At 40.7% G+C, this 72,089-nt stretch overlaps 2 protein-coding genes and 3 non-coding genes across 7 annotated transcripts in view; 2 read left to right on the forward strand and 3 right to left on the reverse strand.

Moving 5' to 3' along the window:
- Window positions 1–23,638: 23,638 nt before the first annotated feature.
- Window positions 23,639–23,710, reverse strand: trnag-ucc (transfer RNA glycine (anticodon UCC)). The gene has a single exon. It is a non-coding gene; the product is annotated as a tRNA-Gly (tRNA).
- Window positions 23,711–24,030: 320 nt separating this feature from the next.
- Window positions 24,031–24,102, reverse strand: trnap-ugg (transfer RNA proline (anticodon UGG)). The gene has a single exon. It is a non-coding gene; the product is annotated as a tRNA-Pro (tRNA).
- Window positions 24,103–27,191: 3,089 nt separating this feature from the next.
- trnai-aau (transfer RNA isoleucine (anticodon AAU)) lies at window positions 27,192–27,265 on the forward strand. The gene has a single exon. It is a non-coding gene; the product is annotated as a tRNA-Ile (tRNA).
- A 380-nt stretch (window positions 27,266–27,645) lies between these two features.
- Window positions 27,646–42,340, reverse strand: hdlbpa (high density lipoprotein binding protein a). 2 transcript variants are annotated; one of them, XM_072684064.1, is made up of 28 exons: window positions 42,264–42,340; window positions 40,509–40,580; window positions 38,805–38,919; window positions 38,513–38,679; window positions 37,363–37,578; window positions 36,333–36,539; window positions 35,872–36,087; window positions 35,504–35,710; window positions 35,054–35,161; window positions 34,847–34,951; window positions 34,650–34,728; window positions 34,418–34,557; window positions 34,151–34,255; window positions 33,926–34,039; window positions 33,701–33,787; window positions 33,456–33,587; window positions 33,127–33,345; window positions 32,537–32,758; window positions 31,145–31,363; window positions 30,897–31,035; window positions 30,538–30,686; window positions 30,360–30,464; window positions 30,086–30,220; window positions 29,825–29,968; window positions 29,527–29,706; window positions 29,316–29,432; window positions 29,031–29,171; window positions 27,646–28,930 (listed from the first exon to the last, which is right to left on the reverse strand). In XM_072684064.1, the coding sequence occupies exons 3-28, from the start codon at window positions 38,878–38,880 to the stop codon at window positions 28,838–28,840; spliced, it is 3,822 nt and encodes a 1,273-aa protein (XP_072540165.1). In that variant the 5' UTR covers window positions 38,881–38,919; window positions 40,509–40,580; window positions 42,264–42,340; the 3' UTR covers window positions 27,646–28,837. The 2 variants fall into 2 exon arrangements, with proteins under 2 accessions (XP_072540165.1, XP_072540166.1); XM_072684065.1 differs by lacking the exon at window positions 42,264–42,340 and adding an exon at window positions 41,752–41,857.
- A 24,206-nt stretch (window positions 42,341–66,546) lies between these two features.
- Window positions 66,547–72,089, forward strand: part of farp2 (FERM, RhoGEF and pleckstrin domain protein 2) — a 66,070-nt gene continuing 60,527 nt past the window's right edge. For both annotated transcript variants that reach the window (XM_072684066.1, XM_072684067.1), the window contains exons 1-2: window positions 66,547–66,634; window positions 69,787–70,043. In XM_072684066.1, coding sequence (XP_072540167.1) covers window positions 69,843–70,043 — 201 coding nt within the window. In that variant the 5' untranslated portion in view covers window positions 66,547–66,634; window positions 69,787–69,842. The remainder of the gene's footprint in view (window positions 66,635–69,786; window positions 70,044–72,089) is intronic.

Below are 72,089 nucleotides of genomic sequence, written 5' to 3' on the forward strand. Positions count from 1 at the left end.
ATTCGAGGCGGATGTGTACAGATGCTAACCATGGGTGATTAAACAATAGGTTTCAGGCAAAACCACTGACTGTGACACATTAGTCTGGAAGAAAGGGCCACAGTCTGAGCACGGAAGACAGTGAGGAGGAGGGGAGGGTGCACCAAACAGCAGGATTAAGAGCAGTACAGGGGGAAAAAAGGAAAAAAGGATAGCTACCTACATGAAAAATGCCATTAGGCAACTTTTAAGCTCTAAACACACTCGTGAAGAACAGCACACTGGTCCTTGCACAGCATGATTTTGTAAAATAATCCAAAGAACACACTTTTATCTGGGGGAGTCATGTGTTCAGGTACAATGACTAACGCTCGTCTTTGCTCGCTGCCCTCCCCTCTGGCTTTGATACCAAAGTTACAGCACAACCGATGCTAACAAAATGACTGAAGGCCTTTCAGGCCAGAAGCCCCTTGAAAAGCCACAGATAGGGAGGAGTTGGGGAAAGTTGAAGAGAGCAAACAAAGCCTTTGGCTGCATGGCCTGATAAACAGTAAAGAAGTGTCCGGGGTAATGTATTATTCGCCCAGGAAATTAATCAATTTTCGCACATGCTCTGGCCCTTGCAATTATAAGCCACAAAAATGCTATCCATCACTTTCAAAGCCAAGGGGACAAACAGTGGTCAGGGCTGTAAGTGAGTGCGCGCTGAAAAGCGAGGAAGCAAAAACTGCATTTATTGCTGTCCTGGCATTACCTATGCAGATCTTTATCAGGGGGCCAGTGAGTCTATTGTGGCCATTTTGCTGGCCTACAATGGCTTTCTGTACACCCAAGCTACCGGGAGATTGGCTAAAATTATACTGCCTTCATGCTTGGCTAGGTAGCAGCTTAGAAACAAGCTGCTTGTGGAAGCCCGGAGAAGATTACTGATAATAGAAGCTTCACATCCTGTTGACCTTTCTTCTGCTCCTTTCCTCCCTTCCTCCTTTTTATTTTATTTATTTATTTATTTATTTATTTATTTTGTATTTTGTATTTCAGCAAACGTTCCTCGATTTCTGTGACAGTAGGATAGGAAATAGATTGTTTGGGAGGGGACACAAAACATGGACTACCAAAGCCAAGGTTGTGTATAAAGAGTATATGTGCTTTACTCAAGTTTTGCAATAGCGTGTAGGATATGGCAGAAAATGCAAGCAATTTTTTCTAGTGTTTAAAATATGCAAAAAAGTGAAAACATTGAAAAAACACTTGAAAATTCTCTCCCAAAAGATGCTTAGATGTCTTCCTCGACTAGGCGATACGGTTCATACTTGGTGACAAGGCAACCACAATAGGAAAGCACTGTATTCGATCCACAAAAAGGATTGGACTGCTCATAAACCATGGAATCAGTGTATTTTGGGCTGAATCACTGAACTGTTTGAAACACTGAGATGATTCAACTTGGCAGCCAAGGCCTAAAGTGGAAGGAAAAAAAAAAAAACTCCACTCAAAACTACGCCAGTTTCCGTGGCAACAGGCCAGCGGCTGACGGATTCCTCTACGATGCTTACAAATGATATTTCTCTCCTCCTGCCAAGCTGATTGTCTGTGCAGGCGCCTAGTGTGGGCCAAAGGGCCACACACATACACACACACTTTCTCTCTCACACACAGCACAGGGAGTGTGCCAAGCAGAGTCAAGGTCATTCCCCTACTATATCACCATTTCACCAAAGCCTTGACCTTGTCTCTATTCCGCCGCCCCAGGCTCCTGTAACAGCAGGGCAAAGCTGGCCAATGGGCCACAAAGCCCTGCTAATAAACACAAGCCAATCCCCGCTGCCTTGCTCCCTGCGTTCCCAGCATACATCACAACAAGCAGGACCGAGACAGAAACACAGTTTATCATTAAATAAAGCCAGCCTGAGGAGACATTGTTCCTGGCAAGTGTGTCGGCTTACGGCCTGTGGAGCACAACACAAGGGGGAAGGCCTACTAGATGTGTAGCACTTAATAAAACACACCCAGTGAAACAGGCAGGGTGGTTTTATAAACCTCAGACAAACAAAACCAAAACATAAGATGCTGATATAATCTTATATATATATATATATATATATATATATATATATATATATACACACATATATATATATAAAAATAAAAATATATATATTTTTTGACTGCGTGTGTGTGTGTATATACACTTTGCAAGCTAACATTGGATAAAAGGGGGATTAAAAAAAATTACCCACCTGCTGGTAACATCCCACACTAGACCACACCCCTAACTAACCAGCACACCCTTCTGAGATTGAACTTTTAAGGCAAAGTCTGTTTCTTTTCATTCTTCTCCTCCTCTTTTAGATGTTGTGACAGTATTACAATGGAAGAGGCCTCCTATACTAACTTTGATCCCAGAGGTTCGCAGTTTGCCCAAATATTCCCTAACATGTTGTACACAGCCCATAGTATACTACATGTTTTAAAAAATGCTAATATTTATACTGAATTACCCACAGTGTCGTTACATTATTATTCTACATGGTAAATTTACAAGACAAAGGGAACCAATTTTGTACCATTTATCATGACATAGGATTTTACATAATAATACATGCCTATTAGTGTAACAGGGCATTTTATGTATAGACCTTTTCCATGCGTGATGCAGCAGTCAGACATAAACTCTATAATTCCACAACGAAACTGTACTCTTGATGGGAGTCTTGATCCAAGTTTTAGGTTAAACAGAACACTCAAAAAGCAAATCTTCAGCACTAATCACAACCTCCAAAGCCAAGAAGTTCCCATAACCATTCAAATCTCAAAAATGTACATGACAAACATGAAAAAGGGGAAAAAACGGAACTATCCCCTGCAACCTCAGGGTCAGACAGGGAAAAAGTAAAGGATTAGATGAGGTGGGACATGTTTCTATCTTTCTCAAGAACTGGAAAAGGAGACTTGTAAAGACTAAAAGTGATGCAGCAGATAAGGGTTGGCCCTCATGTGGGGCCAGTGGTTGCAGGGGGATATGTATATCTGCTGATAAGGCCTTCAGTTCAGAAACAGTATTTATGCAGCCTTTCAGATACACATCAGGCATAAAGAAATGGGTTCGGCCTTCATTATTGCGTGTGAATCTTCCCTCATTTGCTCAGGATACCATCACCTTTATTTCACCAACAAATACCCCCATCCACACGCCATGAGGCAGTGTTCGCCTGACGAACAGGACAAAGTTGCTGTTGCTGGTGAAAATGGGTGGCAACAAACGTCTGGCTTTGACGAGCCTGGCGAGAGACCTCCCAGAGTTACAAAAATCAAAGGCCAAAAGAATAAAGGCCTTAGACAGGCTAAAGTGAGCAAGTCCAACTACCTGAACTCTTAACAATATATATAACAAATTCATACAGAAGACTAAAATAATAAAATATTTTTTGATGGACACATTATAGCTAAAATGTCCACATTTATTGTGTCTACAATCAAACAGAATTTCCTGTTGAACAATACAGCAATAATACAGCTATACACGAGGATGCCATTTCAAACTGTGTAAGTGTGTGAGTTTATTCAATTCACATGTGTTAAAAAAAACAGTCAAGAAATACTAACCGACAACCTTTCTAACACATACACACACACACACACACACACACATTGAGAGAGCAAATTTTGCGCACCATACCAATATGGATTAGAAAACAGGCTGAATTAAAGCTCATCAAAGCCTAGGAACATCACTGACTCCAAAGGCATATGACGTTCAGGGTAGACTTAAGGCACAGAGGCACATTTCACTTAAGTCTATTATATATTCTCTGATCAGTTTTCTGTTTCAGGCCAAATGAGTGAAAGCACCTCACTTCAAAAGGCAATTACCGCAAAGGGAACAAATAGAGAACGTAGCCGTTAACTAAAACACATTTGCAGTATGCAGCTATAGCTTTGTAAATAATGCTATTAATCCGAAAGCCCCGCTTGCCTTAAGCAGTCCCTTTGATTATGTGTCAAATATTGGTTGACACATTTACATACACCAAGCAGCTCTGCAGTGCTTTACAGACTCAACCATTTAGTTAATCGTTTAGTTTGAATTAGGCATTTGCATTACTAGAAGAACAACAACTATATATAGTATATATATATATATATATTAGTGTCATTGTTACCATAAAGCATTCTGTCTGCATATTTTTAGATAATTGATCAATGTACATATCCTAGAACTGAAGGTCATTCAGCAGTATTCCCAGTAGTATTATTATTATTTATTTATTTATTTACTTAATTAATTAGTTGGACTGGTCTTTCAAATAATGAAGTTTAAAGTGGCAACAGTGTAACTTTTAAACCATCTGTGTATTTATGTAAATGTACTGACGGAATCATTTGAAACTACTAAATACTATCTAACTGCTGCACCAACTAGCAAGACTGCAACTCATGACTGTTAATGGCTTTAAAAGTACAGATCAAGAAGGAGGACATTTTGTGATGACCTATGCACCACTCAAAAGCCCGTGGCTTGGGTCAAGTAAGTTAAAGTCTTTGTACAATTCACAGAAATTTTCCATTTCTGAGTAAAGCTATTCTGACTCTGAATGACTCTTTTCAGGATCTCGTAGGAGTACAAAAGGACAGGATCTGGGTCATCTTTAAGCAACACGTCACTTCACCTATGAACCATGCGGTTCTTTCAGCAAACAGCTAACAGGTCCATTCATCCCCAGAAGGTGTGTTGCTGTGTAAAAGCGACGCTCTGCATGTGTGCGCTGTGTGTTTGACCCTCCGTTGGAGCTCTCCGCATCTCTCCGCGTGTGCAGACTGAGTGCTGATGTGGAGGAACGGGGCAAAGCGGCAAGGCCATGGCTTTCTGTGTAAGAAGTCTATAGGCATCAGTGCTCCCCACCGGGCTAATTACAGAGCTACTGCCATCCTACTGCGAGCACACAGCCTCCGAGTCCCCTCACACAGCTACTAACCCATAATCAACACCCCTTTTATCAAACACACACACACTCACACACACACACACAAACTCACAAAAAGGCAAAAAAATAAAAAAAGAACCTAGCCTAGGCCAGCCATCTGACAAAAAGTAACTCAGTGGGTCACAAACCAGTCCTCAGGATTCCTCTTTATGGCTTGGGATTAGGGACTGAGAAAAAATGTGGACTGTCACAAGGTCAGGCTTTTGACAAGATTGCTTGAAACAATTAAATGCATGGTTTGAAAATAATAATTGTGCATTAAAAGCTAATGTCATTGTCATGTCAATGTTTTTTTTAGGTTCTCGTGGTTGACCAATTTAGCCAGTTTTAGTAAAGGGCAAAATTCAATTCAACTCAAATGTATTGATATCACGCTTTTCACAACCAATGTTGTCACAAAGCATCTTTACAGAGATCCAGACCAGGACTTCTTTTGAGCAAGCCAGTGGGGACAGTGGCAAGGAAAATCTCCCTCAGATTGAGAGGAGGAAAACTTCAGAGCAACCAAGACTCAAAGGAGGAACCCATCCTCCTCCGGTCGACACCGGATTGAACAATAAAAAAGAAATCAGAAATACAAACTGACAAAAGAAACAATATTAATTAACTAATATTAAGAGAATATGGCAAATGTAACATTGAGCCATATAAGCTGAAAATGTGAGTGAAATGCGAAAGTCCATGCAAGTAAACATGAAACCCATCATGTACAGTGCTCCATCACCTACACCGTAAAGGTCTGTGCATGCACCAATACCAACAAATGTATTGCAATGTCTTTTGAAAATGAACATTGCACATTTTCTCATTGCAAGTGATGGATAATAATGAAGTGCATGCACCGTTGCACTGTTCTGCAAATTGCAAGCGTCCGTAGCTTCTAAAAAGTATTTACATACTCCACTATATATTTTAATATGAAGTGGGAGAAAGCTGGTCTGTGAAGGAACATATGACGTGCTTTCAAATTAAGATATATTAATCTCACCTCAGCTTTTCCTAACCCCTGCCACTTACCACTGATTATCCAATCATAGCTGTAAGAGGAGTATAATAGAAGTAACAGAAGCTGAACTCTGTTATGCTGAAATGCTGAAAATGTAGCTTCTTTCTAATGAAAGGCTTTTTTGTAAACAAACAGAAGGTTTCCCTGCTTTAAAAACTACATTTGTATGTGTGCAGCCATTAAAAATGATATGCTGGATATGATAGCTGGAATATATCTAAAACAGCTCAGTACTTTTACTTTTGATACTTAAGAACAGCAGGTAGCAACAGACATTTTTCTCGACTTTTCCTGGAGTGTACTATGTCCATCCCTGTCCGCTGAATTCCATGGTGGCCAAAAACAGGCTTACAAGATTGCACACATACAGAGAGCCATGAACTAGGCCATGAACAGTGTTGAAGAACAGCTCACATTCCCCAGCGTTGCCTATTATTCACCCCATTCAGCGCACTGATGAGTCGTCTCAGCGCTGTGAGGTCACCGGGGGAGGTCCCGCCTGTGTGCACGATCCAGGCCGAGCAGCGGCTATTGACATATTTCCCTCCAGAACAGAGGGCCAGGGCAGAGTAAACATCAGCCAGCAAGGCATGCGCTCACACTGATGTTGAGATGGGCCGATTTCTCCCTATCAGATTTTCCGACATATTTCTGTGGCTGACTAGACTAAGCAGGAGTCAGGGGTATGAGCAGATAACGAGTGTCTTTCACACAGCACCGACACGTACCAGGCTTCTTATCTGTGCACCTCCTCACATGCCAGAGCGACCAGGACAGGGGGAAGATTGTTACATTTGGTGATTTGTTTTTGCTTCTTGGGGCAGATAAAAAAAAAAGTGGGAGGAAGGAATCAGTGCGCAACCCCACGGAGGTATGGAGGTAGCAGACAGTCATCCAGCTGGGGCCAAAGGCACACCGCTTCAGCATGCAGACTAACAAAATAAACTTTACTTGACTTTTTTAACTATTTGAAGTTTTACTTTAGCTGGCATTCGGATAAAAAGTCTGTTAATAATATATATATTTTTTAGGGAATGTAAAAAAGTTCTAAGTTCAAAACAGAATTTAATATCTCCACATATTTCTCCTACTCCACCACCAAACGGTTTCTTTTGAATTCCCCCAAATTTGGATTCCATTCGAACTCCCTGGATTGTGTCTTCTTTTAAAGAAGACTAAATAAACTCCAGTATATGCAAGAGTGCACAAGTGCACAAAGGAACACCACAGTTCCTCCGTACTTTTGTTACATCCACAAAGCAGAGAGAAATGGGGCATGATAATACGCATGCAGGTTTACATCCATTACCAATGGCGCTCGTGTAGTCCTCTGTTAAACCCAGCTGAAGGGTTTGATCTCTGGAGACGTCTGCTTTGCCCCATAAGACCCAACGTGCAGTCATCCACAGCCAAACCCCAGCACCCCTTTTATTCCCCTCATCCATGATGTCAGCAATTAAAATATAAGGTAAACTTTTCAGCGGGCCCTTTCACGGAGCTGAAAGGCATTGTGTTGCAAATTGGTAATAATGTATTCATCCCTAGGTAAACATCCCTGCCATGTCCCTTCTGCAGAACAGAGGCGAACAAAATGAAAGTGATAATTTCTCCCCCTCTGAGAATTCTCCTCTTTAATTCTGACAGTAAACTCGTGGCTGTTACGGGGTGTTAAGTAGGATTTAAAACTTGTCAGACAAGACATGTTTGAAATTGCTTTAAATAAGAGTACTGTGTTGCTGTCAACCAGAGGCTTAGAGGAACATATCCTCACAATTGAGGCACTCATCTAGGCTCAGAGAACCGTGGCCCTGCTCGGGCTCCACTCTCTCCTGCCTGCTCGTGGGTTCCTAACACTGTGATCCAGCCCCCCCTGGTGGAGACCAGGCCAGAGCCTCCATAAACATGCAACAGCACTAGCTTTCTCAGTCTCTGCAGTTAAAGGCAAAAATATTAAATTAGATGAAATCAGATTTTGAATTTTCAACAAAGAGTATTCACAATAATTTTTTACGCCAGGTGTCTTTAATAACACATTTCTGAAGAAGCCAAACACTGCACTCTTTGTGTAGTCTGTCACTGACTTGACAGATGCTCTGTGCTTACATGTAGAAACTTGTGAAACTGACCTACCTTTCGATCAGTGTCATTAACTCATGCAGAAATATTTATTTTCTATAAAATAAAACAGTTACTTTTGCTATATATATATATATATATATATATATATATATATATATATATCAAGTATATTACATGTATATGTAATATGTAAAAGGTTTCTGATATTTCAGAATTTAACATTGAACAACCCATTTCTAGTGTCTTTAGGCAGGGGGTAAAAATAATAAATAAAATAATTTTTGCAGATAATTAATTGGGTTAGACAAATCAAATAAAATCATACACTTTGATTAAATATGTTTTTGGTAAAGAACAAAAGAAAGAAAGAAAGAAAGAAAGAAAGAAAGAAATACTACTGAAAAACAAAATCAGTCACTTATGGCCTGTATGTATGTATGTATGTATGTATGTATGTATGGCCTTTTTGTGTAAACACAGCATCCTTTCTGACAGTCATAACACTACGTGGCTGTATGAAGAAAGCTTAGATTTCAGATACATAAAACTGTGAGCAACTTTTCCTGATAACAAAAATGACATTTGCAGCTTAAACAGATATAGGACTCTACATCCACACCACTAGGGGGCATCCACACAAGGCTACCACATTATGTACATTATGTACAACCTTAATAAAACATTCCTGTAATAACTTCAATGATTTGTTTTTCAGAACTGCATTAAAATGAAAGTTTACTTTATATAAGTATTGTCTCTCTTGGAATTCTGCAGAGATGTATATGGTTGCACCTGCAAATGCTTTGAGGGGGTTTAGTGACCGTGAATAGCCCAAAAATATCCAGAGGATATCCAATGCAGGGTGACAAATAACCACCACTTTGACTCTCAAAGTATGGAAAAATAGCAGAGAAAAATCCAATGAAGACTCGACTGGTGCATAGTTACGACACTGTATATTTCAGCCAAGTACCTGCATTTGCTGCACTTTACTGAACGCATAATTTCTTAAATCAATTAATCCAGATTAGTCAAAATAATGCTGCATTTAAGCAAGTTTTACTGATATGCACAGCTAACCCCTGCATCTCTGCTTAACATGAGCAGACATAAAAATATTTGCATCAAGAAAAATGTGGAAGAATTAATACCAAAAGAAAATGTAAATAGATTTTTGATGCCAGCAGAGACACATTTTAATTATTTGTTGCATGATTTTGGAGACACTTTTATATTAGTTTAATTACATTTTGATGATTTGATAAATTGTCTAATTGTTCATTTTGGGACTCGAATTGTAACACTGCATGACCCACCAGATAGCCTCACTAACTAGCTTGCTAGCTCTCACAGTGTGTTGTGTACAGACCTACAAATGTTGCTATATTACAGCCACGAAGGGGGACACTTATGAAAAAACGTTCTTGGTACTTTTATGGTATTTAAGAATCTCTGAAGTACTTGAACCTGTACCTGTATATATATATTTATTTATATATATATGTATGCACTTATATATGTGCATATAATCTGTACCTGAACCTTTACTCTGCATTAGTGTTAGTGTTAGATTGTGTCCCATTATCCCCTACTGCTTGTGTTAGATTTATACATAGAATACATAGTCATTTATACTTGGTCAGCCACTCATGCCTAAAGGATGTTGTTAGCTAGGAAATGGCTACATCTAGGGTGAAATCAGGTCTGGAGAAATGGTTTAAAACTGGGATCAAGGCTTTCCCATATGATATATCTACAGCTATAGAGCTATATATATATATATATATATATATATATATATATATATATATATATATATATATATATATATACATATATATATATATAGAGAGAGAGAGAGAGAGCTTATTTGTACTATTATTTTGAGTACTGTGGGTGCAGGTATGGACTTAGCAGTTAAATAGTGGGCCAAACATCAATGGCAGCTTAAAACAAACATTAGGGCAGACTGTCTAAAACCTTAACAATGCCTTTGATCTGCAATATCTGTAACAGTAGGTTTACATGTTTTATTAGAAAACATTCTTCCATTGTCACAATGCAACAGATCATCTTTAATAATCGGGCCTATTCATAGAAAGTTACTATGCTGAAAGCTGGAAATAATAGTGGTGACATTTTAGCATGATTAAGGCCTTGGCCCTTGACCCACATTTAGATTAAATATTTTTATTTTATAGATTTTTTTAAAGCAACATGCTGGCAGACAATGCCACAAAGTCCTTCAAATAAAGACCCTCTCATTTTTGATCTGAGCCCATCCCTCTTGCATTAATTGGTCTAGGTTTATTATTGCAGTAATTAGGTCATTATCATGAAAAAAAACAAGAGGAACAAAACATGTGCTTTTCCCTTCTTTCTCTCCGAGTCCCTTTAGGTTGGGCATGGCTGGTATGATATCTGTGAAATGTCATTTATGGGTAATTGAGTTGAGTAAATAATCTGCTAGAAATGGGGTGTGTACCCAGTTGTGGCGCAATCGCTGATGAATGTTCTTAGATTGTTTACAGAATATTACAGATTATTTGCTTCGGCTCAAATCATTGTTTTAAATGATATACGGAAAGTTTACAATGCTGTTTTAAGCACAATTTGAATATGTGTAGAATATTAATGAAAGAGACCTTTTATAAATATACAGTCAGCTATTTGTATATGAAATGAATAAGATACAGGCTTAAAATGCACTGAAAGATGTAGTCAACCGCAGTGTGCTTCACATTTCCTCTTCTGCCTGAGGATAACTTGTGAGGGACTGGCCTTTTTTTTTTTTTTGCTAGCCATAACAGCTAGGGGCTATTCAGAGCTCAAGTACCCATTGGGTGCCTAAGCAGACTTCAGCAGTGTTCTGCAATTACATTTTCCTACTCAGTTTCATAATGAAAAAAAATTGCGACTGAGGAGGTGGGCCATTTTTCTACTCACAACAGTGACTAGTGGCTACTTGATGGTCAAGCACTTGTTGGGTGTCTAAGTAGATTAATGCCTGATTCTTCAGCATGTTACCAGAATTCCGGAAGCCAGAGAGAGAAAAAAAGAGAAGCAGAGGGGAAAAAAGCAGGAAGGAACACAGAGCTGGAAGATGGAAGAAGGACTAACCCTCAGAAGCACCTTGTCCTGTGATCTGGCATCCACTCACGCTGAGGCGAGTCTTTATCGTACAAACGGATTAGACTGCCCAGTCTAAGTGCCTCTAAGTTATTAGCACCTTCTTATACAAAGTATAACAGCAATCCTAAAGACATTGATTGCAGGGAACAGTTCAAATATGATTTCCTTATAGCTATTAATATGTATGCCTTAAATAGAAGCACACCGCTAAGCAGCTTATGATATTATGAAAAGAATGTTCCCTCAGGGACATAATATGCCAACAGTGACAGTAAGGAGAGATTCGTATTTACCCAGATTGGCTGGTACTTACGTCAAGCATTCTCCAAGCTTGTGGGAGGGAACACGGGGCAGTGGCAACAGCTCGCTTTCGATAAGCACTTACCGTGAATAAAAGACAAGCATGAAAGTGAGGTTTAGCCTCTTTAAAGATTCCCCACCAAATGTAGAGGCAGATAGGGCAGGTGCCTTTGGTTCCGGACGTGATTAGCCGTCTGTGGCGCACTGTTCCCACAGAAACGAGACATTGCAGAGACATTGTCCAAGCTTGTCCAGGTGGGGGACCTGTCATCCAAACCAGGGCTTAGCAGTGCGCCGCTCCGAGCGAGAGATTAGGACCCGAGAATTTAGATTCTTCTCTTTTTTCAATGCATGCTTAATCCAAAAAACTGTTTCTTTTTTCCTCTCTCTCTCTTTCTCCCTCTCTCTCTCTCTCTCTCTCTCTCTCTCTTTCCATCGTTCTCTCTCTCTCTCTCTTTCTCTCTGCCATACACCCTCCCCTCTAGCCTCACATCTTCACATTTCATTCTGGTTTTATTTTTTTTCCTCGCTTTATTCATTTTTATCTCCCATGTTATTCACATTTTCCTTCTTTTTTCCAGATGAGCTGGGTTTGATTTGCCACTGTGTTATGCAGACTTTTTTTTTTTTGAGAATAAAAAGGAAGGGGCTTTCATTCTGGTTTCTTGGGACTGGCTTGTACGGTCGTGTTTCCTGACAGATAAATAAACAACAGTAGATCCAGTATTGTTGGGCTGGGTGAGATAATATTGCTGAGCCAGGCAAAATTCTCACACCCAGACCAATTCTGATCTGCCACAAAAAAAAAAAAAAAACATAATCTAGCCTCTAAACTGTATCTTATTTAAACCGTGTAGAAGCAACCGCTTGAGATGACTTAAGTGCTTCACAAGACATGTGGCCCTGTAGGCCCAACGTAAAGCTGTGGACTACAGGAAAAAGCCCATATTCATAGATACAGCTCTTAGCTGATTCACTAAAAGGGAACATATGGAGGAATGGGGAGATAGAGATTGTTTGCCAGTAAATTCTCGATTCCTTCCTACATACATAAGCGCGTATGGCTTCGTCACTTCGAACTAGGGTAATTATTTTGACCTGAGCTGTGCAATCTGTTAATAATCTTGGCAAAGTGACACAAAGCAAAGCGGAATATAAAAATTCAAAATGGTGTTTTGTTACTGGAATCTGCCCCACAAGTAGCCCGAAATGTGTTCCCAAACGGCAGCATAAAGGGGGGGAAACTCTATTAAATCAGTGTATGAAATGCACTCAGGTCTAGCAGTAAACGCTGCTCTTGAGTGAACAGACCTCCCGTTAATTCAAATAGCTCCCATTGTGGATTTATCGAACCGGAGCAGCTGGCCACCCTCATGGACAAATACATGCTGGTGCAAAGGAGAAAAAAAAGAGGGAGTTCCATCAAGATATTTGAAATACACTTACATTTTCCTCCTTTCTCTCCCCCTCCTTCAGCTCTCCTGGTCTCTGTGGACTGAGCACTAAGCGCGAACAGGTTCTATTCTGCTCCTCAAACCCCACCATAATCAGTCGCAAAGCAAGCCGAGGAATGGACAGAATGCTCTTGCAGTGTTCCTGCCCTGTCCTCATCTCCCCAAGCAGAGAATGAGAGAAAACAGGATTAGAATATAGACAGCATGAGTCAGAGGACATCAAAAAAGGACCTGATTATTCCTTTAACCATAAGCTAACAGAAAAGGGTTTCAGCATGGATGGCGAGTTTGGCTGTGGCATTAAAAGATGAATTCTTCCTCTGCTGCTCGTGGCCTTTTAAATTCGTCCTAAAGGAAATGACTATGGTCTTTGCTGTATGTTCTTACATCTGGAACTGTAACAACAATGCGTGAATGCTCGCTCCCCCCTACACGTTACTGCTCAAACGCCTGCTGGGCCAGGAGTGGGGGTTATCAGGTCCTACTATTCTGACACCTGCTGGCTTTGCAATGTGACTTGCTGGGGTTTGAAAACCTCTCTCACCTTTAGTCACCTCTTTTCTTACTGCAGAAGCACACTTGTGTTATATACAGGTTTGTGAAATCTCTAAATGGGGTGGACTACTTTTTTAAACCACATTTTGAATTTCCAAAGTTAGAATACATTTTGTTCAGTGTTTAATATCACCCTAACAACCCACTCAACAGTTACTCAACTGCTCTACGGTTGTGTGCTTTGACATGAATTCAGTGGAAAGATTCAGACATTTTGCAGTGTCTGTGATATACCTTGAAGTGGGCAACCATAAAGCCTTTAAAAAAGCCAAGGAGCTTTAAAGAAAAGCCATAGGTAAAGCCCATCCACTCTATAATCAAGAATAGGAAGAAGTGTCCCACAGCTTAAAACACACAGACTACTCCATAACAGCATCGCACAGCATCGCACAACAGCCTCGCACAGTTACACATTTTACTGATTCATTTCTCATAAATTAGTATTCTGCTTCTTAGCTTACTTTTTTTTAACACAATACTGTTAAAAATTTACAATAATCAATAATTCAGTTACATAAAACTATAACTTCTACATGCCATCAGCCTGCGCACCATAGTTGTAATATGATAAGAAAAAATCTCTCAAATAATGATTCCTTCATTATTCTTTTTTCAAACAAGCCATCAACTATTCTCCTCCCATCTTTCTGCACGGCGACAACTATCACAAGCAACGAGGATCCACCCATCTTTACACCTGCAGTCATTTAAAGTAAAGGCCCTGCTCATGACAGTGCCTAATTGTGACTGGTGACATGCCTCCTGAGGTCTGATTTGTTATTCAAGCTCAAGTTTGGGTAGTTCAAACTTTTGCATAGACCTTTAGTGATGATCTTGATTTTTTTCATGCCATAAAAGACTATATATATACATATTTATAATGTACCTATATATACATATACATAGATGTGTGTATATATGTGTGTGTGTATATATGTGTGTGTGTGTGTGTGTGTACATATACACCAAAATTTAGCAAAAGCAGAATGCTTTGGAAGTAGAAAGGCAAGGTCATTGCACGGACAGTCTCGTAGCCTTATTGATCCAACTGGTTGTATTTCCTGTCAAGTAGCCATCAGCCAACCAACAGCACTAAGTAACCCACTAAAATGGTACAGTACATCCTTGTTGCAAGACAAAGCTACTCTCTACTCTCTTAACACTTAACTCGCTGCGACCTCTGTGTTTATCAACTCAATTATCCTTTTATCTGCAAGTGGAATACACACGGCCGGCCCTCTTATGCAGTCGTGGCAGTGTAAAAGATGAAAGCAGGGGGCGAAAGGTGCGGAGGCGGGAGAATGAGGAATGGAGAAAGAGTCAAAGTGTTTCATTTATAACAGGAGAGAGGCCTTCAGAGAGCATTTATCCATAATGGAGAAATAATGAAGAAAGATTAAAGCCCTCTGGGACATTTTCGGGGTTTTCTCTAAATGATCGCGACGTCTCCCTGTTCTCCACAATGGACTCGGAGAGAGCTCCAGACGCCATTATATCCCCAAAATGAGCCCTGGCAAAAGCTACTAGTCACTCTGTCAGTTAAATGTGGGCTATAGTAACACTGGAGAAAGGCTTACCTGCAAATTAAGAGCAGCATCTTTTGTCTCCCTTGTGCTGAGGTAAAAACAGGAGAATGGGCTCTGTTTCCTGAGTGATCTGAGGTGAGGCAAGATGTTCTGTAGAGCCCACCATCCAGCGATTAGCTTAATGCGTGCAGGTGTGCTCATTCTCTTCAATGGAGGCTCGAATAAGGACTTTTAGAGAGCTCTCCAAGCTTAACCAGAGGGAGAGCCATTCCTGCCATATTGGAAAGGAGTATAGTACAAAATCAAAAGCAAAGGAAGAAGAGAAGCCACGATAAGACGACATGCGGACTCAATGAATGTATCCAAATACATGATCGCATCTCTTGACTGCATTCATGTGACTAAAGAATGGAAAATCTGCTCATATAATTCATTAAGTCCATCATTGATGGATTTTTGAGCAGTTCCACAGTCACACTCCACCTTCCTTCTTATCGCCCTTTTAAATAATTCTTTATAAACAGTTACAGATAACCAAGCAATCAATTAGTCTAGCATCCCTTCAAGCATTGTCATCCTTATCTAATTGAGAACTGCTCTAAATTCAGTTGTTTACAATAAACCCAACCAAATCATGATTCAGCCCAAAATGGGAGCCAGTAGAGAGCAGAGAAGGGAGTCAGGCAGCATGCGCTGGGTTTTATCGGTACGAGTTATTGGGTACCTAAGAGTGTAGGAAATCCAACGAAGAAATATTGTTCCAGTTAAATCTCAAACTGTGAATAACACAAGCCAAGCAATTTACGCTGGAAGGTCATAGCAAAGTAAAGCAGGGAAAAGTGGCAGGAAAAATGGGCTTTCTGGGAGAGTGAAATAGATGAGAGATGAGAGGAGATGAAAACTTGACGGGTTACCCAGGCGGGTCTACAAAAAGTAATGAATATCCCTTGGTGTGCAGTGATTTTGAAGAACTGTCATTCTGAATGAACTGAGATAAAAATTATATTTCATCCAGATAAAAAAACCTACCAATACATGAGCAGAAAGGACACATGTCTGCCAAATGCAACCCCTAATCCAAGTCTGACAGTTTGCACTGACACTTCGAGCTGGAAAGAACTAAATTCTAAATTCTAGGAAACCTAGGCGACAACAACCACAACGACGACAACAACAACAAATACCCTGCACTATTGTACAGTATTAATGAAACGCCTCATTTTAGTTCTGGCATAAAATTCCGTTAGTAAACTTTGCTCTTTCAGCCCTGTCTCTTATCAATTCATTTGTGTATGAAAGAGAGACAAGAGTGAGGGGGGAGAAAAGAAAAGTGAATATATTGAAGCTGCTATAGAATCTGTTCCTATTGTGTGGCAGAAAACGGACGTGTGTCCTTCAAGAAAAATAGCGCTATGCATCTCATACTGAAGTCTTGTTGCTTTCCTTTGAATAAATCATCCCCATCTATTGAATCCCTTTCGTTTCACAACGCCAAGCTCTCCATTCAAAACGGAGAGAAAGGAGCCTGAATTACTTGGAGCTGGAGAGTTACCTAGCATTGAAAGGAATTAAGGACCCAGTAGCCAATATTGTGGATCAACTATGCCCAGAAGAAAGGGGCCATTCTTGTGTTACCTGGCTTGGGAATAAAGCCACAATAGACTTCAAACAAGGAACACTGCACAATTCGTGGATTGATTTTTACTTCAGGGACCAGGGACTTTTTCAAAACGGACAATATCCAGTGAAGATGGACATAAAGCCGTGAATTGCCTGAATGCGCGATGTATCACCCCGGTGCCCTGTACCATGGGAATATAGGTGCTGCCGGACCTCAATGGATGACCTCAATCTCTGATGTACTTCATTGTAATAGCTAAGAGGAGAAAGCTGCTTTGTGGCAGCCAGGTATTGTTTGTTGAGCTGTTTTGCAAAGTGCAAAAACTTTCCAAGTTTTCCTAGTTTGTTTAGTTACCTTTTTCACCTTTTTTTCTGTGCTCTAAGTGAATAATAGTAACGAGGTGAATTAAAAACAGGGCGTTTACTAAATCACTAAAGTGTATGGTGCCAAATAAGAGGTGCACTAAACATGATGCCAGTAAAGGCCTTGTGTAGATGATGTAACTGAAAAGGGTAACCATTGGTACTACATATAACCCACTCAACTCAACACAATAGAATCAACTCTCTGAATCCTTCACACCACCACCAGCAACCATGAAAAGTACAGATTAGGACATTTTGGATAGAGACTCTATAAAGCTGTCTGATTTAGATATGAATCAATGGGTTATAGTTCTGTTTCTGCACTCGCTTGGCTGAGGCAAGGACGGGGAACTCAGGAAACTTTGGGCTGGAGCTCTGGGTGGCTTCAAGCAAGCTGATAAGACCTGCATCCAGACCCCCCCCCCCCCCCCTCCTTTTTTTTTCTTTTTTGTCAAGCAGAGACTGAACATAAGTTCAACTAAAAGGAGAAGTTGGGGCAGTGGTGGGTGCAAATTTTCCCTGGGGTGGCCCTTCTCCCAAACTTAGTTATTACATATCACAATTTATATTTCTGACAGTAGCAAGCTATGCGAAATAGTCAGTGTTATAGTCCAGAGTGGGTCTCAGTGTAGAGATTTTGGTCCAATTATGGCCAAGCTAGCTTGAATAGATACCATTTTCCATACCATTCTCCTGCTTTCGTTGAAGTAACTGTCTCGATTGCCCAGCTGTCCAGGAGAGGCTTTCTACTAGATTTGGGGGCATTCAGCATGGCGCCAATAGGTTCATGTTTATCTGCACTAGAGAGTCCTATTCTATTGGCAATACTTTTCCACAGGGACTAGACAAGCTGTGTGTGTGCGTTTGCACATCTTTGTCAGCAGTAGGTGCCACGTAAATCCATTCATTAGAAGAGGCGTACACAAACATTAGGCATAAGGCTTACTGTGTTAATCTTTGCATACATCAAAAATGATACATTCTCCGCTAGTATAACTAGAGGAGGTCAAAATGTTGAACAATGGCTTTACCGGCGATAAGGCAGCAATGTGTATTGTACTCACTGCAGCGTAGTCTTTGTGAGCCTTGGTCAAGGTTACTCTCCCATTGAGGAGGGAGGGGGGGGGCCTTCGCAACCCCACAGATCCCACCTGAGTGACACTCGCCTGGGCTTGGTTCTCCCTTCTGACGCTGTGATAAAACAGCTCTTATCACCTCCAAGAGTGGAGATTTGGTCTCTGTCCAAGAGAACCAACGAAGCAAGAAAAGCACTGTCTAGACACTTAAGGAGAAGTAAAGAAAAAATTGCTCTGTTTGACAGGAAATACTGAAGGGGCTTTTCACCAAAGTCAGGCGACTTGAGGGGCTGTATTGGAGACAACGTCATTGTGCTGGTCCATCTCACCAAATCCCCTTTTCTCCAACCATTTCACATCCGTTTACCATGGATCTTAGAGCAGGACTATGGAGCGTTGCAAGTTATAGGTGCTATCTCTGAGCAAAGCGAGTGAACACAAGCAAAATGGCCACTCATACAATCGTCATTCATGCTGAAAGGCGTGAGTAAAGGGCATGACTTTGGTCACTATACAGGCCATTCTTACACAGGAGGGGGCTGTTTACAATACCTGGTGGTAGTGGGTCAGTACAGCACAAGAACACTGATCCTGAAAACCAAGGCCAGATAACTATGTATAATCATTCATACAAATAATACGTTTTGTTATTTGCTATTCTAACATTTTGGATCCGCGCTGAACAACTGCAAAAGTGTGCTTGAGTGAGCTATAGTTTATCTCACTACCTGAGGTACAATCATGCACAAACGGGGATTCCATGCAAGATTGTACCTCAGGTAGTGAGATAAACTGCAGCTCACTCAAGCACACTTTTGCAGTTGTTCAGCGCCAATCCAAATTTGATGTCTCAACTAGAGGGAGCCTAAAGAGTTCAATTGAGTCATTTATTCAATGGTTATTTATTCAATAAGAGCAGACGAGTAATAAATTAATAAATGAATTTATATCAAATACAGTTAACTGAACTTTTATTTGATTAATTTATTAATTACTCATCTTCTCTTATTGAATAAATAACCATGGAATAAATGACTCAACTTAACTCTTTAGGCTCCCTCAAGTTGAGACATCAAATTTGGATCTGCGCTGAACAACTGCAAAAGTGTGCTTGAGTGAGCTGTAGTTTATCTCACTACCTGAGGTACAATCATGCATGGAACTGCTGTTTGTGCAGCTCTCATCCAGAAACAGCTGGAAGGGAAAAGGTACAATATGAGAAGACAGCGGTGTTTTTCAGTGTCATCACACGCTTTGGGTCTGAATCATGTTTCTGTGTCACAGCTCAGTGGAGCAGATCAAGCCAGCCTAAAACAGAGACAGAAAACAGCAGCTAACAGACAAAACCTGCTATCTCGCATTGTGAAAAGAATCAAACGTGGCAGCTTGTTTTCACACACCAGTGTAAAAGGTATGTGCACAGTGCTCTAAAGCTGCCAACCGGTGCGTTGCTCATGCAAAAAAATGCACCTGTAAGCCAGCGGGCATCAACAGGACAAGTGAAAAGAAGAGGAAAACCACGATTCCCTCAGCAACAGGGCAATACACCTCAACGTGTGTTGATAGGGGCTCTTAAAGCTCTAAAGAAATCAAGGACAATCATGCGGTGATTAACATGGGACTGCCCTTCATCGCATCCTCCTAGGACAGGAAAACTTTTCAGTGTGACTCACCTTCTTGTGAGCAAATAACAGGATTCGAATGCATTAAAAGTACGAGGTCTGACACACTGAGCAGCGAAGCGATTGAAATATCACTGTCAACTTTTGCTTCTTGAAAGGTTAAACCCGGGAGGGCTGCCATGAAAGTGACGCAGAGTATCAATTAAGAAGGAAGGAGAGAGCCGAGCAGGAGCATCAGCCACCGTGATTGGTTGCACCCCTCCAATGTGCCCTCTGTAACCAAAGGTTAAGTCACGGTGAGCGTAGTTGGGCAACAGCAAGCAGGATAATTATTGTTCAGGGCCTTTTAATTTCAGTGGCATTTAAAATGATTAAGCCTTCTTCCTGGGCTCAGTCAGAACACTTTGTATTCTCAAATTCATCCCCTGAAGAGTGAATCATTTCTTGAATAGCTCATCTCTCTTGTACGATTGAGCTTTGTCCGTACAGCCACAGGAAATGTGACAGTCGTGCTCGTCGCTGACTGGTCATGCTGATCCTGAGTTCTCCAGATTGGCATCGCATACAGGAATTCAAAGCACATTAGGCAGGAAGTGCAAGAGATAGGAGAAACTGGGACACGGAGACTGTAAAAGCTGTTCAAGGTCAGTGACACCTCAGTGTGACTTACCTCTAGTCAGGATCATTTGAATACATTTCTTGTTTGCTTTCTGAATTCGACTCAGCAGAGCTCACCTTTGCTTCTCAAAGCCGAGGTTTAGAAGCTGCATTTACGATTTGTGCGTTTCAGATTTCTGCGTGTTCATTATTGATCCCTGGGTTGATTTTGATATCAGACCCGTTACACTGATCTGCAGTTTCAGCGGGTTCCGTAAGACTGAGCCTGGAGCCTGTTTAAATGAATCAGTTCAATTAATTGAGCAGCTGAGGTCACATGACTTCTTCTGGACATCTTTTTAAATCTAGATGTATAATATATATACGTCACAACAATTTTCACACTTGTAGTTCATCATTTTGTTCTAGACGTGGGGTCGGAACTGGTTATATATAATATATGATATTTCATTACAGCATCTGAACTGTCGAATGTGCTGGAACAGACCTTTAGCTGTTTTCTGTCTCAGGCACTATCCAAGCACACCGGCATTTTGTGTGAATGAGGTCACGTACACACATTCACTGTCCTGTCACTGCATTCAGGATGTTCGGTATATGTCACTAAGGGACTTCATAAATTAAAGTGAAGGACAAAGTGCTGTAGGGAACTTTCCACATTTTTAAAGGGTCTGTGACACATATGTCACCATGGGCTCTTCTAACATGAAATTACATTTTCAGACATAAATGGCACTTATTCCACAGGAATGTAACATCTGTATTTAGCCCCCCCCCCCTTCCCATTAACATAATTTACATAGTTCATATATTAGGAAATTTGGTCCAGGCAGCCTCTAAAAGGCATTTCTCAGAAATATGGTTCATATGAGGAGGCAAAGCAAACTGGTGATCTGGTGCCATCTAGTGGACAAAATCCGATGCTGCAGGACTTTTGACATGACATTAAAATTCAGAATAAAATCCACACAGTATTTGCATATTATATCTTCATAATATATAAATATACATTTAAAAGTGTCCTGAGAATAACGTCAATGTTATGTTAAATAAAAGTAATAAATTAAGATCTTGTCCCTGGTCCAAAATAATAATAATAATAATAATAATTATTATTATTATTATTATTATTATTATTATTATTATTATTATTTAAATTGATCTCAGACTTGATTAATAAGCACAGTAAATCTACACCCTGTCATTTTCATATTCATCATTCAAAGGCTTTACTTACAGATATCAGCCAGCAAGTTACTGTTTCTTTTACAGGCTATAAATACACATGGCACCTGATACCCCCAGCAGCAGACTGAACACCAAATGAGACCAATGTGTGAAGGTTTCACCTAACAACTTTCAGCACACTGCTGTATATTATGGATGCATGGGACAAATAAATGAATGAGTCTCAGGATGAAAGAAAGAGAGAGCGAGAGAGAGAGAGAGAGAGAAACAGAGATGTGAGCATGGGGATAACCTGAGAGTTTTTCGTCCACTACAGCAGCAGTGGCAGGCAAAGTAAAAGTTGATAATAAATTGAAAAATCCCCCCTCAAGAGACAAGTAAAGAGGAAGTCTGGAATTCCAGTCATCTCTCCAGTGTGGCAAATCAAAACCAAATTTCCTCCAGGGCGGCAGAAGACACGGACGAGCAGATACCTGCGGCCACCTGGGCCTCACTCCAAAGCGCTGGCCAAGACAATTTCCCTCAAATCATCTCTCTATCTTAATCTGACAGGCCTCCTCGATTAGGAGGCGTGAAAATTACTTCTCTACCCACCAGCTGTCGTTCTGAAATTATCTTAATTGTACCATGATTATGCCTCTAAGCTCCTTTGAGAGCAAAAAAAAAAATAGAGAGAGAGAGAGAGAGAGAGAGAGAGAGAGAGAGAGAAATATGAAGACTTTGTAGGTGTGAGTGAACACTGAACACCTTCAAACCTGCACTGCAGCCTGCAAGCCAGGGCTTTCCTCCTACAGACTGCTGCTGTTTTTATCCCTCCTAAACACCACTGCTAAATTACTGCTTCAATTTTATAATTGACTTACATGTGAACTGAATGTCTCACAGTCCTGTGAAAATGCAAAAAACAACTAAACACCAGTAAACAGCTTCATTAGTGGATCTCTCTATACAACATGCCTTAATTGCACCAACCATTGCATTAGCAAAAGGTCAGCACAACGGTCTTTATAAAGCGTTTTAAAGGGTACAGACCCAATTAGGTTGCATTAATAGTCGCATTAATTCGTTTTCCCCCCGATTTCACACCTCTGAAACGTTTAAACGAGCACTTTTCAGTAAGAGTCATGAACCCCCCAAAAAACTACATTACCCATCACACATTGCGTGCACTATGCAGAAGGCGGGGCATGCAGGGACGCGAGCTGCTGGGGTGTTACACGATCAGGGGAGACTGTGTGTGTTTTGGGAGTATTTCAGAAGGAAGCATTTCTCCGTTGTCAGACAGATACCTCAAGGCCGGAGTCGAGTTAGTCCAGATGAAGAAAGGATATGAGCATTCCTCAGTTTGAGCTCCAGAGTGACCGTGTGTTGGTCTCCTGAAACGAGGACACAGGGTACACACAGGCGTCAGCCATGGTTAGGAGGTTGTGGCGGGGGGGGGGGGGGGGTCGAGCAGGCATAGTTGTAGGTCTGTGGTGTGTGTTGGGGTGCAGCTATATTAATGAACATCAATACATAAACATGATCACTTTCCCCAAGACTAATAAATAGACCTAATGCCTGGTCTGTCATGGTGTAAGGCCGGGGTGTATGCTGTGTGTAATACCCAAACCTGGTTAGTAGTTCATTTTTAGTTGAGGTAATTGTGATTAGTTTTTTTTTAGTTCTTTGTCTGAGCTACACTGCGGTTGATGGCAAATGACTACAGTTATGCCCCACTGTCAGATCTGATTAGACATCGAAATCTCATCCAAATGCTCGTCTTTTTTGTAAGGTAATGCACAAGGCCATCGCTACGTATCATGGCTGCTTGACCTTTAGGAGGTACAACTTGCTATGCTATGTTTTCCTTCCAAAAGGAGATGAACAAATGAACAAACATTACTGAAGCTCTTTTTTAATTATTTTACAGATTTCCAGGTAAAACGGCTCATTTGCTCACACTTCTGTATGCATGTCTCATTGCATTCGTACAGAATTCAACCTTGTACCTTTTGCAAACACCAACTACTGCTGTTTGTAATTTGGCCCAGAGATCAAGTTGGAGATTTTTCGATTTGATTAAATTTTTGCATTAATAAATCTCATCGTATAAATCCTAACAAACTCTCGTTTGTGTGAAAAAAGTGTGTTGCGTTGGCCGGGAATCGAACCCGGGTCAACTGCTTGGAAGGCAGCTATGCTAACCACTATACCACCAACGCGTGCTGTGTGAGGCACGCGGGGCGGCAAAAGGCGACCGAACACAGTGTAGAGGGTCTCACAGATCCGTATAGTACAGCAGATTATGTCTAAATCCTGGGCTGTTGCATGGGTTCAATGTCTTTTTAAGATTTTTTTTTACCCCAGTTCATGCAGCGTTATTCATTTTTGCTACGTTAAGACACATTTTCATTGTGTTGAAAAGATCGTCGCTGCCGTTTATACTGAGTCATCTCAGCTAAATAAATGTGATGATAATGTGCTGAGCCCGTTCTGGTGGGTATTTACCTGTAGTAGTAGTATAAGAAGGGCAAAAGAATTTGGGCTCGTCCGGGATTTGAACCCGGGACCTCTCGCACCCAAAGCGAGAATCATACCCCTAGACCAACGAGCCATACGCAGAAAACTCACACATAGCTTTAAGAGGCTCTTAGCTCCTGCCAGTCCAGCAAAATAAACTACCAATTCATTTACCTTCTGTTTGATTTGGCTCGTAAACTGGTAATACGATGTAAAACCGCGTACTGAACTATCCTGAAACACACAGCCGGGATGTTAATGATATTACTGTTAAAACACCGCGTTAAAACACAGTGTCTGTGATCTACCTTCGCTAGACTCATACTGGGAAAATGAGGAGCCGACGTCTTACAAGCTTATCGACTGTGGACAAGCTTGTGTTCGCACTTTGGTTTCCCATTCAGTGTGAAGAGGAACTCTTCTCTCGGCTAAAAGTCGTGTCTTGCACAAAGTCTGCAGATTTACCAGAAGAAAATATTCTAGATGTGCGGTTCGAGGTCAATGATGTATTAATGTTCTGCTGTGGTCCTAGACATGGACCCCAGACATCTGATGTCGTGTCGTTATTCTGTGGTCGTCACCGCGCCCATAGTGGGAAGAAAACATAATGTTGCTTCCGAAACTTTGTCTTTTGAACTTTACTGGACCCTCTGAACTATGGGGTCATCAAAGATGCTGAAGACTGAAGAGCTGACACCATAAAGCGCTGAGATGACATCATACAGTACTGAGCTGACATCATAAAGCACTGAGATGACATGATAAAAGCTGTGCTGGCATTATACAGTACTGAGTTGACACCATAAAGCACTGAGATGACATCATAAAAAACGGTGCTGGCATTATACAGTACTAAGCTGACATCATAAAGTACTGAGCTGACATCATAAAAAACAGCTGGTATTATACAGTACTGAGCTGACATCATAAAGCACTGAGATGACATGATAAAAAACTGTGCTGGCATTATACAGTACTGAGTTGACATCATAAAGCACTGAGATGACATGATAAAAAACTGTGCTGGCATTATACAGTACTGAGTTGACACCATAAAGCACTGAGATGACATCATAAAAAACGGTGCTGGCATTATACAGTACTGAGCTGACATCATAAAAAACTGTGCTGGCATTATACAGTACTGAGTTGACACCATAAAGCACTGAGATGACATCATAAAAAACGGTGCTGGCATTATACAGTACTAAGCTGACATCATAAAGTACTGAGCTGACATCATAAAAAACAGCTGGTATTATACAGTACTGAGCTGACATCATAAAGCACTGAGATGGCATCATAAAAACAGCTGGCATTATACAGTACTGAGCTGACATCATAAAGCACTGAGATGACATGATAAAAAAAACTGTGCTGGCATTATACAGTACTGAGCTGACATCATAAAGCACTGAGATGACATCATAAAAAACAGCTGGTATTATACAGTACTGAGCTGACATCATAAAGCACTGAGATGGCATCATAAAAACAGCTGGCATTTTACAGTACTGAGCTGACATCATAAAGCACTGAGATGGCATCATAAAAAACTGTGCTGGCATTATACAGTACTAAGCTGACATCATAAAGCACTGAGCTGACATCATAAAAAAACTGCTGGCATTATACAGTACTGAGCTGACATCATAAAGCACTGAGATAGCATCATAAAAAACTGTGCTGGCATTATACAGTACTAAGCTGACATCATAAAGCACTGAGCTGACATCATAAAAAAACTGCTGGCATTATACAGTACTAAGCTGACATCATAAATCACTGAGCTGACATCATAAAAAAAACTGCTGGCATTATACAGTACTAAGCTGACATCATAAATCACTGAGCTGACATCATAAAAAAAACTGCTGGCATTATACAGTACTGAGTTGACACCATAAAGCACCGAGATTACATCATAAAAATGGTGCTGGCATTATACAGTACTGAGCTGACATCATAAAGCACTGAGCTGACATCATAAAAAAACTGCTGGCATTATACAGTACTGAGCTGACATCATGAAGCACTGAGATGACATCATAAAAAAACTGCTGGCATTATACAGTACTGAGCTGACATCATGAAGCACTGAGATGACATCATAAAAAAACTGCTGGCATTATACAGTACTGAGCTGACACCATACAAAAAATGAGCTGAATTTACAGTATTGTGCTGATAACATTAATCACTGAGCTGATGTCTGAAGACCTGGAGGGGGTCTAGAGAAACAGTGGACGTTTAACAGCAGCTATTTTTAAATATTGGCATGATACATTAAACTCCCTCCCTCACACACACACACACATACACGGTCCAACACTTTAGGCCTTACTGGAAGCCCCAATCAGAACTTCCGTACCTCCCAGTGTTCTTGAAATATGGTCACTCTAGTAACTTTAAAACAATGATTAATGATGTAAGACACAGATTTTACTGCTTAGTGTTCAATAACCTCACATTTTACAGAGGTAGGCAGTGTATCGTTAGCCTACAGTGCTCACCTGAAGGGGACCAGGCTCTCGCTGAACCGCTGAGTTTCCGTTGACTGTAGCGCTAATTGCACTCACGCGCTGCAGCAGAGAGCAGTAGCTGCTGCTGGGCTGCGTCGAGCGCCAGTCCAACCACATGAGCTCAGCCTGGGGTTCCGAAAGCTGTCCTGTAGAACAAGCTGCACACGAAGCAGCACTTCAGGGGGGTTGATCATTGTTTTATCCCGCTGAATCAAACGTATTAGCTAGAACAAAAATGTGAAAAGGTGTGAGTCCCCCGAACTGACCGCATTTTAATTTCGTACTCTAGGCTTCGTAGTAGCAGTAGCTAGCTAGCCAGTAACTGCTAGTTGTTTTAGCTACCTGCTAGTCTATCCGTTATCGTCAAAATATTAGCTAGCTTGGTTATTGGTGAACGATTTACATTTGATCTGCATGAGGAAAATACAAAAAGAAAAAAAAAATGCATGAAGAAATTTTAAAAAGAAGGTAGAGATATTAACTAGAGTAATTACTTTTATTTTTAACATGGCCTTGTTCTTTATTATGTTGGTTTCCATCGATCTGTTTTGAAGAATTTCATCTTCTGGTCGTAAAGTAGAGATAATGTGAATTATTTGAGATTGTCATGAAATGGGCCATACTTTCCCTTGATAACTAGTCACATCCAGAGTGACGACATGGCCGGTTAGCTCAGTTGGTTAGAGCGTGGTGCTAATAACGCCAAGGTCGCGGGTTCGATCCCCGTACGGGCCAGCAACATTTTTCTGATTTAGACTATTTTACAGATCATTTTCAAGCACTCTTGAACGTTAGTTTTTGGGAGGCACTAACGTGCATATTTTTCCACTTGTCTTCAACCCAACCCTCCCGGCTCTCCCATTTCTCTCTCTTCTGGCTCATCAGCCAATGATCAAGCCCCTCCAACACATGGAAAACCATAATTAACAGAAGATGCCTTTGAGGCCACATAGACTAGAAACGGTATTTTGATTTAGAAAGTTGAAAGTAACAGCACTATTAAAGTCTAAGTTTGATTTAGCAAAATATGGCTTGACAAAATCCCACACACCACAAACTACTACACATACCTAATGCAATAATGGTCTCTAGATAAAAGAAGGACAAGGCAAGAATCAGGTTTTCCATTTTTATTTAGGTTTTTTTGGACAATAATTTCCAGTGTTATCCATATCATTTCTCTTTTCTTGTACTCGTGTTTGCATAATTCTTATAAGGCTATCAATAGGGCCATTGCTATGGTTTCAGACCAACCTGCATAGCAACTGGAAGACAAAAAGGGGGCTAAAACACTGACCCATTAGCAAGGATGAGCAACACGACATTACTGGACACTTAATTGGCACAAAACGGTATGTTCCTTTTCCCTTCCAAACATGATCAGGTTTTCCAATAAACTAAGATTTTTTTAGAATATCAAAAAAGGAAGAGAATGGAAGTACAGAAGCGGTTTAGTGTGGATTGAAGAGACTGCGGTCCCGAGACTACGGTTTAAAACGGAGGACTACATATTCTTGGGATTTCCAAAAGCAACTGGCAGTTTGGGTATAAATCTGTAGTGAACAAGTCCCCTCAATAGTTCCTAAGGCTGTGCTCAACACTGATTTCCTGCCCAGTGCCACATACATTACAGAGAGAAGAGACAGGACAAGGGGGAAGACCACTGAAATGACTGCAACAAGATCACATCGTTACCTTAGGGGAAGGGGACATGTAATTAAAAAGGGTGGAAAAAAAAACCCATTTCCTTTGGGTGAGTGACTTCAATCAGAAGCATCTTTTAGAGGTATACAGTATATATAGCTTTTCCCCCACCCCACTGCAAAGGCAACTAAGAAACAGAGCAGCTTGATCAACCCAGAAAACTTGTGTTCAGTCAACAGTTTTGTACTTTGTCGCTGAACCTGGGTAGTTACAGACCTGAAGCACTGCCAAGAGTGTTCCTATTTTATGTGATTGTCTGAATGCAAACAAGTTGAATCAGACAAAGTTTCCAAACAGTTGGGCAAAACTACAGAGGCAGACTAGGTTAAAGACACCAAACCAAATAGAAAAAAAAAAAACTATGAAATGTCTGTCTTCATGCTCATAAAACCACTGTGTGGAGGAACTGGAGGAAACCTAGGTAATTTTGATAGTTATCCACACCCATCTGCAGCAGATTTAGATTTTTTTTTTGGTAGGGGAATGTTTGGGGAGGGTGGTGTAATATCAGGGTTGGGATCACTGGTCAGTTCACATCCAAAAGAATACGGCAGGGGAGAGAAGAGGATCAAGATAGAAGAGAACCATCAACCACAAGCCATTTCAGAAACGCTTAGGTCCCCATGGTGAAGCCTTTGCAGCAGCCACAGGTGCACCAAAGCTAGGGAAATCCTCAGAGCTGCTCATATCTGGAGCCTTTAAAAGAAAAATCAACAGGATGATGAGAAACAAGCCAACTATAGCAAAACTGTTATTTTTGATCTGTTCAGTTATAAGAAAATTGTTTTGGGCTCACCTTATCACTTCCAGTAGCCCAAGGTGCCTCCCTCACCACAAAGCCCTTAGACGGGCCACGTGGTTCCTCAGAGCTGGCTGACGCATGACCAGAGGGTTTCATGTATGCCATCTTTGACTCATTTTCCACCACATCTGCCAGCTGGAAAACACAGGGGGAAGAAGGGAAACCATTCATTAGTCCAATTTAGCAATCTCAACTCTAGCAGCATTCAACATCTTACACTGAAATTCAATCACTAACAGTTAAACATAGTATGCTGGACATAAAAGCAAGTTTACTTACGTATTCCTCCTCCAAGTTGAGGAGGTGGTCAATGGCTTCATCTACCATTTCTGGGCGACCAGTCACAGTCACCAAGTTGGGATCCGCAGCTCCACTCTGAGGGAACCTCAGATCAACCTGGGCAAAGAATAACATGACTGGGTGCTAAACCGTGTCCAAGCTCATGGCCAGGAGGACCCACTAAGACCTCGAGACTTGAACAAGAACTTACTTTAAACTCGTCCATGATCTTGCGGATACCCTTGCCACGAGCACCAATGATGCGAGCATGAACCCGGCTGTCCAAAGTAATGTCCTCAGAGATCATCTCCTCCAGCTCATCCACAATAGCTTGGATGGCATCACGTGCTGCCATAGCATTCTGCTCATAGCCTGTTATGGTGATCTGGTCCTTAACACAAACGTTACAAAAGGTGATTAAACCAAAGCACCAGAAATTGGTAATTTTAAAACAAGGGTTAATTAACCAGCCCCTTAAAACAAACCACATTGCCAGATGTTAAAATTACCTGATTCTCATCATTCTTTTCGGGGAACTGAATGTTGACGTCATGTTCAGTACGGATCTGGGTAATAATAGCACCCTTGCGACCAATGATCTTGGGGTGATACTTTGGATCCACAGTGATGGTCAACTTGAAACTCCTGAGAGCCTGTTGAGAATTTAGAAACCAGAAATGCAATAAATAAAACATGTTTCTAGGGGAAATAAAAAAATAAAAAAATAAATAAAAAAAAAAAGGCCTAAGCCCTGGCTGTACCACACTTACCCGATCCTCCTGTTCAGCCTGCAGCTCTTTGACGCGCTCAAGAAGGCCCTCTTTAGCACGGTCCAGATGAGTAGAAAGGCCTGTAATGGAGATTATGTCGGACTGGAGGTCAGGAGCAGGCACTTGAATATTGACCTAGAAGAAAAATAAGCAAACCGATCAGTGGCCGACATTAAACTGCAGTATTCCCAATCACGTTCACAAGGCTGTCGATTCTCACACTGTAAATGTTTTACATAAAATACCACAAGACAGTGACACATTCAAGACTGACCTCAAACTCATCCATCATTTTGCGGATACCACTTCCTTTCTGCCCAATGATGTAGCGATGGAGCTCAAAAGGCACTTCCACTTCGATGGTCACAGGAACCAGAGCCTGCAGAATAGGAAGCACATGAGCTTCTGCCAAAATAAACATGGTCAAGAAAAAATTTTTTTTAGAATGGTACCTTCAGTGCTTCCACAGCAGCCTCACATCTCTCTTTACGACCAGAGAGCACAATCACGTCACATTTCTTTGGGGCTGCAGGGTCGACTGGCTCCTTTACATCACCATTAGCCTCTCCGTTCTCCTGCACTGGGGCCTCAGCTGGTGCAGCTAAAACAAACCATTTTTAACATTGAATATTGGTTTAGTTTAAAAGCTCTCTAGAAGACAACAACTAGGGGTCAGATGTCCAGCAGTTGTACAATTGACCAATCAATAGTTGCTACCAAATATTTTACAGGTTGCACCTTAAAGTCTTAAACTTCAAAACCTCAGATGCCAGGCTGCAGTCAACCACAATGAGAAACTGAAGGCATTTACCTTGCTGGTCCTCACGCTCTGGGAACTTTATCTGCACGTTGTGATCTCTTGTGATCTGCTGAATGCGAGCACCCTTGGGTCCCATAATAGAACGGTGGAACTTCTGGGGAATCACACACTCCATGGTCACCTGAGCATCCTGTAGGAAAATGTGGGGGGGGGGGGGATTTGGGTTACACAGATTAAGTGTAAGCCTTTCGAAAGATGTGTGAAGGGTATGGATGAGAACAGGTCAGTCCTTAACCTACCAGATCCTCAATGATCTCCAGCATGCGTTTTTTGGCAGCCTCCACACAGTCTTTGGCTCCCTTTAGTGTGACCCTGTCGCTCTGAGAGCCAGTGCGTGGAAAGCTAACCATGACTCCGCCATACTCATCAGCAAGGTCCCTCAGAACCTGGCCACGACGTGCCACAAAGTAGCGGTGGTGTTTGGGATCTACACTCATGATGTCCTCCACCACATTATCCTAAAAGGAACACAAAGTTAGTTAGTTATTCTTTATAATTATAGACTAACAAATTGACGGAAAAGATTAAACACCTAAGAACTCCATTTTCATATAAATGGAAGTGAAATAGCTCTGGACGGCAATAATATTACCACAGGACGAGACAGTTCAGCACCCAAAGGTTTGTATGGTCACATGATCATAATTACAATTTATTTTCTTTACATAGCAGACCTCCAACAACTCATTTTTTTTATTTTTGCTTCTAAACTTCAGTTTCTATCAGAAAGTGTGTTTTGCAAGTCCCTGTTTAATATCTACTAGGGATGCACTGATCCTACTTTCTGTTCCGATATCAATACAGATACATACATTTTGTGCATCAGCGGATACCCGATATAGATCCAATTCCACTGTTGAATTAATAAATCAGATATCTCACCATGTGGGAGAGACTTACGGCAGCAGGATAAACCCTTCAGTTCTCCTTATATGGAAGACCAGTTGTGGCGGTCCTCCCTTACAATCATGGATGTAGGTTTTTCTGATCCTAAGTTATTAAGCCTAGAATACCGTCGATGCTGGAATCCAATTCAGTGAATGTACCCGATCCAGCCAATTTTGTCAGTATCGGGACCGATATCTGATCAGTGCATCCCTAATATTTACTGGAGCATATCGGATACTTGCGTTCAGAGACTAAATGCAGCATGTAGCACTGGCCAAAAACCTTTTCTTGCCAAAAAAATTAGCAAATTATTACAATCAACTCAGCTTAGTGAAAAACATGTCTTAGTCAAGAGAAAGAAAATGGACAATCTGTTTAAAAAAAAAAAAAAAAAACAACATCACCTCAGTGCAGAGTCAGCTTCCTTTACTATATTAGCCACTTAAGAATTTCAGCTACCTGTGCTATTGTCATCTAGTAAGGTGACGGATCTGAGTTAGAAACACTGCCTAGCCAAATGGGAGCCACAAGGTCTGCATTTCCCCACTACTAGATATCCGAGCTACTGCAAACAAGAGTTTAAACAGCAGGACTACTGTCTAGCCTGCTCAAGGAGTCTCAGCAATTAACAAACAAGGTAAAACAAAAGCCAGCGAGTCCAATAATGGACACATTGCAAAGAAGCATGAATGAAAAAAGTGTTACATTATAAATGTCTGTTCCCCTGCAAAAAGTGACCATACCAAGCTCTTGATAAGTGCCTCCAGCTCTTTTTGTGCTTCTGCCACAGACTCCTCTGTACCGATGACCGTGATCAACTCCTGGTCCTTGTCTTCAGCTGTGGGGAAGATGATCCTGGCACCAGTGCTGTCACGCACCTTCCGGATGTTTGCACCTCCTTTCCCAATAAGAAACTTGTGATACTCAGGCTTGGCACGAAGTTCAGCTGTGTGGCTTTTCGTTTGCTACAAAATAATAAATTAGTGGATCAATAAATGAAATCATGAAGCAACATTTAAGGCAGGTTCATAACGCTGCGTAGATCTACAAACATAGCAAAATATAGGCTCAGTTATGCAGACACCTCCAGAATCTCAACTACACATTGTGCACATCTGTGCGTCAAATAAATACTGACTAGCTATCAAGTAGTCAGGCCACAGAACATAAAAAAGCACTTATAAAAAAGGGCTGCACTTTTCTTCATGTACACATTCATATGGATCATCACTGAAACATCACCAACCAGGGATGTTTGAAGTATTAACAGGGTTTAAATTGCCATAGCTAAGTGAATACAGCAGAGGGATGGAAAAACTGCAGTGATATCTACCTTCTCCTCAGCCAGAGAGAGCAGCTGTTTCTTGGCTTTTTCCACCTCTTCAGCTGGGCCTCTGATTGTCACAGCATCAATGCCAGATCCCTCAGTGGGGAAATGAATGTGCACCCCACCACACTCCTCCATGATGGAACGCACAAAGCGACCCTTGGATCCAATCAGGGAGTTGTGCAGCTTTGAAGGTATAGAAACCTCCACCTCTGTAATATTTGCCTATTTAAAAAAAAAAAGTGGGACAATTTATAAAAGCAAGTATCTGATGTAAAAATAAACAAAAACAAATATATTCAGGACTGCTACCGATAGAGCCATGAAATACTTACAAGCTCCTTCTGAATAGCCAAAATTCTGTTTCGTGCTGCCTCACAGTTCACCTTCTTCCCAGTAATAATGATCATCTCAGAGTTGCTGTTCTCAGCAGGCAGGTCAATCTTAGTGTTTGTCTCTTCACGAATCTGGTAGGGATGGGGAGAATTATTTATTTCAGATTCCTAAGTCACAGTGACTGAAGTGGAAGGTGGCTGTAATAAATATCTTAATTCTTCACTTCTGAGGACAGTAAACTCACCTTCTTAATATTTGCTCCTCCTTTACCAATAATGTTCTTGTGGAATTGCTTGAAGATGGGGACTGAAACTGAAAAGCTGTTCTCCACCTAAGGTGGGGACAAATATGTTTAAGTCATTTGTGCAGACCCCTTGACTTCATAATTAGCAAGGACACCCAACACCACATCTGCCTTTAGACAACCAGCAAGCTAAAACCAGAAATCAGGTATCGATAATCTGTTTACCATTTCAGCCACCATCTTCTGCATGAATTTTGTGCATTTCTCCACTTCATTCCGAGGTCCACGCAGTTGTACAATATCACTCTTTTGCGCAGGGTCAGGAAAATTAATGATTACCTGTGGGCAGAAATAAGAAAAGAAAACGTCACTTTAGCAACATCAGCTTGCATAGGCACACACACACACAAACGCGACAAAGGTGCCAAGAATTTTAATTCCCAGACTCACTTCAGGAAACTTGTCCCGAATCTCCTTAATTTTCTCCCCTTTTTGCCCAATGATGGCTCGGTGAAAACGCTGTTCGATGATCATGTCCTTTGTACGCTCGTTCTCCTGCAGAACACAGTAAGCATTAAAAGGACTTTGACTCACCTGTTGCCAAGCAACCTCAGTCCAGATCCCTAAAGATTTCTCAGCAGTCCTCATGTTTGTGTTGTACAGCAGGCAACACACATGCAAACTGCATGAAGATTAGAGGACATGATAGTTTCTCACCATGCGTGACGCCAGCTCCAGCAGTTCCTTCTTGGCCTCCTGCACGCCCTGGGGGTCGCCTTCGATACGGATCAGGTTGCTCTTCTCGTTGTCAGGTGGAATGCGAACAGAGACTTTGTACTGGTCCTTAATGCGGTTGACTAGTAGGAGACAGCAATGGAAAGTTTACTAAATATAACATTGTCTTATTGTTCAGCATTTTTCCAGAAATAGTTCAATAGTCGATACTAACTGTTGGCACCGCCTTTTCCAATCAAATGCCTGTGGAACTTGGGGTCCACACTGATCTCTGCATAATCCATACGGCTAACCTACAAAAACAAAATTCATTGTTTGTAGTCAGCAATTGTGTTAATGGACAAAAGGACAGCCACAGCATTACCCACACCACCCCACCAAAGTTAGCAAGCAATCAGTATCAATTTTTACCAGGTCAGTGACAATGGCTTCAATCTGACTCTGCACCATCTGCACATCTTTGGTGGGTCCTTCCAGGGTGATTTTATCCTCCCCCTCAGTAAACTCAATGTGCACCTGTAAGGAAACAAGTGTTTGAATTCAGGAAATTCACAGAATCCATCCATTAATAATAAAACTGAGCCAAGTACTAATATCAGTGGTTCGTGTCTGGCTTACCTTGGGCATCTGCTGCGTGATCTTTGCCAGATTTTGTCCCTTCTTGCCAATAATGAAGCGATGAAGCCAAGAAGGAGCCGAGACCGAGGACACATTGTAGCTGTTGGCCTGGTACACAGAGACAGGGAGAAAGTGCAGCATTTTTATAGCATTCCACAAAAAGACTGTTAGACTCTCTGGATACACCATAACCAGGTCCAAAAAAATCCACCATTCTAGTCATCAATACAGTTGTGAATACCTCCATTTAAGCACATAATGATGCCTTCCTGCATCTTTTCTACATAAAACTTGAACATGGCTTTCAAGAACAGCATGGGTGCAAAGTCTCATCATAGTAACACTGCTGCAGCAACATTACCTCTCAATCAAGAAAAATTCACAACACTTTCAGCAAAAATATTAAAGCTTGCAACACACTAAGGAATTTACAAAGGGAGGCTGGTTTACCTTGGCGTACACTTCAGTGAGCGCCTGGCCAAGTCGGTCTGGCTCCCCACGTAGGATGACTGTCTCTGAGCTGCTGTCAGGGGGTGGGATCTCGACCGAGACGCCAGTCCTGTCCAGAATCTCCTGCAGGGTGTTACCCTTAGGCCCAATCACATACTTGTGCTGAGATTTCTTCACCTCCACTGCAATAGTGGTGGCATTCCTCTTCTGAAATAAGGAGAGCAAGATTTATTTTTAGATCTAAAAAAGGTACCCCAGGTCAAACAGATCAAAAGAGCAATCACCCTGAGACACTGACTGCAATTAAATTTCAGAATTACGAAATGCAGTGGTCAGCATTAGCTAAAAATCCTAGACAGAGTACTTACCTTCTCTTCAAAAACCTTTTTGATCATGGCCACGGCTAGGGCAACCTGCTCTTTCTCCCCAGTGATAACGATCTCCGTTTTGTTAATACTGGGCGGCGGGACGTTGATGCGGGCTCCTGTCTCCTGCATCATCTCCCCCACCAGCTTGTTGTAAGCTCCAGTAATAAATGGGTGGTACACTTTATCGATGTTCACTCTCTCCACTGCACGTTTATCCTGCAACAAGACACCTCATTATTGCACAAAGCTGCAACATGATCAGGATTAAAACACATGAGGGGGGGGAAAAAGGCATGGATGGGGTGCTTGCCGCAGAGATACAATAAACATGATCTAAAACTAGGTAAAACATGAGATTTTGAATTCTCTGAAATGCAAAGTACATCTCTGAAGACAAACCCATTTGATTTTTAATTAGTGCCAATCTAAAAGGTGAATGCAAGACAAGCCCAGTTCTGTACCTGCTCAGCAGAGATGAGCAAGATTTCATGCTTGGCCTTCTCCAGGCCCTCCTTAGTTCCAGAGATCTTGATGTGATTGCTGGGGTCATCGGGTCTTGGGATCTGGATCTTGGTGGCAGTCTTGAGCTCAAGCTCCTGCAGCTTCTCCCCGTTTTTGCCAATGACAAAGCGATGATGTTCCTTGGGGATGGCCACAGTAGCTGAAGCCTAGAGTGTATCAGCAAAAAGGACACATTAGGAACGACGCAGGTGTATTAAGAAGAGATGCATTTTCATAGAAATTTCTCAGCGCCACACACATACACCTTGTGATGCCCTTGTTCTCCAATCGGTCATGCTTTTCAAGGCATGAAAAGTCTTCAATTGAAACCGAGAAAGCTTTTTTTTTTTTTTACTGAAGTATCATAGTCAGTTTGACATCTCATAGGATAAAAGTTGTTTAATAGCTTTTTCAGCAGAGAGCGATTATTGCAATCAACTATGGCTCAGAGCCAATGTGTCCCAATTATTTTTTTCAAAAGCCCTACTGAAGGTCAGGCTAAGGGTAATGTTCACACGAGTGCTTTTCACTGAAAAGCATCTTTTCTCTCCATAGAAATATTCACTTAGATATTTGTTCAGTGCTAAAATCACAAAAGCTGACTTGTGTCACCTCCCCCAGACAATGTACATCGGGATGTCAAAGGCAGCAACTCAACAGCAACCTTTTAAATGGAATTCTACCACTTAAAATAAAATTAAAATAATTATATAATTATAAAAATAATTTAATTTAAAATAATTTAATCATAAAATAATAATTAAAATAAAACACTAACAAAGGCACGTAGGCAGAAATAAAACTCTGTGGCAAAACTACCGATTGGCTCAGAGTTCTTTTCACGTTTAAAATAAATAAAGCTTGGCTAACCCTGAATATTAGACAGTGTGTAACATGGCCCATTCCCTCAAACACGATCCCTCTGCAGCACCAATAAGTGCTAATCAGTTGTAAATAACTTGCCAAGACTCTAAAAACAAAAATACTAACCTGAGTCTGCAGTCGGGACACAATCTCCTTACGGGCCTTCATTACAGCATCCAGTTTCCCAGACACCATAATGGAAAGGCCCTGGTCCTTAGCCATGGAGAGTTCGAGGTGGGCTCCAGTCTTGTGCATGATGTCAACACAGACCTTAGCCTGATCTCCTTCTCCAAACTGGTTCATGTCCTTGTACTTGCGCTCCTCCAGAGGCACATGGAAAACCTGGTAGAACAGCAGGGTTGTGAAATCAGCTGTGCAAATTTAAAAAGGCTGAGGGATATACAAGAGGCATGAAAACGTGACAAATTTGGCAGCATAGCTTGCTCTGGGCTTCTCAAACAAAAAATGCTAATACTTCTAATCAGCTTCTAATAATTTACTATTAATTCTCATCAGCAAAACATGGCAAAATCACAATCAGTGATCCAAAGTCTAGGTTTCACCAAGCTGTGTTGAACATTCAGTTCTATAGAAAATATTTGCAGTTAGCAATCCAATCACACATTGACTTCGTGAGGCTAAAATTTTAGGTTTGGTCTGTATAAAACGGCATGATCATTCAAAAAACTTGGGCTAGTGTTTCATAACTAATCTCTTGCTGTGGCAACCTTTCCACATTTGAAATGGGACATGTTCATTAAATTAAAGGCCTCATGTCTGTACAGTGTGTAGCTAAAGACAACTTCAATACAAAATACTTTGTTCACTAGCTCTCTGGTCTGTTTGCACACTGGGCCCAGGCTTGGTAAGTAGGAAACAAAGAGGCTCAGACTGAGAAACAACACTATTCCAGCCAATCAGCAACAGGGGGCGTTCATGCTCATGCACAGGATGGGGAAGGGGAGTGGCAGGGGCAAAGACATGTAAACATTGGTGAGGCCTGTTGATGTTTGATACTTGAGAACATTGAACGGCATGAAAAGGGATGAAATCTGTTTCCTAGGTGAGAGACTATTTTTTGCTGCTTCACATAAATGGGTCAGTATCATTTTGTCTAGTTTGTGACAATCACAACTGGGCTGCTTAGCAGTAGCAATATTTGTAGCAACAGTTTGCTACACTTATGAATTTGGGGGCCAAGCCTGTGAAGGGGGGGGTCGCTTTTTGCCATCCTTTTCCTTAATTATGAAATTACTAGTGGCAACCCCATCCATACCTGGGTGATGATTGAGGATTTAAGTGGCCTGATTTTTGAGGTCCAGGCATTTCCAGTCTCCTGGGGCCCCTCAGGGGTGACGGCCTTCTCAGGCAGAGGGGGGAAGGCATCCTTGTAGGTGGGGAGGTTTTCCTCATCTACTGCATCAGTGGACCCTGCCACAGCAGCTGCAAGTCAAGATCAGAAAGAGATAAGAGATCACATCTGCATCAGGACCATCATCATGTAGTGGTCATGTATTGGGCTTCAGATGCCAGCCCATAGGCTTGGACAGGTCCATCCTGTTTCTCACCTCCAACCTGCTCTGGCAGAAGGCCACTGCGGTGCTCGTTAAAGCTTTCTTGCGTAAGTACAGCGACTGAGCTCATGGTCGAAATCCCACGCTTACACGGAGTCCGAGTGTGCCACTGCAAGAGAAAACGTTCACATGATCACTAGAGGACAAGATATACTAGAAAAGAAGAAAATCTTTCAAGCAAAAAAAGAAAAAAAAAAAAGCTCTACACAATTTTCTAATTGGACTAACTAACTGTTATTTCAGTGGAGTATAACATAACTGTAAACAATGCTATCAGTAGGAGGATAATTGAAGGATTAATGTAATCTATACATTTGCATGGGGAGTATTTACAGATACAAGACAAGCTTGAACATTCAAAGCCCACACTCCAAAAAGGAGGACGAATTCACCCTGACATGAAGGACAAAGCTGGCCGTCTGTCACCTCAGCGAAGGGCTAATTCTAAGCCCAGGAGCTAGTTGAATGAGCTCTAAAGCTAAGAGGATTTCCCCCATAACCCTTATTTGCTACAGTATATGTAGGTGGGGCAGCAGCCAGGGAACATGTGCAGCACCTCTACTTTACCATGTTTAAACAAACATCTCCGAATTTCATACGTCAACAAACCAGGCAGTTATACAAAGCGCGACTGTATAATGGGAAACAGACGTCTCCGCTGCAAAATGTCTTGCTGGCACACTAAGGTAAAGAAACAGCTTGCATACGTTCACTGCAATAACTTCCACAAGGACACAATCAGACCATTTTTACATTTTCACCCTTCTTTACGACCCAGAAGAATCGAGATCCGAAACTTGCGTAACAAGTCAACTGACTTCAGAGCCCTGGAGCTCATCAGGCCCAAGATTCTGACAAAGCAGGGCGTTTGCAAGGCAAATATTTTAGCAAGTTTGTTCTGACGCATGCTGCCACCCCTGGTGCTAGAGCTCCGAGTCCTTGCATGGAACAGAGCCGTTTTAGCTTCTAAAAAAGACGCCCTTCTGGGGGCCTCTTCCTCTGAAGGCCTCCTGAAGACTCAAACCCACAGGCAGAGTACTGTGTACAGTGAACACTCCTTTAGTCCCTTAAGCCAGATCAAGCCCTCTACATGCTTTCCACACCAATCTCCACATTGAGTGCATAAACATAAAATGGACAACTTTTACAGATCAAGCTGTTTAGCGCTTTCCGTCATTTCTCCCTTTAGTCCAGTCATAGCTAGTTCACAACAGAAGGGTTTAACACCACATATCAAAAGCAACAGATTCTCTGATTGCCCAGCCCCCAGTCATACAGTATTGTTGGAACGGTCAAGTATCACAAAACAAACTAAAACCGTGAAACTAACATGAAACCAGAGTTATTCAAATAACAGGTTCGTGAACAACAAGCCCCCAGTCAGCATTCTCTGACAGCTGCAAGAACCTCCGCAACAGCAGACAGCAAGTGGTGGAGATAAGATTCTGCAACAAATCCCAGATGTAGTGAACCACAAGCGAGAAAGTGTTAGTCAAACCAACCAATCTATGTAAATATTTGCGTTTAAAAATCATAGAAAAACCATAATAGCTCTTATTACTCCAAGATATGTTTAATATACACTACAGGCTGCCCACAGACGGTTTTGCAGAGACCAAGTGTACAAACGGAGAAAACATGCAAGAGTTCACTCAGCAAATTAAAATGCTGACAGCAAGTTGAGCACTATGATCTTACCAGCTAAATGGTCAGTTACCAGATAATCCGTCCTGTAAAGCTGCCCGTTCTTGTCAGCCTGCCAGCTTTTGCCTGAAATATAAAAGTAAATTAGTCTCCAATAAAGTCATTTGACAGATTAGATACATCATACCTCACATGAAACGTTCTCAACATCCTTTTCCCCTCTTTGGCAGTCTGGCCCATCAGGGCCAAACCACATAAGATAACCTACAGCAATTGAGGGAATACCGTCGAAAGGCCTGGACAGGTAATAGAGTATTTGACTGAATTACCCCTGTTTGTTAATCATCACCATGATATGATCACATTCATCGTCATAAGTTACTTTGTCTTAACCAATAATAGGCAATAATAGATAATGTCCTTAGCAGACAACACACAAAATCAGTCGTGTAAACACAAATCTATGCATTTTTGTATTGTATATGTAAATGAGCTACACCCTCATCTGACAACCCTGTTATTTAGCTAATTAGGTCACACTAAGGACCCGCTCGTGCTCCACAGCTGTTCTACAGCTGAGTAGGGGACGATATATAGCCACAGATGTAGATTATATAGCTAGAGTTTGTATACAGAACGTGAAAAATGGTGTAGATTGAAAACGGACACATATTAAATGGTAGATGGAGATGTTTTTAGCTAGAAAGTTTAACTAAGTCAAACTGTGGCATACAGTCATTACTCTGAACCGGATGGCTTACGTGGCGGGTATGAGAAGGTGTTTCAAATGGGAAAACTGGCATAAATGAGTCGTGAAACAGCGCAAAATAGCTCCCAGACACGAAACAAACCCGATCACACCTTCAGGGAGGATCGTTATAGCCGTGACTAGTAGAGATCAATAAGGCGATGAGCTGGCCTTTCCTCAGCTAACGTGGCCGTGTCTGGAAACTGCGCAGAACCGCGAGACGAACCAGCCAGGTTGGGTTTAACACGTTTACATTTTAGCCCTTTAACCGTGCGCATTTCTCCTAGAAGTGGAAGCAATCACGTTGTTAAATGACTAGTTCGCGAATATATGAGCACCCACTGCTCAAAAAGCGGCCCAAAACCAAAAACTTTCCCCGCTGACTGATTGTGTCCAAGTGCTACGTCAACTACCAACGAGCTAGTGCTAGCTAACTAGCGATAGCTAGCCACGACATTCACATTTGCGTTCCCTGGAGCGATTTCGCAATCGCCGGGTTTCTCCTTCACACATTTTAAGCGTAATAACATGTAACGGCGACGAACATACCGTTGAGTATAAGATCTTTCGGTATTAATCAGGAAGGAAAACTTGATTTTATGGCCACCACGCTAGCCAGCTGGCTAACTCGCTGAAACTTTGACTTGCGCACGCGCGGTGGTGACACGTAGCTCCAGCAGCTTTAGCCACACGGCTAGCGACCTCGCTATTCCCAGCTAGGATTAATAAGAAACTTTCACAGGTCGAGTGCTATTTTACCGCCATAGCCACACACACAAAAAAAAACGACAACGCCTCAATCATCCCGATTGAACTGGCGTGCAGGAGCGGTCTACGGGTAACCCCTTAAAGACTCGGCGCTGCTGACAGTCTACATAAAAGTCCACGTAGGCATTTAGACTGGAGGGTGAAACGGACATGGAGTCGAGCCAGAGCTACACGTTTCTTCGAGCCATTTTTTAGAGCTTCGCTTCAACAAATGAAACAAAACCTGGCCACGATCGCAAAGACAGAACGTAAAGCTTTAAAACACAACGACTAAGAAGAAATTAGCGACTTACTTGTGTTTGTATTCCTGTCTGCCCTGGGTGGTGCAGAAGCTGGTAGTCAAACTCCACTGGCGGGGGGCAGGAGCAGTTGCCCCTCATATATATACTACGGTCCCGCCCCTTACTGACGCCACACACACACACACACACACACACACACACGAAATAAAAATGAAAAATACAAACACATAAATAAAAATAAGATCTATTAGATCTTGGAAAATTTAAATACATAAAAGTCCCTTTAGAAATGACAGAGACCATGTGTGCATGTTTTTATAAAATGTTATTATTATTATTATAAATGTTATAATAAATGTTATTTTTTTATATATAATAAACTAAGCGACTAGCTAGTTGCTTAGTTTATTATAAAAATAATAATAATAACATTTTATAAAAATATTTAAAAGCACACATGGTCTCTGTCATTTCTAAAGGGACTTTTATGTATTTAAATTTTCCAAGATCTAATAGATCTTATTTTTATTTATGTGTTTGTATTTTTCATTTTTCTTTCATTTTAATTACTTTCTCTGAATTCTGCACTGTTTGTCACTAATAACTGTTTTACTACCTTGTTATTACATGATGTTTCTAAAGGATCTGTTGTTATACTATAGGTATAGATTAAGGAGAATCAGATATACAGTATATATCTGTTATGATTACTCTGCACTTGCACTTAAAGGCCAAATGGAGCATATGCAAAGGAACATGCTGTGAAGGATCATGAAAGACTCTGGTTGACTCAGTATTGCGTAACAGTTGTGTGAGCAAAGGAAAGCAGTGGTTGTTCTGAAGTAGTCCTGACGTCTCGGTGCATGACGCAGTGTGTGTTATGTGGTATTTCAAGGAAACAAACTTGATCTTGTTTTCGTGGGCTGTGTACACTGAAGATACCCAGCTTGTGTAGTTACACTGTAATATCATTTGTTTTCAATATAATATTTTTATGTATTTTGTTGCCATTTTCAAGACAAGGTGACCACATTTACCATTAGTGTTGGACACAGATGGAATCTGGCCTCCGTCATACACACTAGTGATCAAACACCCACAGTGACAGTGAACACACATGTCCTGAGTGGTGGGCAGCCATTGCTGCAGTGCCTAAGGAACAGAGAGGGTGAAGGGCTTTGCTCAAGGGCCCAATAGTGGCAGCTTGCCGAGCCCAGGTATCAAATCCACAACCCTGTCATTAATAGCCCAGTGCTGTAACCGCTGAGCCACTACTTCCCCCACTGCCATCCAACTGCCACCACACTACCACCACACTGCAACCACTGTAACTGTAATCAATTATAGTTTCTGAGGAAATGCAGAGGAAGGGAAAAAAAATAATGACGTCAAATCTGTTATCTTTCCCTAAAACATAATGTCGTCATATTTAAGCACTAAGCTAGAAAAGAAGGCCAGCTCTTTTTTTTAAATCCTTTCAGCTGGAGCACTTTTACACATTCAGGACCAAAGTCCCTTGAATATGTGGGGTCACTTGTGTGATCTTCCTTCAGAGATCAAACACACAACACCAGTGTTCTCAGATAAACCGAGGACGTCTTGATAACATTGGCAGCTACTGATAGTGTAGTGTACCAACACAACTTTGCTCTACACAGTATAATAATAATATCTGTTTCTGTGAACCAGAAACATTCACATGATAGCGTTATCTAGCACCACAAAGATACCGTACGGCTCTTTTACCTTCACCGTATTGCAAACACTTAGGCTCACACGGCACAGGACTCCCTGGCTCAGATACATATGTAAGTCAATCACAGGGAGAGGAGACATGTGTCACTGTGACCACAATGTCTAATCTGACCCTGAAGGATTGGCTGCCATCAGGGCGGAGGTTTCTATTTAATCTAGATATGGGCAGCTTCTGTGTGGTAGTATATAGTAATGTGTTGGCAATTATACCCTGAATTTACTTATTACACCGACTTGTAGACAAGACAAGACAACCAAATTCACCATTTGTGTTGGACACAGATGGAATTTGGCCTTCGCCTCTCATACACATAGTGACAGTGAGCACTGGAGGATGGGGAGCATTAGTTAGCAACCAAAAAGTGCCTATTGCTGCAGCGCCTGGTGAGCAGGGAGTGTTAGGGGGCTTGCTCAAGGGCCCAGCAGTGGCAGCCTGCTGAGCCTGGGCATCGAACTCACAACCCTGTCATTAATAGCCAGTGCCTCAGTGTACCTCAAATGTATCTACATTCAGTGGCAAAAAGATGAAAAGATGCAGAAAAAGCAGTTTATAAGCCATAGCAGTTCTATACTTAACTGCATTCCTATACTTTAGTTAAAGTATGCATGGCTGCATGGTTAACAGCTACAGAAATAAAAGCTGTACACCACGATCGTAAACCAAAGATTACAGCCAGACAAAGCAATTCACAAGGTTTTATGTATGTCACGTTCAAAGTTCTTAAAAAGCAGTTTGCATTTTCAAGGTAGCATTTGTGGCTGATTAGCCCACTGAGGCTAACATACACCAGGGGGAGTGTATTCCAGTTGAAAAATCGGCTCCTTGTTGTCCATCATTACTGTCACTAAACTGCACAGACTGCTGACCCATCGGCATGAACAGTCAAACTCAGTGGGAGAATCAATCAAACGCTCCACTTGAGCTGGGTGGTGGCACGATTCCCAAACAGCGAAACTCACAGACGTTTGTGTTCAGTGAGAGGCCTGACAAGGCCACTAAACCAATTATACTGTGGTGCAGAAATGAATATTTTTAAACTAGTGTTTATGTTTAAACGCTGTGCGTGTTACTAAATGTCAGGGTTTTTAAAAATTTTATTCAATTAAAATTTATTTCAATGACATGTTGTTACAAGGCAGCTTTACCGAGATCCGGGTCCATGCCCCTTTTGAGCAAGCTAGTGGCAACAGTGGCAAGGAAAAACTCCCTCAGGTCAAGAGGAAGAAACCATGAGAGGAAGGAAACTCAAAAGGGGAATCCGTCCTCCTACCTCTGGTCAACACCGGATATTATATAGCGCAATAATGCGCCAAACTAGAAAAAAAATGCACCAAACTAGCAATAATGCAAAACAGGAGAAAACAACAATAAAACTAAACTGATTTAAGAAAAGAAAATGGTAAATGTGCCGTCAAGCCATACAAGATGAAAACTTGAGTGAAATGATAAAGTCCATGCAGATAAACAGTCACAAGCACAGTCATGCAGTAATAGAACCATTAAATAGAACCACTAACCACTAACCTCTAAAGGCGTGGAGTCACCCCTACAGATATGGTAGGTGTACTTAATGAAATGGCAATTCAATACAATTTGTAATCTGTAAAAAAAAAAGGTAATGTGATCATTTATTTTACAGGACATTTGAAATTGCACATTAATGGGTATCATTTTGCATTTTAAATTGACTTCATATAGGATTACATAATGAAATGCGTAACACAGTGGAACATAGTGGGGTGGGGTGGGCTGTTTATGGTATGTCTTTAAAGATGGTCTATGTTTAGTATAGTGTGAATCTCAGAAGCCTTCAAGTCTTCATGTTCTGCATAACTAATATATACTCTGCTCTAAGATTATTCTGTATTTCTCAGCAAATTCAGGAACAGTTTGTTTATAGTACAGTTACAGTACCAGTACCATACTGTTTGGTCATGGTACCAGTAACCATTTTGTACAGCTTCTGTTATCAGTGTCCCTCTGCTTTATCTCAGCAGCTTTAGTTACTATCCACTAGATGGAGCTCAGTCTTTATCAACCAGCAGGCCACTGCCTTTGTTTGTCTGTAGCCAAAACTGATGCAACACATAAATAATGATATAATGATATGATAGGCTTATTTTTACTGACTTTGGTTGTAGGGATAATTTGCTTGTAGTTTTTTTGCAGTTTTAAGACACCTTAATTTGGCTGTTTTTAATATTACCTGTCAGATTACATGCTGCATTGTTAGAGGTATGACATGGAGTATGGTTTTGCATTAAATTGTATTAAATGTGTAGCACCTCGTGGACCTGGCTTGTCAATTCGCTTCCAGCTCTGAGGAGATTATCACTTTACATTGTCTAATTCTCTGAATTCCCTAGCCTTTGCCTAACAGAGTCCATTGCTAATTAGCTGATGATGGGTTGAATCAGTTATAAATAATAAAGCAGAAAACTAAAGTCTGCAGTGCTGTGGCCCATGAGGACTGGGGTCTGACATGTGCTGTGCGTGCTTGTTTCTGACATACTTGAATTATTGCTCAGAATTTTTTAAATACAAAAGTGTTCTGCAAATTAGTTCCTTAAAAACCTGTACCAAGGCTTGCACTTCAGTTCTTCACCCTCATAATTGCAATGCTTTCATAATTAACTCATTTCATAGACCCTAAAACAGAACCCTGTGGGACTCCACAAAATATGCTAAATGGTTGGCTTACAATTCTATAATAGTAGTTTCTGAATTATGATTAATGACAGAATAATAAACCTAGGGTTCAAAGGTTAAAAGTAAAAAGGGGTCCATTACAAACTGCTCAGTATATCACATTACTTAATGCAATTGTTCTATACTTTACTTCATCTAGGCCTCTGGTCAGATTGTTAGTAGCTACAGCATGATTCCTGACTTCATATGACTACACAAGATGTGAGCAGCTTTAATAATTTTATGGATGTTATATAGGTTGTAATATGTGTGTAGTGTGACACTGGGTAATTGCTATGGCAAGGATAAAGAAGAGGGAAATCTACTTTGTTCTCTGGGCTTCAGAACATAACATACGGGTTGAAAATGCTTAAGTCTGGGGACTGGGAAAGGCTGAGAGGTGTTGACTCCAGTCTGGTGTTCATAAAAAGTCCCTTGACTTTGATTAGCAGTGTGAATGGGAGCAGTATCATCTTGAAATATGGGGTGATCCTAGCAGAACAGTGCTTACATCATAGGGTACATCTGATCCTGATCGTATTTCTTGGCTGTTATGCAACCATATAAAGCAGTTGTTGGACCTAATTGTATCCTGAAGACACCAATACCATTATAGATGCAATAGTCTGTTGTGGGTGATTCCTTGGCTTTCTCCAAATGTAAACACACCAGGATGTATCACTTTTCAGTGATAAGGATCAGTTGTTTGAATGCCAGGATGTGTGTCTGTTGGCTTTGGATATAAGTGGCTTGCAAATAGAAGCCCTGGCTCACAGGGTGCAGGTTTTGTCAAGACTGGGGCATTGTGTGGTCATTTCGATGCCATAGTTTTGAGGTGTGTGAGCCAGTCAGTGAGCTTTAAATTGCAACATACTGTTCCTATTCGCTGATAAATTGTGTCTGACACAAAATATGTCATTGTTTTTGTACTTTTCATTATTTTGTCCATGCCTGGCATTTAATTCCTCATCTTAAGAGTTTTAGAGATATAAAAGATTTAGCTTCCCTGAACTTTTATTTTGCCTCAAACCGGAAAGCTCCTGTTATGAAATATTGTGTGGTTATGTGTAATGTAATTAACTGAGATAACAGACTTAACCAATTCCAAACATTAAATTAGCACAAATGCTGGTCTATTAACAGTTGCGGTCAGACATTTAGTCAAACCAAATCAGTTTTATTTGTATAATGCTCTATCCAGCTGATATTGTCACAAAGCAGCTTTACACGAATCCAGTAATAGGACAAGAGAACAACATAACATAAACATACATATATAACATAAAGAAAAAAACATGAAACGCCTCGGGTAAGCGAGCCAAAGTTGACCGTGGCAAGTAAAAACTCCCTCAGAGCTGGAGGAAGAAATCTTGTTACTAATCAAGACTCACAGGGCAGAACCCATCCTCCTCTGGTCAAAATTGCTTATAGAGTATTGATAAAAGTCACTGTACCACCACATAAGAGTAATAATATACTAATATACTAATATAACTAATATCTTAATAGAGGTGGTATGAATAATGAAAGTATAGATGATGGTCAATGGTGGTAATAATAACAATAACCCACTTGGTGGTGCAGAAAATGTGTTCTCCAAAATGTCATTCAGCTTGCCAAGGCCAAGGTCTTGTCACTTCCTGTTAGTAATCATGATTGTCTACAGCTGGTAGCCTCTCTGTACACAGATAAAGGGGCTTGTTTGACAGCACTTATTGGTTTGACCAAGACACAGTACAATGGAAAAAATCCAAGAAACTTGGTGCGGATCTGAGAAGGATGACTGTAGATTTACACACAAGAAGAATGTCTTGTGAAGCAATTTCTAAATAGATTCCAAGATCATTCGCTCAACCAATTGTATGTAAGTAGTTAGCAAGAGGTGTAGCAACTTTGCTGTAGTCTGGAAGAAGACCAAAACTGTCAACTTCAGCTGTTAGGAAATTGGTTTTGATTGTCAGAAACAGCAAAGACACAGAAGCTCAGTGACTAATGTCACTGTCTGCAATCTGGTGAGCACTCTGCAAAAGGTTTCTTTTCAGATGAGCTAAAGGTGTTTGGAAGAGTAACGATGTGAAATTCAACTGCAAGAACACTGTACAAACTGTGAAGCATGGGGGTGGTAGCAGCATATTTTACAGCTATTTGGAACTCTTGTTTTGTGCAAAAGAATTGATGGTATAGTAATGAAGAAAGACAGTCATGAAATTATTCAGCATAACCTCATAATCATCAGCTAGATGATTAAAACTTGGACACATTTTGGGTGTCCCAAAATAATGCCCTCAAACATGTGGACTGTGCTTAAAAGTCAGGTCTGTGCCAGGAAACCAACAAATTTAATTGATTTCTGTCAGGGAAAGTGTTAAAATATTCAACCAGAATTCTGTCAGAAGCTTGTTGATGGCTCCCAAAAGTGTCTGGCCAAAGGGCAACTTGCTAAGGAACATTTACCAATCACATTTGCTTTATTCTTTTTTTTTTGACACTGTACTGCATGTATAATTCTTACCCTGTGCTGATTTCAGATAACCCGGTATGTTAGTTAATGTATGTGAAGGTAAACTCATTCTGCCCAAGAAAAACAGTTCAAATAAATCATTGAAAGTCCAATTTTGCCACATACATTCATGTCCATGACCATAATGGATTTTTACAGACTTCTGAAGAGGCTTAGGCTGTATAGCTGTTGCCAAATGGGTCACAATGGGACAAATGTAGCAGTCCTGGTGTATTTGTAATAATGCATCCTTGAGGGGAAGTCCAAGGTGGAAACACTTAGACAACAAATGTGCTCATCAGCATTAGTGGCAAACTGTGGTGTGAAAAGCCCCTTTGGCTGATTTCCAAAGAGACTCACCCATAGACATGTGCGGTTAGGTTCACTGCTAGGTTCAGCAAATCACAGCATGGCCCAGGTGAGACACACAACAATTTGAAAATACCCAATACTGCAGTGAGCCTTTTTCCTGTTACCTAAAATGAAACAGTAACTTAATAAAGAAAAGTTTCACTTTCATTTTTTCTGTAGTTTCTTAAGTGATTAGAAAGGTATGTCGTTATAATTCAGAACATCTTCGTTCTCACATTGCTTTATGTCTAGTTTGGCTTTGGATTCCTCTTTGTAAGTTGATTTGACCGTATAGTGCATGTTGTTTTAATAATGCTAACCATACACTAGAAGGATTCATAAAAACTAAAGTCCAGATGCGGTCTGATTTTGGCGGATTGCTATTTCAGTGCTGCATAGCGCGTGGTCTGGGAAGGCTTGCTGAAGTGGTGGAGCGCCTCGCCTTTAGAATAATGTTATATATATTGTTTTCTGTTTATTGTTGCTGTAACAATTTGCATAACTGGCACACACTATGGGTTTGTGCACTGCTGCATGTCCATGTGTGCATAACAAGCAGGGGGGGTAGGTGCGTTGGGCACATGCCTGTTTTGACAGTTCACTGCAAAGCTAGCAATTAACATCTGACTATTACTACAAGTGTAGGTTGTTTTCAGTCAGTGGTGCACCTGTGTTTTCTGTTGCCAAGATACGCCATAATACGCCAGAAATGTACCTGAACACACTTCATTTGGAGACCACCACGGCAATCGGCGTAGATATACTCGCAATCACCTTTGCTTTTTTAACGATGCAGGTCGAAGAGCAGGTCGATGAGCATCATAATGCACCTTGAGCAGGGTGTAAGATTGCAGCTAGATTCCTGCTGAGATTATCTCCCAATTCTCAAGAAGAGAAACATGTTGAACATTACAGCAGCTTTTAGCCCCAGCTGCCCTTGCATGTGCAGTAGTTTGTACAGACAAAACGCCCTGCTTAAATGACAAGAAGTTTTGTTTACTTGTTTACTTGTTTTGTTAATTGTTGGCTTCATCTTACTTGTTAGCTTAAAGGAAGTCTTGATATTACTAGTCAAATCAAGATTATGTATGCATACATACGCTATAAACTCAGATAAGTTCACCTTAAACTGAGATAACTCATATAGTCACACTTAGCAGTGCAGAAAATATTCACTTCTGGAGGCCAGTCGGTCAACCATTATATACAATAAAACTGCATAGAGGGTAACTTCAGGGGGCACGAGTACACATTTACAGTGGGTGAGGGGGGAAAGACATGCCCAGTGTGGACAAAGATGATGCCAGGAGCCAATGAGAGTTTTTTATTTAGGACAAACCCACTTACTGGACTTGAGTAAACCCAACATCAGTGCAGTTTAGACTTGCATGGGCCAATCACAATGTATTTGCCAATGGAAACTGCCTAAACTCAATTATTATTGAGTTGATTCAGCACTCAAAGATCTGTAAAATTACCACAAATGTTTATCTAACTCAAAATAGTTGAATAATTTGTGGGATGTATTCTGTTCCATGTACTACAAATAATGTAATCATAATTTTTGCTCAAATATGTCTTATGCATAAAATGTGTCTCATTCAACAGTAATAGCACATTAAATATATATTTTTTTGCCAATAATAAGAATTGCTGTATTCAAAGTCCTTTCATTTTACAGAACCTGTTCACTGATGATTACCTAGAAAATCACCTAACACTGGCTTAATATATATAAGTACAGTGGCAGATGTCCTGCTACCTGATACTTACTGTAAATGACTGGTTTTCCTGTAAGGGGATGGTTAGGAGTTCAGGTGAGTGTGGTTCATATGATTTACTGTCTTGCCAGTTCAACAAGTTTAGACCAATCTCTCGTCCCTCCCTACTTTCCCCACGAGTGTGTTTTCCTGTAAAGAGTTGCTGTCCTTGTGTCTCTTCACACAGGGCACAGACCAGTTGTGGAGGCTGTTGTTTTCCAGACTGAGCAAGTAAACAAGACACACACTCACATTCAAAGGTGGAAGGAAGAGTGACAGATCTGAGGTGAGTTTTAAGGGTGTTAGATCATATCTGCTTGTTTGCAGCCTAGAGAAAACATGTACGTCAGCATGGATTAAGAACTGAGCAGCCTAAACTTAAAGCCAGAAGCTACCAAAGATTGCAGGGCCAGAGCCATAATTGCCTGCCCACGTTTTCCTTTTATTGATCACTAAAGCATGTGAGGCTTGGAGCTTTCTTCATTCATATTTGTATAATTCCACATGCATAAATTATATTACAATAGAGTTACTGTCTAAAGTAAGTAAACTGGAAGTCTGTGGTAACACAGCTGATTTAGTATGCACAGGTACATTCAGTAACTTTGTTCCAGTGTTTTGCAGCATTTATTCTGTGATGTCCGTGGTTATGGTGTTATGCAGCCACCTTTTTGCTATTTTAGAAATTCAATGTATGAAATTTGTGAAAAATTGTGAATGCTTTCTTCGCCCTGTTATACGGAAAATGCAGTACACTGCAAACTGCATGAGATGTTTGTAGAATTTACAGATTAAGGGTCAGTAACATATATTTTAATTGCACAATAATAATGTGTATCCCTATCAATTGATGCAATTAAGCCAATATCATTAAGTAACTACTTAAAATGAGGTGGGTGCTTACTTAAAATAATCTGTGGCAACTGATTGCCTTATATTGTGGCTGTCCATAGAAAAACATGTCTCTCCAAAATGGTGACTTTACAGGAGAAGGCAAAAATGGTGTTAACTTTGAATGGACGTTAATGTACAATAAGAGTTTAGAGCATTTCTATTGGTCTATTCATCCAGAATTATTGACACAGTGTACAGAGCAGCTACAGGGCTCAAACCATGGAGAAAACTAAAAACATGGAGTCAGACATGGAGATACATGGTTTCCATCGGACAGCAGCAATATGAGCTATCATTAAATCATTCTCATGCATGAAAAAAGGTTATAACTTTTTATTTGAAGATGGCTTTACATGTACTTATATGGCATCAGATGAAATACTGAAAACACATATGATTTTATTTCAATATGGCTGAATTCAGGAGTTTTTCAGGAGACTTTGAGGAGGCTATTTCAACAGTTAAAACGGTTAAATGTGTTTCTGTCTGCTGTTCTTACGTAAGGTCTGTTCTTCATGTTCTGTATAAGATATCTCCCATCTGTTGTGTCTTGTAACTGTTGCATAAAAAAAGAACACTGTCTGAATTTAGGCCTAGCTTCGTTGCACACTATGTGATTTCCTCAGGAGTGCTGTACAGTGTGCTATATTTTCCATGGTAATGTCTCGTCAGGGGATGGTATCAGTTACTCATCGGCCTTGCTTATTTCCTTTAACGCTGATGCCAGCTCAGTTTTCACAAAGGCTATGAGATTATTCCAAGTAAAAAACTCATTTGTTGGATCTTCAAGCTGCTGGGCAGACACTGTAGATTTAAAGGAGATACTGAAGCTTTCATCCAGGTCAGTAGCAAAAGGGCCTTGCACTGTACTTGTTGAGTCTCTTTCTATTCCAAAACTACAATATTAATGTGTTAATGTGGAACTAACATGATTGCAATATAGTCGTGAGGATGTGTGGGTTCTTGCTGTGTAAGGGGTTTTAATAGAACACATACAACAAGGTCTGAGGAGCCATTACTAATTGATTGTGTTGAGTAGGTAAACACCCTTTACCTCATCACTGGGGACCTACTTTCCCAGCATTCCTCACTGTTGGGGTTTTCACAAGGGGATTTTAGAAGAGGGCCTCAGGCTAGCCAAATAAATTGCTACATGCACTGCAAGAGGAATGTCTTAGTTATTGTGGCCATGTTGACAGTAGCAGCATGCAGGGGCATGAGCATGAGACTCAATCTTCAGCTCATGAAAGGGCACCCCATATTGGGAGGGGGAATGGGGGGGTTAGGAAAGCTCAACAACAGCTGCATTGACTTCATGACCTAGCCACTGCTTCTGTTGTGTGTGTTGGGTGGTGGGGGTGGAGGTGGTGGTTTGTGGTTTGTATATGGGGATCAAGCAGGATGTTGTAGGTGGATGGTTTTATATGGGGTCAAAAAGTGAATAAGTATAGTGTCATATATTTATACACATTTATGAAAACATGATGCTACTCAAGTAACTCACACAACTTTCTGCCGAGGAATAGATTACAGTGACATACAGCTGTGGCGGTTTCATAAAAGAGTTCTTAAATGTTTTTAAATTGGGCTTTAAATTTTGCTGGTGTTTATTAAAGATGTAGACATTGTTGTGTAATCTTGGCAGTATTTTATGAAGTATTTTCAAATGCTTCCTTTTTTTATTTTCAGTGAAGTATTTTGGAATATTTGAAAGGCTTAACCTAATATATTACTGTTTAGTTACACCTATTTTTACTGATTAGCTTAACAATTAAGGATTGTTTAAGTAGGACACAAACTATTATAGGGTAACTATTATAGGGTACACGTTTCAAAACAACATCATATGTGAATGAATGTGTTTATTTTTCAGTTTTGTGTTACAGTCGCAGAGTTTACATTTATATTAGTCATAGCCTCCATGCCACAGGGTTACAGCTAAACTGCCCAATGAAAACAATAAGAAGTTTATCTGCTCATATAAATGAATTATATATGTGTATTTGTGTGTGTATTGTAAACTTATATGTATTATATAATAAAATGTAAATATATTTAATCTACATGTATATGTATACATTAAATAGATTTACATTTTATTATTCTAATATTGTCTCTTACACTTTGTGGTAAAAATTAATTACGAGTATTTGACAAATGATTTTACTAATATATTAATATTTGAGTAAATACTCATTTATTTTCAAATATTTGTGTTGTGTGTCTGTTTACAAGACATTTAGCGCTCCCTTATGTGATGACTTCAAAATAAACAGTAGATTATACTTTACTTTATTCCTTGTTCACTTATGACATTAGTGTCATTTCGTTTGATCGCCCTATACTGTGGAAAAAGCAGTATGGGATCAAAAACTATATAATAGGCCGAAAAAGAAAAAAAAAAAACCTCTACTCATCAGTGCAGATATTGCCCAACTCATCACACACGCTCACTGCAGGGAAATCAAATTATTCTAGTCTTTTTTAGTCCAGCTGTGTTGCAAGTGCAAAAACATCACTTTTCTGAGGCGTTCATCAATAAGTGAAGGCACAGAGATTGCATCAATCTGATTTCCTCTGAGCATGAACCATATTAAAGAACTGTTCAGCTCTAGTCAGACAGATGGGATGATGACAGAGCATTCAAGTTCTTTCAAAGCCGCCATGCCTCGCAGATGCAGACCTATCACACACCACAGTTGAGGGTGTATGTTATGCATATCCATATTGGTACTTGAAGAATGATAGAAAGAATTTGGAGATGGATGGGGAAAAGGTCATTGCATACGTAGCATCTTAGCTTTGTCTACATTTGTTCATTTGATGAAAATTACTTATGCGTTTTTTTTTTTATAAACCACATAATCCTATTTAAGGTTCTGTTACAGCTTAACACAGCTTAACTACACGAGTTTCCATCACTTGTTGGCAACATTAGCTAGCTATGTCCCAGCTGATTTACTAGCTAAATTTTGGGTAAAGGGATATTTCCTAATTCATTGAAGCTCTTTCTTTAAAATGATTGTTTAAATATGGGGATCTAAGACTGCTAACATTGTCAATAGCTGCATTTCTCATAGCCATTTGAGGATATGATTACTGAATCCTAAAAACTGTGTAACTAATGTTTCCCCTATAGTGTCTTGAAGACCACCGTCTTTCGGGCTGTATGGGTACAGATAAGGGCAGCATCACCAAACCTCAACTGCCCCCTAAACCCCAGCTAAGAGGGGGGCGATGGCATGCATCCACAAATGTCATCCAGAAAAAAGACACAGAAGGCGAAGCGAGCCATCAGCTTCTGAACAGACACTCTACTGAAAAGGGCCTGGACTCTCTTCCACAGAGCAAGCCAATCCCCAAACCTCGCAGACACAGACCTTCCCCACGTCTAGACCCCCTGTCCCGGTCTGCCAACAGCGACAGTCGAAATGTTTCCAGTGAAGTTTTTTTACCTACCTCAGACACCACTGCCTCAGGTATTTCACATGACCTCATTTGGCATGTACTGTACAATGTGCCTACCTTAGTGCCTAGTCTTCCAATGGACTATTAAAATCATATATTGCAACTCTAGATTAGTGCTGACACTGTGATAAATGGTATGTTCCTTAAAATAAGCCTGCTTTCATATGTTCATAAATATGCTTATATATATAAGAAACACTTTAAGCTAGCAAGCAGGCAAATATGTCAATCCTACATTTTGTTTAAAGTAAATAAATAAATTTCTCATTTCTTTCAGTAGACAATTCCCCTGAAGCAGACACAGTTGCATCTGCCTGCCCACTGTCCTGTCCTTGTGTATGTCATCATGCCAGTAAACATGGACCAGTCCATGGCCTACATGAGATCTATCAACCTGACACATCTGTTTACACAGACAGGGAATATCACAACCCACAGTTGGAGAGCTGGAACATCATACAACAAGAAAAACCCAGGAGAGTTCCTCCTAATATACCTGTACCTGAGAGACCCCTACCCAAAAAGCCCCTTCAGATCCTTACAGCGGACGGTGAGCTGCAATATATCCATCATATGTCTGATATCAAACAAAACACCATACACTAGGTCTATTAGCTGTTGTCAGTTAAGTCCACAGCGATTTATTTTGCTGCCTTTTATGCTGTGATTAATGCAGACTCCTTAGGTACAATTTTAAAGGTATAGTTCATCAAAAAATCTAATCCCAGCCCCCGGATATGTTCAGTCAGCCAAGTAGTTTTTAGGTATCTGAGGTTTGCTTCTTTCATTTAGAATGGAAGGTACTAGGCTAACACTGCTAACAAACACTAGACCGAACTGTCACATGTTTCATCTTTTATATTAAAAATATAATATTTAATTAGAGGATAGCTGGTTCGAATCCCTGCTAACCATTGGCAGAATTGGCCTTGCTCTTTCCAGGGTGTGTAGATGGTGCCCGCCCCCCCATCGCTTCACTGTGTTGCTTGCTGGCCGCCACTGGCTGGTCCGGGTATGCGACACTTCCCTCCAGGCACGTTGGTTGCTTCAGCAGCAGTTCCAAAAAAGAGTAACTTGACTGGGCACATGTCAAAGGCAGCGTGTGCTAGTCTGCCCTCATGTACTTACGTACGGGTGGAGTAATTGGTGGTCCAAATTGGAAAGAAAATGGGGGAAAATGGATAAAATGTAATAAATAAATAAATTATATATATATATATATATATATATATATATATATATATATATATATATATATAACAAAAATATAATATTTCAGTGTTATAAACTAGCCACCAAAAGGTGTTTAGATTTCGTATCCAATTTCTCACAAATTTTGACGTGTGTACTATAAATCATATACCTAAATTATATATTTGCAACTATCTTTGTCAAGATATCTACCTACAGATGTTATAACTACTCTTGAAACAGGCATTCTAAATATTATACAGTTTTTTCAGGCATCTTTTCAGCATTCTAACATTTCTTTTCATTTAATGCTTCATAGCCTCTTGCCATTATTTGAAAGCTATACAATTGTGTTGGACTAGCATCCTCAATTAATATTTACATTTATCTAAATATTGGTGTCTCACATGCTACTAGATCAGTAGATTCCCCAGTTTCCCCAGAGAACATCAACATAGTACATCCAAAACACAGTGCTTCTAAATGTTAAACCATGATTCAGTTGGATGAGAAATGAAGATAGGGGAACAGATTAAGGAAAATCAGAGCGAGGAGGACTCTGGGAAAAAAAAGATTCTAATTACACACAAACATTCCTCACACTGGAGTCACTGAACTATTCCTATTTTGGCTTGTCTAACGCCCTCAGGCTGTAAATTCCAGGAAACTACACACACACCCTTTTTCCAGCTCTCAGAATGAAAGTAAGAAATGTCTGTGGAGTTAATCAATGTACAGTTCAAGGGCTTCCCTATTACCACACTGATGCAATTGAATAACTACAATCAAGTTTTGAACTGTAAAAAGGAGGGACAGGGAATTCTGATGATTTTGAGAGGGGCAGTTTTGCTCTATAACTCTATATTTATAGTTTGCTCCTTCTTTTATATAGAACAAAATATTAGATCTATGCAGGTGCAATGTACTGCTATGGTGCTAGAGACCCGTGTGAGTTATCAACTCCAACTGGCATCAAGTGTCTGACGAACTTACAGTGACTTATTGTGCCTGAAATAATTCCTACAGAACTCATTTGCTGTGATGTGAACAGAGCTATTCACAGCAGTCGAGTATGAAATGGTTCATTGTGGAGAAACTTACAGACTCGATTTCTTTACAATGGTGGTGATTGAAACCAGGAATCACAATGTCTTCAACACAAGTATAGGCATTTTACTTATTGCTCAAAACAAACCATTGAACCTAAACATGTCTAGATGAGTTCCATACATACCCAGCTAGCCATGTGGGGCCTGTATGGGTAGCCCAACTGAGAACCAGCATATTTTGTCCTTGTTGACACACAAATATGGATGCCCACCAGGTGCAGTGATGGTACCAGAATGGCCCCCCTCTGGTTTGTACACTGCATACAGGTCCTAGATGGGACTCATGTGAGATTAAGGTAGGCTGTAACAGTTGGAAAGCCCAACTGGGTCCCAGGAAAACCACATGTACAAACTCTCTCAGAGCCTATGCCTACCTGGAACCCACCTAGCCAACATTCCACCCATGTGAGACCACATCAGCATGTTGGTAGGGTGATTAATAACAGTTAAACAGTTTCTTTGGAAACTATTTTGTCTTGCCATGTCCTACATGTACCACTATGAATATAAAAAAATATAAAAACATCCTTTTAACCCTTTAAATAGCCTATAGGCCGCCGACAGGCAGAAGGTGTTATTACAAACTTCTATTACCAAAGAATAGCCCCACCAGTTTGTACAGACTTCCCTGAAGTTACTGACTAATACACCTTAGTGTGTAATAAGCCTGGCTGCGTTAAGGGGTTAATGTGATCATAGAACTATGTGGCATCAGACAATTTATTCATAACTATTTCATGTCATATTTTTGAGGGAGCTTCAGATGTCTGATTCACTTCACCACCACTGTGAACAGGTTCAGTCCAACTTGCACTAAATGACTGAATGATGTTAGATTAAGTATGTTGGATCAAGAAAAACACAAAAGGCCTCCAGGATGATTTAGGAGGTCATGAGGAGGTCATGTGATTCATTTACTAAGCATTTGAATGATCAGAAAGTAACTAGTGGTTATTATATGTATTTTATATATTTTGTTATCTTTTTCAGAAAAGGAAACTACTGGCCATGAGATTAAAGAGGGAGTTTATGTGGACATTGACAGACAGTCCCACAGTGTTTATTGCAACTTTACACCAGCATTGTCACACAGCCCACTGGGTAATGGGTGTGTACATACATATTCTGAGGATATATTGCCTCCAACAAAGCCTGTTCCACCTTTGAGGACACGTTATAAAGAAAAGATTCCAGGTGAGAGACAGTCTAAGCAACTGGACACCGATTGTGTTATCTTGGACAGTCTGAAGAATGAGCTATGTCGGATATTGTCAGGTGAAAACCAGGAGAGCGGTGGTGACATTCAGAAGCCCAGAGCAATAAAGGATGCTTTCTTCAAGTTCATACTCTCAAAAAGCAAGGCTCAGCCAGCCAGCGAGCAGAAGAAGACACAACTGTGTTTAGTCCCATCACAGAATAAAACACACACCAGAGGAGACACAGCCGAAGTAATTACAGCAGAGGAGCCCACAGGAAAAGCAAGGCAAAAGGAATCACCAGTTGAAGACAAAACTCAAGCTGTTATGAAGCACAAAATTAGACACTTTTCTTCTACTAAATCCATCCAGACCCTAGCAAAATCCCATGCACCATCAAGTGGTATGCTGCCCTCTAGAGCACTGGGGGTCCAGGACAAATGCAAGGATAATACTTCCCATGGTGGGCTCCTGGAACGCTTGTGGCAGGAGCGCTCTGTTGTGAAAGACAGTGGGATTCAGTTCACTAAGGAGGACATATTGCTTCAGGAGGTATTACATCTACTACAGAATGGCCTATACTAATCATTCTTCCAATCACTATTGGAGATGGCACAATACCATATTTCTTCTTCCAATCTTAATCATAATCTTCTTCCAAGTATCTTAAGTACTAGCTGATAGTGATCTGCTATATTATTTCTTACACTAAATTAAAATAAACAATTTAAAGCTGTTTTTAATTTTAAAAAATGATCATTTTACTCATTTAGAATATTCTCAAATTTCTCATGCCAATCATTTTAATCGATTGTTTATTATTAAAACACCCAACCAAGTTCATATCAGTGTAATATGTTACTACCCACAACAATGCTTATTTTATTGTGTGCAAGATTTGTATCACCAATTAGTTGGTCAGTTGGTCAAAACTCCTGCTTTAGCTAACCATACATTTTCTCTATACGTTTGCTACCCTTGGTGTTGGATTAGTGCCATCTCTACTTACTAGCTCTTTTGCTTTACAGTGTTTTTTTTTCTTGCCCTTCAACAAGATGTCTCTCTCTCTCTCTCTCTCTCTCTCTCTCTCTCTCTCTCTCTCTCTCTCTTGCGGCCTCCCTTTCTCCTTAGAGTATTTATGAAGTGGCCATCACTGAGCAGTCCTATCTTGATGGGCTGACTGTAGCTGTGGACCATTTCCAGGAATGCCCAGAGCTGAAGTTAGCCATAGCGCCTAGAGACCAAAAATCACTGTTTTCTGGCATCAGCAAGATAAGAGAGATCAGCCAAAGGTGAGTCACCTTCCTAGAACCAAGCTTGGTTTGCTTTTCAACTGGTTACTAAGTCAACCATTGCCAATAAATGGCTTTGCTGTGTATGTGTGTGTTTTTGTGTGTGTTCCTAGCTTCATGGATGCAATGGTGCAGAAGTTGGAGGCCAGTTTGCTTTGTGATGCCATCTGTGATGTTGTACATCATTATGCCACTGGCCCATTTGATGCTTATGTGGATTACATCCGCAACATGCCTTACCAGAAGCAGACTCTAGCCAACCTGAGGTACAGTAGAAAGATCAACCATCTTGATGCTTGCATATTTACCCAGCGCTTATATACTTAATGAGGCCAGCAGTAGAAAAGAGCTTGACAAACAGATGAGTTTCCAAACAAGGAGGATGATATGGAAAAAAGACGTCACATTCCATTACCCTGTCAAACTCAGGGTTGTATATATTTCATTGTATTTCTCCCATTAAATCCACATCAGTGTAGTATTACAGTGCAGTATTAACCAGAAAAGACATAATTATTATACAAAAATAATTTTATACACATGTCCCAAACTTCCCTTAAATTAAAACAGTGTGTATCGTCTCTCAGTTAAAAATCTGTCTGGACTGAAATGTGAAACAAACCATTAAGCTTGGTCCAAAATCATCAGAATCCAGAATCATCAAAAAATCATCAGCAGTGGAAACAATAATAATCAGCAACTTCCTTCAATGTCTGGATCTTTTGGATGGCTGCAGTGCCATGTTCTGGCAGCCAGGAACAGCCAAATGTTGAATCTTTTTCACTTCTTCCAGCCTAAAAACTCAGCTACAGACACTTTACTTGCCATTACTTCAGTTAGAATGGGTGGGATGAACTGCTGTAAGTGCTTATATTTATAAATGTATTAGTGCTTTCAATATCAAAATAATGATATTAATAATTAAGTTATAATAAAGGAAATACAACTTCAAAATGCAAATAATAAAGCATAGCTTTTATTGTAACAATTAAGAAGCTAAACATATCTAATAGAGGTGGCCGATATCACAAAAATATAACCTTATGATTGGAACATCTGTAGATAATCTATCAATAATTTACGGGGCTATAGCAAATAAAGTGAGACTCTTTTTCTATATATGAATATTTTCTTTATTTGAAAAAAGTGAAAATAAAAAAGTGTAACTGGGTCTTCCATCATGTGTGCCTGTTTATAAAAGTCAACAGTCCCTGAAAAGTTGCCCTACCTGAACGTACGTTAGTTGTTTACATACGTTTTTGACGCTTGTCAGGACGGAGAGCCGTCAAGTTGTGGAGATTCTATGCAAGCTGCAGGATGACCCCTGCTGTAACCGCCTGCCCCTTGACTCCTTCCTGTCACTGCCTTTCCAGAGGATACCCCGCCTTAAGATCCTCATGGAGGTGAGAGGAAACAAACAGTTTTTTTCCTGCTTTCTGTAAAAAGTGTCATTTTTAGCATGCTGATCTGTAATTACAGTATCTTGTAGCTTTTTGCCTTGTACACTCCCACCTCTCTGTACTGTTCCTGAAATGGAAACATAGTTGTTCAGCACTTTGCATCAAAGTTGGCATGTGGGTTGTATTTTCTTCATTTAGCTTTGAACAAAGGTGTCTTAGTCTTTAGTCCTTATTTTTGTAACATTTTTGAAAATACTAGCTGCCGATTATGTTTAATGAGCATCTCATGATGAATGTACCAACAGATGGTCTGATCAACAAATTATACCATGTTTCACCCATTGCAGACTGTTCTGAAGAGGACAGCTCCAGAGTCACATGTTCACGCATCTGCAGAAAGAGCTCTAAGGGAAATCTCCAAGGTGACTACACCGTTGTCTTGTCTCTTAGGCTCTGTTGGCTCTGCTGTGTTGGCTTGTCAGTGTGACTGCATGAGTGTTAACACATGAGTGCTTTGCCGCTGTAATTTGGTCTATAAAGTATTTTGTGTCATGTGCATCTGTAGGTGGTGGAGGCATGCAATAGGGAAGTAGGCAAGATGAAGCAGATGGAGGAGCTGTTGCGCATTGCCAACAAAATAGAGTTTGAGTGCAAGGTGACCTTGAGTATTCATGTTTGTCAGCTTGCTTATTTTGTGTGTGAATTTAGCATGTGACTCTATGCCTCTTCTCTCTTACTCTTTATCTATCGGTCTATCCATGCATCCATTCATTCATCCTTCCTTTCATCCATCTGCTGTTCAATCCATTTATTCATCCATCCATCCATTCTTTCATGTATCTATCTATCTATCTATCTATCTGTCTGTCTGTCTATCTATCTATCTATCTATCTATCTATCTATCTATCTATCTGTCTGTCTGTCTGTCTGTCTGTCTGTCTGTCTGTCTGTCCACCTATCTATAATTATGTGTGAAATAATCATGTGACTCTATGCCTCCTCTCTCCTACACTCTGTCTGCCTTAATCTATCTGTCTATTCATCCTTTCATCTATCCATACATCCATTAATTCTTCCATCATCCATCATCATTCATCCACCCATCCATCAATCCATCACTATCTCGTCCTCTCTTGTAGGCCCTGCCTCTCGTGTCATCTTCTCGCAGGCTGGTCAAAGAAGGACACTTGGCCCAGCTGTCACTGAAGGAGAACATTTTTGGCAAGAAAGAACTCTGCCCAGCCCATCTGTTCCTCTTCAATGATCTGCTACTGGTGGCTACAAAAAAGAAGTGAGCAAGGGCATAATGTTACAAACCATGTTTGTAGAATTACCAAATAAATGGAATTATAGTTAGGACTTGCTCATTATACCCTGTTGCTGTAACACTAAGATGTTAAGAGTGCATACTTCAGAGTAAATCTTTTTATATTTACGGTCAGTATCATTATTTTCTGTTGCACACCCCAGGTCAGACAGGTATGTTGTGCACGATCATGTTCACCGTTCCCTGATTGAAGTCATTGAGGGCGCTAAGCTGGATGAGGACCTGGATGGATGTAACCTGAGCACAGTTTTTCAGCTGGCTCTTGTAAAGAACCACAAAGGAACCATGTGCCATTACTTACTGCAGGCACCTACACAGTGAGTAGAGTCAGTTCTTACCCATCCCCACATCAAAATACAGGTGCTTATTTATTTAGTCAAATACAGTCACACCCCAGCTGATCTATATTGTAGTAAATACTCTGTATACCCTGTACATGCATTTATACTTTGGCCAATAAAATGGAGCAATAAATGGTCCATTGCAGATGGGTCATACATACTCACCTGACACTCAACTAACATTCAACTGAATGCCTATTAAATGCAACTGAACTCTAGGCTGAATGTAAATGGTGGTCTGTAAATGTAACCCTACAGCTAACCCTAACCCTAACCCTAACCATAAGACTAGGCCTAGGTTTAGGGTTAGATTTAAGTTTTATTTTTATTTTCAGGGTTTATTGAAGGTTACGGTTAGGGTTATATAATAGATAATAGTCGTTTACATTTAACCTACAGTTCAGTTGCATTTTATACATATTCAGTTGAATGTTAGTTGAATGTTAGGTGAGCATCTACAAGGCATCTATAATAGACCATCCAAATAAAGTAAGAGCTAGTGTTTTGCTTCCTATTCAGATTTGTACAGATTTGTATTGTAGATGTAAACATTCAGTGGATCATACAGATTATTTTGTATGCTCAGAGAACAGAGAGACAGCTGGCTGGATGTGCTTAGTAACCAGAAGGGTGAGGAGGAGGAGGAGGAGGAGAGAGTGTATGAAGAGTGGGGTAAGTGCCAGCAGTCATAATTGCTCCACTAGGATGCAGCATGCATTTAAAGAAGCACATTAATGTAGCTAATCTGTATAATAATAATAATAATAACTCCTCAACATTTATTAACCCTGTTTATTGTGTGATGTACCGAAGGCATGCTGGAATGAATGGCTTGTTCTCCTCTTCGGCACTGTTCTGCTCTAAAACATCCACTAGAGGGTGGAATTGTCAATATTTATGCTACACTTGTTCTCTGTTGACTGGGTTCCCAGAATTGGCACCCAGGCAAATAATGTACTATTTTTGTCTTAGATTGCCCTCAGGTGCGCTGTATTGAGGTGTACCATGCACAACAGCCAGGCGAGCTCAGTCTACAGAGGGAGGACATAGTCAACATCATCCAGAAAACATCTGATGGTACGCTACCAAGTCCTGCTGCCTACAAGTACAAAAGACACACACTGAGTTTAGGAAATACTGAATTGGACACCTTTTGGATAGGTGTATCTAATAGGCTTCCATACTGACTGTCACTAGTTCCAAGGTGCCATATGTCTGTATGACTGATAGCATATATAACCGGTCTTGCATAACATTAATACCGTTGGCCTAATATTGAGTAGGCCCACCTTGTGTTGCCACAATAGAACCATTCGAGGCATGGACTCCACAAGACCTCTGAAGGTGTCCTGTGGTATCTGGCACCAAGACGTTAGCAGCAAATTCTTTAAATTCTGTGAATTGTAAGTTAGGGCATCCATGGAGCGCATCAATGAGCCTTAGCTGCCCATGACACTGTCACTGGTTCTTCGGTTGTCCTTTATTGGACCACTTTTGGTAGGTACTGATGCTGCATACCCAAAAACCCCTACAAGACCTGCCTGGGGTTTAGCCATCACAATTTGTTTGATCCTCGTCAAAGTGGCTATATATATATATATATATATATATATATATATATATATATATATAACAATAATATAGGCTAAGAAAATGATTCAACACAGCCCATTCTTTCCTATGTCAGGTTACATGGAAGGCCAGAGGCTTCGTGATGGGGAAAGGGGTCGGTTCCCCGCTGTCTGTGTGGAGGAGATCTCGACTGAACATGTGCAGAGACGGCACCTTCGAGAGCGCTACAGAGTCCTACAGGCAGCTGCTCGTGTGCTAAAGCGCTGCAATCCCCCCAAGGACTGCCGGACCACTACTTGCTTCAAATAAGAGACACTTGTTTAAGCAAATATATACAGACTTGAGGTCAAAGATGTATTTGAAAAGCAAACAGTGTGTTTAATACTCCTAGCTGTATGAGTGGGGTGCTATGTGAGATGTGCCACTCACAGATAAACTGTGAATGTATGTCTTGATTAGCTCTCTGTGAAAACATGTATGACCCATATCATCACTCTTTACTGTATTATCATGTCTGTATATACTGTTTTATTATTATTATTATTATTATTCTTATAAAAGATAACTGTACTTTCTAGCTCTGACTTTAGTCTTGCCAGACAGTTATCAGAAATCTCTGGAAATCTTCTTTTAATGGATACTTTTACTGGTTTATTCTAGAGCCAAAGAAAACACTACGAAGTATGTCTTGTTCTTTTCCACGGAAAAGTGAAATTATATTATTTATGCTTTCAAATATTGGATTATCAATAAATGAAACCACTTTTTGAACTGTGAGCTGTGAGCTCTATTATGTTGTTTAAATGTACTAAAACTCTCTCTTCCTCGTTTCTTTATTGACTGTTCTTCAGGGACTTTTCACCTAAAGCCATAACAGGAAATTATAGCATTCTTTATAGATGATACATGAAATCAATGATCCCATTTAGATACCTGGTGTAAAGTCAGTCCCCTTATCTCACAGATCACAATAACTGCAGGTGTATTGTACCTCAGTTGAACTCCATGCTAATCCCCATCCTACTCTTACTCATTTGAATGACCTCTGACGTTTGAGGTATGTGTGGATCTGTATTTGCTTCCTTACAGGAGAGATAAGTTGGCCTTTGACAAAGTAAGGAATCAGATGAATGCACGACTTTGCATAAAGTAATATAATATGATATGAAACTGATGGCAAAAATATTTATTATTTTTATTTACTTTTACTATTTTTTTCTACATTTTTTTATTTTTTTGCAAAACGTTTAAAATATATATTTCGTTTATTATATTTAGTAATATATTTCATGACCCTAACAGAAGCGACTTCGGCCCTCAAAAACCTGAATGGAGAACAAAAACAATCATCAGCGAGACCCAATGGTCGCACTGATTTAAATGTTTCTTAGCCAATCAGAATTCTGAGGCGGATGACCGGTTGACCAATGCTGAACAAGTACCTTTATGAGACTGCCAACCAATAGGGGGCGAGATCAGGCCGCGATCCTCCAATCAGAACTCGCCTCTGTGTGCGTCTCTCCTGCAGCCGCAGTCGAGCGAAAGAGTTGAAGAAGCTCAGAGGGACGGGAGTGAGGTACGGGCTAATTTTACTTCAGAAATTCAGAGTAATTCTTTAAATTCTGCTGTTTTAAAGCGCTTCGGGGTGAGTTTAGCTCGTCAGAAACTTCGCCTTTCATCGCTGCTTCAAATAACGCGTGTTAGTGGGAGGGAGGTCGCTTCTTCAAGTGCCCAACTTCGTGCTCTGCTGTGAAACGCATTAAGGAGAGACCTAGCTGGAGCTCTGCTCGCTGGAGCTCTGCTCGCTGGGGGAACGGAGAACTGTGGATGCCGAGGATTACCACAGTGAAACTTACTCACGTTTATTGACGTGGTCATCTTTCTTTTCTCTCTTTCTCTCTCTCTCTCTCTGTGTGTGTGTGTGTGTGTGTGTGTGAGATTTCTGTTCTGAATAGGTTACTGGGTTGTTGAAGTTTCCTCACACTAAGGCCAGTCAGTGGTCTTGGCGGTGGAGTGGTTTTGCCAGTAGCTGGCATTTCTAATTACTACTTTTAAACGATAATTTCCTCGAAAATACTTTTGTTTGTTTGTATTAATGAACTTCTCCCACCATGAGTGGTTATTTCAATCTGTCATTATATCCTATGAATGAGCACAATCATGGATTTGAGTGTTTGCTTACATTTGCCCCTGGAGTTGCAGTACAGTTGTAAGCTTACAAGTAGTTCCCCACATTGGTGCCTGTTCAAAAGTACCCTAATGATTATTGGGTGTGGGTCGTAACCCCAGACATTATTGTTGCATTATTAATGCAGATTACAGATTACTTTCCAATACAGTAGTGCACAGATTCACTTTAGACGAGCTTCTAAAAGTAGGCTAACATCCTCAAACTACTCTTCTCTACTTCCTCTCAGTTAGACGTAGCTATGCAGGCAGCAACATGACCTCACACACTGACTGTGTTATTTCAGGTTAGGGTTCTTGATCACAGGATTAGATCGCATACGTTCATTCTTAACGTCCCTCCGAAGTCCGATCCGACGTTCTCAGCAGATCTGGGCAGATATTGAGAATGTGAAGTGCTCCGGGGGGAAAAGTTGTAAAGTCTTGCACATTGCACCCAAGGAAACCTTACCATTGCAAGAAAAAGTAAGTGAACCCTCAGAAATGACCTGGATTTGTGCGTTTATACAATTATGGACAAAACACTGGCACGTCCAGTCTCAGTTTCTTAATTGAAACTCCTGGAGAAGCCATTAACACAGATGTTCACTTACTTTTTCTAGCCTGCACTGTGGATGGTTTACTCTGTGTGCTCAGTGAACTAAACAGTACTGCCTAGGTTAGTTAGGTTGTGTATTTTATTAGTAGGCCTAATCAATGCAGAAAACCAGGTAATGGGTTCACGTATTTTATGCTGAATGTCTGAAAAGCAAGAGGTTGTTTTGCTGAAAAGTTTGAAGACATGTAAGAACAATGATTCGCTTAATACACCTAAGCCTAAGGCCACATCAGCATGTGAAGGCCCATGGGTCTGTTGACCAAATCCAGGCACTTTTCTGCAGTCTGTGTAGTGTGTAGTTCTCGCACTGATGGGTTAGGCATCAGAGTGCCAAATGCTTACCACAAATAAGTTGTGATGGAAATCATTAGGGCCGCGTTGAGAATTGAACACGACCCATTTTGGTGCTGTGAACTTATAATAATTTTGGACTTGGACTTGTGCTAAATTGTCACAGTTGGTATTGGAAATCAGTGTCAGGCTGTTTAGCATTTGGTTTGAGATGCAAACACCATCATGGTGATGGTCTGCATATGTGCTTGAATGCAGCCAGAGCCTTATGGAAATATGTTTCTGTGTATCAAGAGAACCTAATGTCTCTTGTTGAAGAACTGTGATCTTATTAACATGCAGCATAAGGAAATGTCCTCTGGAGTGGTTTACCTTGGCAGGAAAAAAACGTAACGTAAAGCTGATAATACAGTCAGAGTTTGTTTTGGGGGTGGATCCATTTCTTCCTAGTGCGTCACCTGACATGATTGATGACTTTCCTCTTTAGCCGAGGGTGAACTAAGTAACTGCTAGGTGATGTCAGGCCTGAATGAACTAGACCATTGCACTAAAACTGTCCTCTGGTAGGCTACAGCAATGAGTCTGCAGTGAAGAGTAGAATCTGCAGGTGGCAAAGTTACAAATAAGCCCTGAATAGGGGTCCCCCCCCCCCCGCCCCCCGGTCCTGCTCCTGTAGTCCAGTTTTAAAGGTTTTCACCCAACCTCTAAAACATCAAGTATAGTATAGTGAGGAACCATAACGTTTCTGACTAATATGTTGCTGGTTCTCTGCATGCTGCCAAAACAGCTCTCGCTCAGACCTCTGAAGGTGCCCTGTGGTTGGCATGCAGCCCCAAACACAGCAGGTTATAACGAACTGTGCGCTGATACACATTCCTCCTGTAACCTTCGTGAACATTTTCAGTGACTCGTGCCACATTGGCTCTTCTGTCAGTTCATGCCACATGGAATAGTCTCACTTGCCCAACACTCTGTTGAGGGATTGTGGGTAGTCCTGCCTCATACAACAGTTGATAGGTACTCACCATCATTGGCTGGGAGCAGCCCACAAACTTTGCTGTTTGGGAGATGCTCCGACCCAGTCGTCAGGCCGTAAATATTGCACGTTTAAATAGTAGTGCTACTAAGAACTGTTTGAGCAATGCTGTAGATTAACCACTCTTTTACAAAAATAATCTTTTTGGAGCCAAAAATGGTTCTGTGTCATCACAGACCCATCAGAATAGCTCAGGACTTCATGCTTGTCTATTAAATGTAATTTCTGTTTTAATGGGTGGTCAAAATGTAATGTGTATATGTATTTATTAACATTCCTCAAATAACAATTAACATCAATTTGAACTGTCAGTAGGTTTATTTAAACAAGCTAAAATACCATTTGAATTGATTAAAATATAATAATTTAATGTAATAAACATATAAAAGCTTCTCAGACCCAGATTAAGGCTAAACCTAGTTTTCAGAGGAAGTTCACAGCTGACAGTGCAATTTTCACCATAGTTTAATATGCCAGATCACAAAAGCGTTGTGCTACTAATTTGGGTATTAGTATTGTAATTAAAATTCTAAAATTGTGACAGCCCTAAACACTTTAGGACCAGGGTATCAATTAAATTTAATGTGTTTTTTGTTTTTTTCCCCTCTCCTGACAGGCAAGTGCATATGTGTGTGTGAGCTAAAGAAAGGGTGGGCTGTGGTGTGAGCAGCGATGGGCGAGATTGAGGGGACGTTCCGGTCGCTGCCGACGCCAGGCACACGTCTGGGCTCACAGTTCAATGCAGGTATCAGCACCCTGGAGCCTGGGCAGAGCCTCAGCACAGCTATGGGCGCAGGGGGCAAAGGTCACAACAAGGGCCTGCAGATCCGCGTCCAAGGCCTCGACGATGCTCAGGAGTTCTATGATCTTGAGGTAAGTGACTTGGGCTTCAGTCCGAGCCAAGATCTTTGAGCGGGAGGGTCTGTGATACTGCGCTATAATGTAAATACCTGCTGCTTCATGAATAAGGATGAGTAGCATTAGGCTTTTGTTTAGGCATGCATGATGACATTGCCGTTTTATCAGTATTGGCAGATATTCGCTTAAAACAGGCCGACAGGTGTTTAGATTTGGCCAGTATTTCAAACTGATATTTGATTGGGCAACTGTGGGCTAATGTGCAAAAATATCTGCATGTTATTAATTTGACCGTATTTGTCACATTTGGGGGTGGGCAATGTGGTGAATATAAATATTTTCTTTTTATTGTTAATGTGAGACACTGTATCCATTTTCGAGTACACTTTGGGTAGTGCTTAGACCTATATAATAGATTTCATATTGCCCATATTTCAGATTTTTTGAAAATCGTCACATAAGTGCATGGGCCATATCTGATATCTGTATCAGTCATCCCTCATTATAATAGTGGTACTTTTCTTACTAGTACTGCCTCTTATTTAGTAGGACTGCTAATTCATTACATAATTTACAGACAGTTTTTGTAAATTCTGTAAATCCAGTTTGTCCAGGACCTCCTAAGATGATAATTTTCTTAAAACAATTATCAGTACCTTGTTTTTTTTTTTGTTTTTTTACTTTACTTTTGATACTTTAAAGCTCTGCATTAGTTTTGTATTACCCCCACCCCCTCCATAAAACATAGCCACATGCTAGCTATATTTTATAGATTCCCATTTTTCCGGTGGTAATAACATAATAGTTTGCATCAGACCAAAAAAAAATCTCCAGATGTTACTAATTTACACCCAACCCTTCTCGGGAACTGGGGTGTGGGGGGGGCTTCCTTATCTATGAATAAGCAAACAAATCTTTCCATTGTCTGGAAAGTGTAAAAAGACGAGAACGCTCATCTTCCTTGGTATCCCGGTTTGCGTGGCGGGTGACAGCTGCCACATGGCTTTGGTCTTCAAATCCCTTCTTCTTTAAGGCTGCTTTAGACGCGTGCCCCCGAGTCACACTCCGAATCTCTGAGCCCTGGCCCTGCTGTGGCTATACGCCACATGGCTCCTCTAGCTGCCATGCTCGGTTTGGGAGCATAGCCTATTTCAGCCTGCCAACTGGGGGAATGCTTTGGAAACTGGCTCAGGAAAAGCAGGGAGAGCAAAATCATTTCTACATGTTTTAACGACAGCTTGGGTGGGTGTCATACGGCCAGCAGTTTAGGGCTTTAGGACTGGCGTTCTGTCCCTGGACAGTGTTGTGAGTAGCTGTACTTGAAGTAAAAGTTTGGCAGAAATCAATGTGCAAAATCTCCCCAGATGTAGTCAATCAATCTTGATCATTTTGATGCTCAACGTTTGCATCTGCAGCTTCACACCGGAACTATGAGGATAATAAAACCAAATAACCCTAGCAGTTAGCATATGTTGTCGTCTTGTTAGATAATCTTAAATGGAATGGCTTGTTTGGTTTGTGGATCGATATGGGATACTACTATTAATGTACATTTTTGTTTGCTAGCTACAAAGTCGTTTAGCTCCAGTGCAAAACTGAAGAAAGCCAACTCTGGACACACAGCAGGTTTTAGTTGACTGACTTAACATTATGTAAGGGGGGAAAACTGGACCTGGGATAATTTGATGTTTTGGCAGGGTCAGGGTCTGTCATAAAGGAAGCAGTTTATAGCGTTCAGATTGCGTTTCAGCTTTAAAACCAGCTAACTTGAAACGTTCTTGTAGGTCACAGAAAAAGCATTCGCAGGGAAAGCTTCCAAAGTAAGCACACTGATTCATGTGAAACCAAGTAATTTAATTATATCTAATTAGCTGAGATGTCATTAAACGTATGTGGGTAATTCTCCACTGCAGGGAAAGTGAGGGTGTTGCTGGGTTTAGGTAGGACAGGGGAGTGAGGCTTTTCTCACAATTTGGAGTTCTCACACTGAGGTGTGATCCCAAGATCAAAAACCAGACCATGATGGTGTCTCAGGTTGTGGTAGGACTGCTGTGCTGAAGC

Source organism: Salminus brasiliensis, chromosome 7 (assembly GCF_030463535.1).
Source record: "Salminus brasiliensis chromosome 7, fSalBra1.hap2, whole genome shotgun sequence".
Classification (NCBI taxonomy): domain Eukaryota; kingdom Metazoa; phylum Chordata; class Actinopteri; order Characiformes; family Bryconidae; genus Salminus; species Salminus brasiliensis.

What these genes read in the sequence shown, in the direction of transcription:
- hdlbpa (XM_072684064.1), bottom strand. Translation starts at nt 38,880, where the DNA reads ATGAGCTCAGTCGCTGTACTTACGCAAGAAAGCTTTAACGAGCACCGC. An exon ending in AAGCCATTGTCACTGACCTG is followed by an intron (nt 34,729 to 34,846) that starts GTAAAAATTGAT and finishes TTGTTTTTGTAG; the next exon opens with GTTAGCCGTATGGATTATGC. An exon ending in AAATGATGGATGAGTTTGAG is followed by an intron (nt 30,221 to 30,359) that starts GTCAGTCTTGAA and finishes TTTTTCTTCTAG; the next exon opens with GTCAATATTCAAGTGCCTGC.